The sequence below is a fragment of the Arachis hypogaea genome, chromosome 13, assembly GCF_003086295.3.
Source record: "Arachis hypogaea cultivar Tifrunner chromosome 13, arahy.Tifrunner.gnm2.J5K5, whole genome shotgun sequence".
Classification (NCBI taxonomy): Eukaryota; Viridiplantae; Streptophyta; class Magnoliopsida; order Fabales; family Fabaceae; genus Arachis; species Arachis hypogaea.
The window spans coordinates 127,594,453-127,664,950 of record NC_092048.1 but is presented as its reverse complement, the minus strand read 5'-3'; the positions used below and the strand labels follow the sequence as shown (position 1 = coordinate 127,664,950).

Sequence of the window (70,498 nt, the reverse complement as noted above, 5' to 3'; positions counted from 1 at the left end):
ATGTCGGGAAGTTTGAAGTCCTTTGGGATTTTAGTCCTCATGATCTCTTTGGTGAATGGGTCTTGGTCCTTTCGGGAGCTATCTTTGTGACCGGCTCGAGTAGTTTTGGTCTTGAGATCTGCTTCGAGTTTGAGGAGCTTGTCTTCTAACTCGTGGCGTCGCCTAACTTCCCTTCTTAAATCTCTCTCAGCTTCTCGTTGATGCTCCACCTCCTTTTCGAGTTGTTTTAGGCGGTCTTGAAATGCCTCCATAGCTTCCGTGTTTGGCGAATTCTTGTCTTTGTTAGGTTGAGGAGTATCTTTTGGTGTAGTATCCGCGTTTTGTGTGGCGTCTTGTCTTCTAGATCAGAGTTGTGGTCGTTGTCAAGGTTGTCCGCCATCGTGATGGGATGACTTCCAGGTTCCCCGGCAACAGCGCCAATGTTCCGTGGATTATTTGAAACTGTAGGTCGATCTCGGATGAGATCTTCTATACCGGTCAGAGATGACGTGTCCGGCTGGTGGGTGACGGCCTAAGCTGTCGTGTCCGACTTGTTGGGCTGGCTATGCTGCTGATCCTTTGCCACCGGAGGGTGGGGGTACCTACAAGGGACTCCGATGCTTAAGTTAGCAAGGGTATTAAGCAGGTTTTTTAGTAGAATCAGAGTATGAGTTATACCTGGGTGCTCCAGTGTATTTATAATAGTGTGGAGTGACCTTTCTAGATAGGATAAGTTATCTTATCTTATCTTATCTTTAGGTGAAGTCATCTTATCTTCTGGGGAGCCGCCCTTATCTTTCTAGGCTTTAACTGCCATTTAGATTGGGATGTGCCCCTTCATTTGGGCCTTCTTAGGCCTCTGTAGTGATTTGGCCGAGCTCTTGGAGAAGGGGTCGGGTAGTCTGACCTGAAGAGATTGGTCGACTTGTCACTAAACATCCCGGGTCGGACACCTCAACCCAGGGTATGAACAGTTTTCTTGTTAAAATTTTCAAATTTTCTTAGTTTCTTTTCGAAAATTTTTTCAAAAATTTATCTTTAGTCATCTTTTTCTTTTGTTTGAATCTTGTGTCAAAATTTAAGTTTGGTGTTTCTTGGTAGTCTTGGTCAATTGTTTTTCTTTTCTTTATTGATTTTTGAAAATTTATCTTATTTTGCTTTCTTGAACTTTTGATTTCTATCTTGTTTTAACTTTTATTTCTTACCTTTTGTTCGAATCTTCTTGGTGTTTTCTTTTTATTGATTTCAAAATTTTCAAGTATAGTATCTTTATTTGTTTCTCTCTCTATTTTTGAAAAATTTATGTTATTTGATTTCAAAATCTTTAAGTTTGCTGGTGTCCATCTAGTGTAAAAAATATATATATATTTTCAAAAATTTTTAGATTTGATTTCAAAATTTAAGTTTGATGTTCCATTAGTAATCTTTTTAATTTAATTTAATTTTCTTGTTTATCTTTTCTATCTTTAAATCTTTATCTTTTCTTTTTCTTTGATTTTCAAATTTTTGTTATCTTATCTTTCTTTTAAATTTAAATTTTAAAAGTTTAGTATCCTATTTCTCTTTCCTTTAAAATTGAAATTCAAAATCTTTTCTTATCTTATCTTGTTTCTTTCTTTTGACCTTGTCTTTTTAATTTTTGAATTTCAAAATTCTTTTTTAACTTCTTCTTTTTAATTTTCAAATTTTTTTCAAAATCTAATTTTCTATTTTTAATTTCAAATCTTGTTAGTTAGTTATTTATTTTATCTTATTTTAATTTTAAAAGTTTGGTGTCTCTTTAATTCTTCTTTTTCTTTCTTCTTTTTTTTCGAAAATTCTTAAACTCTTTCTCTCTCATCTTTTTCGAAAATTTTCAAACTACTTCCCCCCTCTCTATTTTTGAAAACTCTTTTTAAATAAATGACACCTTTATTTTCTTTTTCCTTATTCTAAGTATCTCACAAGGAACTCTCTATACTCTGACATAGAGACTCCCTTCTTCTACTCTTCTTGGTCTCTTTCTTCTTATTTATGAGCAGGAATAGGGATAGAGAAACCCTCCTTGACCCTGATCCTGAACTTGAGAGAAATTTAAGGCGGTGTTTGTAACAAGCTCAAGCAAGCAGAGCCGGAAGGGATCTCACAGACTCTCTAAAACAAAAAGCTGAAGATACAACTATGGCAGCCAATCTAGAAGCTAGGGGAGACACAAAAAAGGTCCTTGGAACTTACACTGCACCCACATCTAACTTCTATGGGCGCAGCATCTCCATACCTGCCATTGGTACAAACAACTTTGAGTTTAAGCCTTACCTGGTCACTCTAGTACAACAGAATTGCAAGTTTTATGGACTCTCACAGGAAGACCCCAACAAGTTCATCTCTGATTTCATGCAGATCTATGACACTATCAAGACAAATAGAGTAAACTTAGAGGTTTATAAGCTCATATTTTTTCCTTTTGCTGTAAGGGACAGAGCATGGCTATGGCTGGATTCTCAGCCTAAGAAGAGCCTAGATACATGGGAGAAGGTGGTCAATGGATTCTTGACCAAGTTCTTTCCACCTCAGAAGCTGAGCAAGCTTAGGGTGGAAGTCCATACCTTCAGACAGAAAGAGGAAGAATCCCTCTATGAAGCTTAGAAAAGATACAAGCAATTGATCAGGAGATGTCCTCCTGACATGATCTCAGAATAAACCAGGTTAGAGATCTTTTATGATGGTCTCTCTAAGATGTCCAAGATGTCATTGGACCACTCTGCTGGTAGCTCACTTCATATGAAGAAGATACCTAAAGAGGCGCAAGAGCTCATTGACATGGTTGCCAATAACCAATACATGTACACTTCTGAGAGGAACCCTGTGAACAATGGGGCGGCTCAGAAGAGAGGAGTCATGAAGGTTAACCCTCTGGATGCCATCCTGGCTCAGAATAAGCTCATGTCCCAGCAAATCAACATGATCTCCCAGCACTTGAGTGGAGCACAGAGCTCAAATGCTTACTCTCCAAAGTCAGCATATGAAGTGGATGCTGATGACTCTGCATGGACCACCATGAAGGAGGTGAACTACATGGGAAACTCCTTCAAAAACCTTCAACAACAATCCCTATTCGAATACCTTCAATCAAGGATGGAGGAACCACCCTAACTTTGGGTAGAGAGATCAGCATAGGCCTCAACAAGGCTTCAATACCAATCAGGGTGGAAAAGCCAGAATAGGTTCAACAACAGACCATTCCAACCCTCTCAATAGCAGATGGAAACCCCCCAGACAAAGCCTCTCTAACCTGGCTACTATAGTCTCTAACCTCTCTAAGATCACTTAAAATTTCATGGCAGAAACTAGGTCTTCCATCAGGAATTTAGAGATTCAGGTAGGTTAGTTGAGTAAGAAGATTCCAGAGATCCCCTCCAATACTCTCCCAAGCAACACTGAGGTGAATCCAAAGGAAGAGTGCAAGGCTTCACCATGGAGACTGAGGTTGAACCCAAGTAGGAGCCTGCTACTGAGGAACTGAAGGAGATCAAGGCTCAAGAGGAGACTGGGAGTGTCACCGTGCACGTCCCCATGAAGATGGAGGAGCCTGAAGACCAACCATATCCAAACATGCAACAGGAGCCTGAGGATGAGGAACTTGCTCAGTTCTTAGCAGTTCTCAGGAAGCTGCAAGTCAACATCTCTTTTGCAGAGGTGTTGGAAAAGAATCCCCCTTCTATGGCATGTCTAAGAAGTTTAATTTCTGACAAGAAGACCTTGAAGGGAGATGAGACTGTGGTACTGACCAAAGAGTGCAGTGCCTAAGTTCAGAAGAAGCTGCCTTAGAAGCTACCAGACCCCGAAAGCTTCCTTATTCCCTGTACAATAGGGACCATCACTTTTGAGAAGGCATTGTGCGACCTTGGCTCAAGCGTTAATCTTATGCCTCTCTCTGTGATGAAAAAGCTGGGAATTCAAGAGGCGCAGCCTGCCAAGATCTCACTGGAGATGGCGGACAAGTCCCTAAAAAGGGCATATGGCATGGTGGAAAACTTCCTTGTGAAGGTTGAAAGCCTTTACCTCCCAGCGGACTTCGTGATACTAGATACAGGGGAGGACAGAGACGAATCCATCATCCTTGGAAGGCCTTTCTTAGCTAATGTGAAGGCCTTGATTGATGTGGAAAAAAGAGAGCTAATCCTGAGGTTGCATGAGGATCACATCCTGTTCAAGATCCCCAACCCTAACTCCATCAAATATAGGAGGTACCATTGTGCAACACTTAGTGTTTCAGCCCTCTCTCTCAGTACAGAGTATTACAAAGGCCCCTGACATCAACTCTAAGTTTGGTGTTGGACATTCATCACCAGCTATTGAGGAAGGAGGCACTAACGAAAAGGTACCCAAAGGCTGGAGGAACAAGAAGATTCCAACTGAAGACTTCTCACCTGGCATGAGAGTTATCTTCACTAGAAGTCCAGTCATTCTACACACTATGAGCCGGATCCTGTCGCTAGAGCACGTGGAATTGATCCATGAGAGCACAGGAAGAAGTTTCACCATGAGGGGTGAAGATTTGAGCCCCTATGAACCTCCATAAAGGAGCTATCCATCAAGCTAATGATGGTAAAGAAGCGCTTGTTGGGAGACAACCCAACCATTAGTATAGTATTTTCATTCTCTTTCTTTTCGTTTATTTTAGTTTGATTCTATATTATGTTATTTTCTAGTAATTTCCATAGTTTTCCCTTGCTTTGTAACATTTGTGATCATGTGTAGCATCTAGAATAGGAATAGGACCGCATAGGAGAGAAAACCGAATACCCTGGAGGTACCCATCAATGGCGTCCAACGCCAAAAGGGGAGAAGCTTGGGCGTTCAACGCCCCATAAGGAGCTTCATTGGTGTTCAAACGCCAGTAATGGAACAAGAGCTGGGTGTTCAACGCCCTTGATGGAGCAGCTCAAGACCACTTTTGGTCCTCTATGGGCGTTGAACGCCCGTTCTTGGCGTTGAACGCCCCACCAAACTCAAAAAAGAAAAAAAAGTATCCCTACCTGGCGTTCAACGCCCAAAACTGGTGTTGAATGCCCAGGCAGGGGCAGGGTGATTCGCATTTGAAGCTTCAAGCCAGTGGGTCCCGAAGACTCTCCTCCTACCCCACCTATCATTCACTCACTTTCTTCTCTCTCTTCTTAGACCCTATATCCCATCCACATTCATTCATCAGATCCCAATCACCTTTCCCTCTTCCCAATACACACTCTTCCCAAAATCCTTCATCAATCCCATCACTTTTCCCACCAACCCACCCACTTCAAATTCAAACCTTCCCCCCCCCCCCCAATATTTCCCTCCCATATAGCCGAATCCCTACCCCCACCCAGCCCCTATAAATACCCCCTTCATCCTTCATTCATCTTCACACCTTCACTAAACCCTTCCCTTTAATCACTTATAGCTTTGCCATAGAATGAATCATTTATTGTTAAAGTAGTCTGTAAGAAGTATTAATCCAGAAAGATAAAGCATCTCCAAAGCCTTAACTGATTTCTTATTATCGTTTCTTTATCAATTCTTTATTGTTTTCTTTATTTTCTTGTTTATGCGCATTCAACAACAACCATTCTCTTTCTATTCGCCTGACTAAGATCTGCAAAATAACTATTGCTTGCTCAATCCAATAATCCTCATGGGATCGACCCTCACTCACCTTAGGTATTACTTGGACGACCAGGTGCACTTGCCGATGAAGTTGTGCGAGTTCAATTTTGCACACCATCCATACCCTTATATATACCATTGTAAGCCGCTTTTGAGCTTTTTGATCTCCTTTTTTTCTAATTGTTACCACATCACAACCCTAAGCATAAAGCCATGGAATTTCTTGAATTGCATCTTTGATTAGCTTAGGTTAAGGTGTGTGTGTGTCATTTAAGTGTGGAAAAAATTGTGAAAAACATTGGTAGAAGTTCAAAAGTTTATTTTAGGTACTTCATTGAAAAATTTGAAAAATGAGTGCACATTCATGTGTTAATTTACTTTAACCATATACATTTGTCATAGAAAGAAAAAAAAAGAAAAGAAAAAATGAATGAATGGAAAGAAAAAAAATATAATAACAAAAAGGGGACAAAGGTTGCCCTAAAGAAAAAAATGAATAAGAAATGCATATGTGAATTGAATGAGAACCAATGCATGAATGTGTGTAAAAAGAGAGGAATGGGTAGTTAGAATGCATTTTTGTGAATAGGTTGATATAGGTTGGTCGGGATACTTGAGCTAATCGTAGATCCAGTTTATTAGTCCACTTGACCATATTAATCCTACCTTCACCCTAACCCCATTACAACCCTAAGAAGTCCTCATGATATTTGCATACATGTATCAAATACTTGTTGATTGTTAGATGAATAACAAATCCTAGAAAGCGTGATTAGAAGAGATTTGAGTGATTAAACCCTAAACACTGAGCGTTTAGAGTGTATACACATCCGGTGAGGACTTCAGTTTCTCAATTCTATGTCTCCACCTCCTATTTTATGTTTTCTTGCAAGTTGCTTCATTTTGTTTTGAAACTCAAATCAATTCTTTGGATTTTGATCGCATTGAAATATTTCTTTGTTTAGCCCTATATGTCCATATGCTTGCTTGGAAATTTGGTTGTATGTTTTGTCAATTCAATAGGAAACTATAGCATAGATAGATATAGATAACATTTAGTATACTTGCATGCATATAGATAGTTTCATTTAACAAGTTGTTTGCCCTTTGATCCTTCTCCTTGTTTGTGACTAGCATGAGGACATGCTATTGTTTAACTGTGAAAAAATTGATGAATCCATATTTGATGGTAAATTTTGACTTGAATTGAGTGAATTTTTATCACATAAACCTGCATTTATTCACTTAAATAGCATACTTTTGTGATTTCTCTCTAAATTGTGCCTAAATGTGAAAACATACTTTTTTATACTTAAATTAATAATTTTATTCCACTTTTATTCCATTCAATGCCGTGATATATTTTGTTGAGTGATCTCAGGTCCAATAGGCAAGAATGGCTAGATAGAAGTGGAAGAAAACATGCAAAATAGGAAATTTCATAAAGAAAACAAAGGATAAGCGCACACTTAAGTGTGCGTATACACACCTTTCTATGCGTACGCACATAGCCCTGTGCGTACGCACAAGTCCTGACGCGTGACTTCATTAAAAAGTCACGTGGTTCACGATTTTGGGGGCCTCTTGGCCTAATTTTGGAATTTCTGAAGTTGATTTAGAGTATATATCAAAGGGGTAACACATGATATGAAAGAGGGCACCATTACACACATTACATACATTATTAGGAGTAGGAGTAGGTTAGAATAGATTTCTTTCAATTCTCTCTTAGGGTTTCAATTAGGGTTCATAGTAGAACTTTATAATTTTATTTTTGATCTTGGATTTAGCTTTCTCTCGTTGTAAGTACTCTTTAATTCTCTCTAATTATACTACAATTACTCTCACTTTCTTATAATAGAAGTCATTTTGTTAGTTTGTTCAATTTTAATTTCTTGAATATTTTGTTGATAAATTTGGTATTTTATGATTTATATATGCTTGATTGAGTTTCTATTGTTGATTTTGTGCATAGTTTGGTTATAGTTTTCATTATCTTTTGCAATTCGCTATGTTTTACTTTTATGTTCACAAAGTGTTTGTGAAAATACCAATTATGAATTTTGAGTAGATTTTCACTCTTTGGCTTGGGAAATGAGTTTCTATGATATTAGAGTCATAATGTCTGACATTTAGTGGTAATTCTTGGGTTGTTAATTGCTCTTATTTCTGCTAATGCTAGCTTTTTACTAAGTTAATTAGTAAGTTAGCTAGGACTTGCGAATTAACGTCAATTATGCTTGCTTGACTTACTCCTCGATGTTAGGGGTTGACGAAGTGAGATTAATTCATTATAGTTGCCATAGTTGTGGTTATAACAATAATAGGATTCCCTAACTCTCATTCCCAAGTTAAGGCTCTTTTATACATTGCACTCCATTTTCACTAGTTTTGATCTTGTTTTCTTCTAAATTGCATTAATTTCGTTTGATCCATTGTTAGTTCTTTTATTCTTTAGTTCTTTTAAATTTTCATTTCAATGCTTGAAAACCCCATCCCCGTATTTCACAACCAAAAGGGTGTGCACCAAATTGCATAGTCCGAGGAAAAACGACCCGAAATTTAAAACTCCCGGTTATTTTATTTTGGATTGTGACAATCTTTATTTTAAACTTTGATTGTGAGAGTTATCTATCGATTTGGACTATACTTACAACGGAATTTATTTTGTGAAATTCCGAATCGGCATAATCATCACGCATCAGCGACACACAAACTTAATTCGAAAATAAACACAAACAAAATTAAATCATGAACAAAAATACATCCAAATCCATGAAGTGATTTTGCAGCATTATGTGTTTCTTCTTTTTTTTTTATTTGATTAGATGAACAAGATAAGAAAAGAAGAACATGGTGAGAAGTTTTTAAGATTTCTTTTTGTTTCTTCTTTTTTTGTTTGATTTTTCTTCTCTTTTTCTTAGTTTTATTCCTCTCAAGATAGTGAAACAAGAAGAATTATAACAAAATAATTCACTTAGAAATGAATCAAGATTATATTTAGAATGAACCAAAATTATATTCAGAATAAACCTAAAATTAATTCATAATGTAAACTCGTTTCAAAACAAGCACAGACCAAATGCACCTTATTTAAATCCCGAATGAACCGAAATTTGTAAGAATCGGCATAACCGTTTTAATAATAATAAATTTTAAGTGCCCGAAGTAGATTCAAATTTTAGAAGTTTAAATTTAAAAATATAAAGGTGAAATTTGAATTCAATGAATTTGTTTGAGTTGAAAAATGTATCTTTTACAGAAAATTTTTGTAAAAATGGGTACCGGTGCTTAAGCCGACAGTACTGGCTCTAGTATGTCCAGTACCACGTATTTTGAAAAATAAGATTTTGAAAATTGACTTATTGTTTTGAAATGACAAAAAATAATTTAGAATTGAAAACCGGACACTAATCTTAAAGGTTTTTGTCCAAAGTGGGCCAAACGAACCTAAAATGCACACGGGTTGCACCGGACCCAAATTGGGTCCAAGCCCAACATATATAAACCCTTTTTAATGAGCATTCAGCTAATTCTTATCCTATTTTGGGGGCAGGGGCGCTGATGGTGGTGAAGGAAGAAGAGAAGAGAAGTTACTATTCATCTTCTTTTTCAATTGACCATAACTTAAGCTACGGAGCTCCGATTGACAAGTCGTTTGCGGCTACACGAAGCTCTTATTGAGCTCTTTGTTTCTATCTAGGCTTTGGTGGTAAGAACTCGCAAGCCAAGCTCCATTTTTCTACCCTAGTTTCTATGCATTTTTTGTTATAGATTTTGAGTAGATTTTTTTGGTTTTGGTTGTTTAAGAGTGATCTAGCATTAGAATATTGTCGGACTTTGCCCCAATCACCATTGGATAAGGTAATAAATCTCTATATCCTTGAAGTTTGATGTAGTGTGAGCTTTAGTTGATAATGCATGGTTATGTTTTATGTATGAAGCTTGTTTTTGGAGTTGGTGGTGGCTTTTGGTTTGCCTTTGGTGGTTTGGAGTTTGGTGGAAGCTTGTTGGAATCAAGCTTAGTATTTGAGCATATTGGGAATCGGTCAAGGTATGATTTTGGTTTCCTATATGTAATATGTAATGTTTCTGGATACTTAGGCTAGTGGACCTTAGAATAGGATTGAATTGATGATAAATGATGATAATTGATGATGATTGTGATGTTGATACGGGGTATGAGGGTCATTGGTGTTAATGATGTATTATGATGTTGGTTGATATTGATAAGTGTGTATGTTGATTGTGGTAACATGGATATTGATAATGATTGCTAATGTTGAGATTAATTGATGAGGAGTATGAATATTGATGTTGATGACAATTGGTAAAGAAAGTGAGTTTTATGAGGATAATTTGAGGAATAAAGATTTTCATGGATTTGGTTAATGTTAGATATTGTATGGTGATGCTTATTGGAATTTATGAGTATTTGTATTGGTTGTTGATGTTGTTGTTGGTTGATGATGATTATGAATGTGGATTTATGATTGAATTGGAAATTATGGATTGGTAGTGATATATGGTGTAATGGTTGAGTGATTTAGGTGTGAAATTGAGGAAAATGATATGGAATGGTAAAGTGTAGTGTGTGGCAGTGTTTTGTGATGTTTTGGGTATGTTTTGGTTTGGTTTGGTTTGGTTGTGAAATTTGGAAGTTTGAGAACCTAGTTAATTTTTGGTAAAAACTAGTTTTTGATGAATTTTGATGGATCATAACTTTAGCCTCAGTTTTCAAAATTTGTTGAAATTTATTTTAAATTAAAGTTCATTGAAAGATCCTCAATTTGATATAAAGTTCGTAGAAATTAGAATTTTGTAGAGAAAGTTATGAACGTTTGAAGTTTGGGGGTTTAAAACTGATTTCTGCAACTCTGCAGAATTTTCTCTAAGTCTGGGAGTGCATGCGTACGCATACCACCCATAAGCATACGTGCCATTCTGTTTGGCACCTATGCGTACGCGAACGCCCGTATACGTATGCGAAATGGGCCAAAAATGTATGTATGCGTATGCATACATAATGCATGCGTAGGCATACACCCTGTTTTGCTGAAAAATGGTTTTTTTTTTTCTTCACTTTTCAAGGGTTCTCTAGCTTTCCAAACTTCCTTATCTATGGTTTAAGATTGATAACTAATAATTAGGCCTTAATAATATTAAAGATGAGTTAGAGACTTAAATAGATGAATTTCTATGAGTTTAGAAGATGGAGACTTAGGTTTCTGAAGTTGTGGTTGAGCGGGCGGAGTATTGTATTGGTGATGATTTAGAGAACTTAAGAGGTGGCGATAGTTGATAATAAATTGAGAAATTGGGCCGGTGATGGTTATGATGAGTTGAGAACTAAAAAGGAATGATGAACTTGTTGGATTATATGAGAGTGTACGGGGCCTATATCCCTGGGGTAGCAGATTTCTTTCACTCATGAGTAGTTGTTGTTGAGAGTATGCGGGGCCTAGATCCCTAGCATAGTAGATTTCTCTGCTGCATGAGTGTGCGAGGTCTATATCCCCGGCATAGCAGAATTTTTTGCTACATGAGTAGTTGTTGTTGTTGTTTCCTTCTCTGTTGCATGAAGTGTGCGGGGCCTATATCCCTGGCGTAGTAGACTCCCTACTGCATGAGTGTGCAGGACACTATATCTCTGGCATAGCAGATTTGCTGCTGCATGAGTGTGCAGGGCACTATATCTCTGGCATGGCAGAAAAGGCTACATCCGGGGGGATGTGTCGGGTTGGCATTTACGGACCAACAAGTGATATCACGAGCCAATAGGACAGGCATTCATCATATGCATCTCTTATGTGCTTGTTTGCTTTGATTAATTGAGTTTGCCTAAATGTATAACATGCCTACTTGCTTCTTGAATTACTTGCTATATTTGAATATTAACTGTGTATTACTTCCTTGCATTACTTATGATTGTCTGGTGCTGAGGAGGTTAGGTAGGCAGTGGCGATGGGATCGCACGGAGGTTAGGTTGGTGAAGGCTGTGGGATACAGCGGTGTGACTAGTTTTATTTAGAACATCCCTTAAGTTTAGATAACCCTGTATATTTTTTATGGTTTAAGTTATTTATTTTTGCTAAGCTTGAATATCTGTATCAATGTGAAGTTCTAGGATTGCCTTCGGCATCCCGGAACCTTACATCTTATATATTAGGCACAGTTACCATACTGAGAACCTCCGGTTCTCATACCATATGTTGTTATTGGTTTTCAGATGCAGGTCGTAATTCACCTCGGTGAAATTGCGAACATGGTGATAGAGCGGAGTATGGTTTCTTCCTAGTTTATTTCTGTTTTATTTTGTTGTAGTATTTTCTCTCACCCTTTCTATTTTAGACTTTATGGTCTTAGAGGCTTACATGAGAGATAAGTTGTATAAGCTGTTTTAACTCAAAGACTCTATATTTTTCTGTTTGTAACTAGTTGGCCTAAACTCTGCGGGCTACAACTAGAGTTCTTTTTGTTTATTACACTTATGTATATCTATCTTGACTATTATTATATTAAGTTTCATGTTGTACCATGTGCCTTTACGCTTTTAGTTATCGTATGTGGACGCCTCGCGCTTGTAAATCCGCTTTATGCGATTTTGAACTTTATTCCTTCATTGGGCTCCTAGTGTTATTATCTCCTTCTATATTTATTAATGTATAAGCTTTAGAACTATCGTGACACTTTGTTATTCTTTGCCTTATGGCTAGAGGTAAGGCTTAGGGCAACAGGGTGTTACAAAATTACTTAATGATTGCGACACACAAACTTAATTCGAATATAAACACACAAACAAAATTGAATTATGAACAAAAACACATCCAAATCCATCAAGTGATTTTGCAGCATTATGTGTTTGTTCTTTTTTGTTTGATTAGATGAACAAAACAAGAAAAAGAACATTATGAGAAGTTTTGAGGAATTTTTTCTTCTTATTTCTTTTTTTTTTCTTCTCTTTTTTTTGGTCTTATTCCTCTCAAGATAGTGAAACAAGAAGAATTATAATAAAATAATTCACTCATAAATAAATCAAAATTATATTAAAAAAATAAACCGAAATTATATTCAGAAATGAACCGAAAATTAAATTCAGAATGTAAACTCGTTTCAAAACAAGCACAAACCAAGTGCACCTTATTTAAATCCAGGATGAACCGAAATTATTTAATGATTGCGACACACAAACTCAATTCGAAAACATGCAAGCAATCAAAAATTGAATCATGAACAAAAAATGAGAAAATAAAAAGAAAGAGGAGGAGCAGGTGGTGGTGCTGGTGGTGGTGGTGGTGATGACGGTAACGAAAGTGAAAAATAATAAAAAAGGAGGAGAAGAAGAAGAAGACGTAACATCATGGAAGAAGTGCAGGGAGAGAAGAAAACGAAAAAAAGAAGCGCGTGACTCTAAATTACTTTGATAAACTTGGATGCTAAAATTGCTTGGATGTGGAGAATAATTCTTCCACTTTTATGTATTTATTGGAACGCCAGAGTATGATATTCTTTTTTTTTTTTGTTTTCCACGTTATCCTCCAGTCCAGCAGACTAAAGACTAATCTGTCACGATACTAAGCTCCATTTAACGATTTGCCGCTGGCCAATCCCCGACACTTTGGAAGAGTATATGTCGAGCTTGGGATATCTTAAAGGAAGGTTTTATTTGGAGCATTGGGGATTTGGAATAGAACTTTGGGTTTTCTAAATGGAGATGAGAGGGGTGACTGTGTCATGAGATGGATTATGTTAACATTTCTTATTCGGATATCCGGATATTGGACCTTTGGTCATCTGGATAGTGGAACCTTGAGAATATCTATTCTCCTCAGAATCAGTCTCTGCAGAGCAACATTAACTCTTACAACCCGGATGTTCAAGCTGGTTCAGAGGTCGGTTGGTGTTGGACTGGTGCGGTTTCAAAGGTTTATGGTGCTCATAGTTGTTATTTGTGGCTCACTAAGAAGATGTTTAGTTTGAAGAACAGGAAAAATTGGCTTTGACTTTGGCGTCAACATGTTCCAGAAAAAGCACAAATTCTTAGGGCTGTCAAATGGGCCAACCCAGCCTATTTAAGCCCAGACCGATTAGCCCACGGGTTAAACGGGCTAGCCCATTTAAACCCACTTTGTTCGCGGGCCTAAATTTTATAGCCCGGACCGTTTATGGCCAGCCCAACGGGTTAAATGGGCTGGCCCGTTTATCTGTTGAAATTTTTTTTTTTGAAATTTTTTTTAAAAAAAAGCTAAAAAAATCCAATTTTGAGGAGAAAAATTGGTGTACATATTTGGACAAAAAAATCCTGTTTGGCACAAATAAAATTAAAGTTCTAGTAAACAATTAAATACATTTAATTTTAGTAACTATTATATTCTAAATTTGTTGTTTTAACTCAAAACAGAACCACATTCACATCCAATTAGTGATTCCATATTTCTAATTCTAATATTTCTAATTAAAGAGGTATTTGTAATTCCCCTCATATAGTTAATAGACTATTATAAACCAACATAGCAACATCATAATTCTACCAAAAAGCCACACAAAGGTAAAAAGAAAGTATTTAACAGATTACATGGCATGCAAATATTTTACAAAAGCAGCAAGCAATGTAATCCCCAAAATCTTTTATCCCATCCACCAATTTAGTCAACACCTGCAATAGAAAGAAAAATAAATTATCAAATAAAAGTTAGTGACTTAGTGGCAGAAAAAGAATTTTCATAGAATTGAATTAAAAAATGCATGGTTTGAAACAATTAGACAATACTAATAAAATACCAGGCATCATATTAATTGAATCCACTTTATCTTTATAATGTTCTTTGTCACTTTCATTTTGACACTCAAATTCAGCATCTACAATTTAAAGTTAGTTAGTAGAAAACTAAATAAATACAATATGCAAGTCATTCATTATTTATTGCCAATAGAAGTTAACAAAATAAATTTAAAAAGTGAATTATCATCATCTTCAAATCCATGTATCCAATTACGAGCACAAATAAGAGCTTGCACATTCTTATCCAAAATAGAATTTCTATATTTATTTAGGACATGTGCACCAATAGAAAAGGCTGACTCTGAAGCTACCGTAGTTATTGGAATACTAAGCACATCACAAGCCATGGAAGCTAAATCAGAAAAGCGATGGGCTTGAGACCTCCAATATTGCAAGACATCTATTTTAGAGTTCATATCAAGAGTTGACTCTTCTAAATAGATATCTAACGAAGACTTTCTTTGTGAAGCATTAGTTTGAAAATTTATATTTCTCAACTCCTACAATATTCAAAAAAAATAATAAAACAATTAAAAAAGTAACATATTGATATAAACATATAAAAGAAAATTATATTAACATAATGCACAACAGAGATAAAACTTACATCATGCACATCAAATGAAAGTGAATCATCTTCTCTAGAAGTTGGAATTCTTATTTGACCACCAGAAGCATTAGAAGAGGCATTATGTGACAAAGTTTCTGAATATGCTTCAAACAACAAATACAGCTTTTTCTTGATGGTGGTCAATTTCTCATTAGCAGTACATGGATCCACTTTATTCAAACAATATTCCAAAACATGAAATTTCATTCGAGGATCAAGAATAGCCCCTAGAGAGAGAATTATGGAATAATCGCTCCAATACTTATTAAATTTGGCTTTCATTGGTTGCACCATTTTTCTTATGACCCCATCCTCACTAATGGAGAATTCTTTCAGCAAACATTCAATCCTCCAAATTTGCATAAAATATAAATTTGAAGTAGGATAAGATTGACCAGACATCAAGGTAGTAATTTTATAAAATGGATTTAGAAATTTACAGATTTCTCTTCCTCTTTTCCACTCTTCTTCCGACGGACAATCTCTGAAATTGTTATCCTTCAAAGAGAGTCTAACAAAACCACGCTCGCATCTCAAAGCACTCTCCAACATCAAGAAAGTAGAATTCTATCTAGTAGGCACATCTAAGTTCACTCTAATGTCAGAAATTTCAAGTGACTTAAGAACATCTCTAAATTGAATAGCCCGTGCCTCCGATGCTCTCACATACTTGATACTCTCTCTGATATTATGAAAAGTAGAACTAGCAACCTTCAACCCATCTTGAACTATCAAGTTTAAGATATGAGCACAACACCTCACATGAAAAAAGTTCCCATTACACAATAACCCATCACTTAAAAGGAGGTTTTGCTTGAGTAAAGTTTGCATGCTATCATTAGATGAAGCATTGTCTAAGGTTATTGAAAATATTTTTTTCTCTATTCCCCATTCAGATAACAACTCAAGTACTTTATTTGCTAATTGATGTCCCGTATGTGGAGGGGGCAAGTGAGAAAATAAGAGTATCTTAGAATTTAATTTCCATCGTGAATCAACATAATGGGCAGTCAAAGTCATATAACCTTCTGTTGTGCATGAAGTCCAAATATCAGTAGTTAAACATATCCTACTTCGAAGTTTCCCTAACTGACATTTTAATTTTTCTTTTTCAGCAATATAAAATTTAAAAATATCAGCTACAGCAGTGTTTCGAGAAAACATCTTAGCATCAGGATTCAAGTACTTAAAAACATCCCTAATTCTTCTATACTCAACAAATGAGAAAGGCAAATCATGTTCTATGATTGCTATTGCAATTTTTTCACGAAAAACCATAGGATCAACTTGTCTAGCCTTAACCTCCCAGCTTCATCAAGCATCATTTTTCCCAAATCATGAAATTTGGGAAGTTCACGACACACAGGGATATGCCGTCTCAATGTAGAGGTACCATGAGTACTATCCCCACCTTTGTATTCTTTTCCACACCCTTTACATTTGCACCTTGTTTTTTCATCTTCCCCAACTATTTTTATAAAGCTATCCCAGACATTAGATGTAGTTAACCGTTTTCTCTTTTTAGCATTTGACCCATCAATAGCAGCAGGTGGAATACTTACAAGAGGTGTCGCTTGAGTTACTTCGGGCGAGACTTTGTCGTCAACAAGATCATCAAAGTCATCATCAGAGTCTGAGTCTGAGTCCAAAAAAATTTGTTCTACCTCAGCATTTGGATCAACAATATATCTTGCATAGTCATCCATAACTCCAAATTAAATCACTAACAAAAAATAAAAACACAGAATCAGATTAATCCTTATTATAACCCAAAATAACCCAGAACAAAACAGAATACATAAATAAATAAATAATTGATGTTAGTGTCGTACTATTCATCTAAATGTTGAGAACCTAAGATTTGTGAGAAAAGAAATAACATGCATATTTTATTATTAAGACAAGAACTGAAGAAAGTAATCTTACAATAGTTGGTTGAAAATTGATGAGTGTGATGACTGAAGGCTATGAAAACTAACGAAGAGTAGAAGTTGACTGAAGAATGGATGAGGTAATGAAAACTGAAGGGCTAACGGTGATGAGAGCCTCGCAAGGCTTTAATGGTGGGGATGCTCATCGATGACACCGACAAAGAAGTTACTGTCGCCGAAGAAGGATGAACACATGCATAAAAAATAAATTTGTGAAGTTGTGGTGCTGTGCAGAAGAATTAGGGATTTATGCTACTTTAGTGTGCTTTCTCTTTTTCCTTTGAACGTTTGCTCACTTGCTGTGTACAAGAAACGGAGATTGAAGAATTAGGGATTTACTGATTTAGCATTAGGGCATATGGTGATATAGATTATTGGATTATGGGCTGATGGGTATATTGGCATGGGCTATGGTTACTCTCGGGTGATTTTTCTTTTTCCTTTCATCCTTTGTACGTTACAATTTCTAGTGAGTGTTGAGAGTTTTTTTTATTTTGTACTCTTAGTCTTATATTGTATATGGGTTGGGTTATATTTTGGGTTGGGTTCAAGGGTTTTTTTATCTTCATAATATTGGACTATTGGTCTTTTTGTTATTTTTGTACGGGTCGGGTAATTTTTTTTTTCAATGATGCTTGGCCAAAATCTGAAATTTTGGTTAAAAAAAAAAAAACTAAATTTTATGCGGGCCCCCATTTAGCCCGCGGGCTAGCCCATTTAACCCGCAATTTTTTTCGGGTTAATCGGGCTCAACCCGTTTAGCCCGAAATTTAAATGGGCCTAAATTAGAGGCAAAAGTCCGCCCATTTAAATGGGTAAACGGGCCAGCCCGATGGGCTTGGCCCATTTTGACGGCCCTACAAATTCTTAGCCTGGCTATGTCTTCAGGAGGCTCTTCCTACTGCTGTATTTCGTTTTAGGAGGGACATTTTGCACACGGATAGTTTTCCACGATTTTTCTCAGGTCAGGAATCGGTTTTACATTGCATTCGAGATTGTCCAAAAGCCCAACTAGTTTGGCAAGGTTTAGGGATCTCCTGTCAACCACTGGATTTAATGAGTTGGTTCTTACAAAATAGTAAACAACGCCCCTTTAGATTATTTTCTGGTCTCTGGTGGATTTGGCGTTCGAGGAATAACGAGATCTTTCATCCCCACGAACCTTGGACCATGGACAACGTAACTAGTATGGCTTTGTCCTTGGAAAAGGAGCTCCGGAATATTTTTGAGTTGCAACGAGTGTCTATCCCTCTTCACCATTAGTGGCTCTTGGATTCCCCCTCGGCAGGGAAGGATCCAGAAATATTATTTTGGAGGGGCCAATAACATATATAATATTAAAAAATTATACAAAAAATTATATAATGTAAAATGTATTACAAAAATATATCGATAGAGAATATCTTTTAAAGTACAAAAAATATGTATGTACTTTTTATTAACGAAGTGGTCGATTTTTCGTATCATAAAATTTATCGATAATAGAATTTGTGTCAAATTTTTTAGCAATTTTCTTTTCAATATAATTAAAAGACAATTAGCAAGAAATTAACCTTTCATTTTGTTTATGAGTTATTATTCACAATATTCATCACTGAAAAAGATCTCTCATTTGTAATAATTGAAACAGAGAGAATTAATACCAAATGAATCAAGAAGGACGCTCACAAGAAGAAAAAAATTCACTTTATGGGATCTAAAAAAATTTATTTAATTAAAAAATATTAGTAATAATATCTTTTCATATTTTTTTAATATTATTACTTATTTTTTTTAGATATTAGAAATCATTAATACCTAGGTTAGGCTGGACTTTTATTTATATTAGACTAAATACTAAATAAATTTAAAAAAAAAATAAATCATACTTAATAACTTATTACTATTAATCTTTTTTTAAAAAAGTTGGGGGGCCGAGGACTTCGCTTCCCCCCCCCCCCGGCCGCCGCGTATGTTCGTCCCTGCCCTCGGTGGATACTTTTAAGATTAATTGTAAGCTATTCTGGCAATGGTGCTCGGGTTGGTTTTACTCGTGTTAGCAGAGATTGGAAGGGAAGGTGACAATGAGGCTGTTTGGGAACAATTGAAAGTCATAGTATTCTGCAAAGAGAGTTGTTTGCTATTTGGAGAGGCTTTCTTTTAGCCTGAGATTCGGGACAAACAGATATTAAATGTGAGATAAACTGTGTGAAGGTCTTTACTATTGTCAATAATTTACAGGATTGCTCTAGTTTTATTGATCCTTTCGTTTTGAAAATTCGAGATATCATGTTTTGAAAATGACGTGCTGATCTCCGGTTGATCTTGAGATATGCAAACACAGTAACAAATACTATAGCAAAGACTGCAATGAGAACTCTTTCTCCCCAAGTAGAGCTTCCGTTGCTTTAGAAAGAGTTTGAGAATAGTATTCAGCATGACTATCTTTTTTAAGCAATTTCTTGTTTGTTTTTTCTTTCTTGGTTGTTATTTATTTTCTTTTCAGTCACCAAAAAATGGACTAGTGAGTTAACCACTAGACCAACCCAACTTAGTTCTAGAATATGATATAGTGTTCCTCCCAAACATTACACTGAAGACGGTTACGCTATGCACTAGACCATTATTTATTTATTTATATTTGGATTAGAAATTATATTATATTGGATAAAGTATATTTTTTATTTCTAAAATTTAATAAAAAATTTAAAAATATTCTTAAATTTTATTTTGTTTCAATTTTGTTTTAGAAATTTGCATAAAAATTATGTTTAATTTTCTTGTGTTAAGAGTTATTCTTTATAAAATTGTTGTTGAATTAATCTTAAATTTTTTAAAAAATTAGCCGCTAGAAATATATTTAATGCAAATCAAATAAATTGAAATAAAATTAAAACAAAATAAAACTTTAAAATAGTTTTGGCCCGGTTATATTTCAAAGGTCCCAAGGTCCAAAAGGAGAACCAACCTAAAAAAGGTAGTGTGAAACCCACATCACTAAATTGTAACTGGCGTCCTGTTGCAGCGAACCATATACATTGGGTGCAAGTAATCTCTTATTTAGCCTCTATCATTGATACAACATAGGCAGATGATAATCCAAGCAGTAAGGACATTGAAATAACCGTACATAAATCCCATGCGATGTGCAGCTTAAACAGATAATTGCTAAGACAACTAACTAATCAAGCTTCTTATACAAGATGCAATCTCATTTAAGGAACAGACTATGAAGCAGCACCTGTAAAGACCTTCCTAACAATCCAGTCAAACCAACACCAAACAGTATAATGGATAACAATTTAAACAGGAAGTAATCCTCCAAAATAGATTGATTCTCCTCATAGTAGAATCAATAGGAAAAGTGATACAAAAAAAATTTATACAGATTCTTTGGAGGTATTACAAAGACACCAAATCTCCATAAAAGCCATAATCACATGCATATTAATTGAAAATTGAGACTATTAAACTGCAAGAAGAAATATTGCAATCACAAAAGCATTATAATACTAATGATTGTCAGAATTGCTATTGTCAGTAGAATCAAGGCTACTCTTGCAGCTCTCTCTCAAATCTCTCAGTTCTTCAAATTTTGATTCCTGAAAGTAGAATGAAATCACTCAAAGTGTTAGCAAAGAAGTAGAAACAAAAAACTAAGATAAATATCAAATAACAATAACACGCCTAAGAAGCTGCCCATTCTTTTGTGCAGACTGAACTCTGGACGAGTGTGCTGTGTCATGTGTGTATCTCCTAAGAATGGAAAATCGCAAGTGTAGAAACAGATAACATTCGATTTTGAATGAAATGGCAATAGAGAATCAAGAGGACATCAAGAGTGATAGGACTGGAACTCACAAGCTGTTTAGTTTCTTGAGCAAATGTGTTGCCCATATGAACAAAGAGTGACTTCCACTGCTCCATAAGGCTCAATTCTAATTTGGATGACTCTGTGCTGCTCTGTGGATCATGCACCAATTTCTCCTTTAAGTCAGAAAACCTCTGAAGCGTTGTGCTTGCCTCTTTCTGACTCTTCTTCAGAGCTGGCCAAACACAAGAAACATTAACAAAACATGATCAATAACTGCAGCATTCAATAAAGATTGCCTAAAGTGTAGTCCTTTATAACAACAACTCACCGCTTAGTCTGCCCTTCACATCTTGATAATGGAGATCCGACCAGATATAAGCAGCTATACATTAACACAGGAAAACACAGATTTCAATCATCATACCATAATATCATAACTTAACATTAATTTCCCATGATTTCAAATATCACAAATAGACTCTTTCACAGAAATTAGTTATAACGACCTTTGGAGCAAAAGGAACAAGTGCATTGTTTCAGAAGGTCGACGCTATCAACAGACGGGTTTGCGCCACTAACCCCCTTGAGAGTCGAACACCGTTCTAGGCCTAGAAATCCAAAATCGTGGGAAGCAGAGATCACCGGCGGTTCCACCGCAACAGATTTGGAAGACGCTAATTTATCAACACAAACCTCTGTGTCATCATTTTGAATGACGCGGTTGCTGAAGCCTTCAGTTATGGGTATTCCTTCCGGAACACCGCTAGGGTTTCTGTCTTGAACATCGTTTCCTAACCCCAAAGAAGTCACACCGGCGCCACCGAAGAAATTCTGTTCCTCCGGTAAATTGTTGGTCTGTGGATCCGATGTTTGAGATGAGAGTGTCCGTAACGAGGAGTCAGAGACGGCATCGCAGAAGAGGAAACTGAGGGAAGGGTTTTTCCCCTTTTCTGGGAACTGAAGCTTGTCGTTATCGTTGAACTGCGTGCTCAATTTCGCACCTAATTGAAAGTGGAACTTCTTTTTGGCGAAGTGGGAATCCCCATCGCTTGTGGTTTTGCGAGGGGAGTCGCCGGAGATGGAAGAAAAGGGCCTCTTGGAGGGGCGGTTGGTGACATCTGAGAGAGCAGGACGGGTGTTGAAATTGAGAACCCTGTCGCTGAAATTCTCTTCCGTTACCATGAATCTGACGCGAATCGGTGATCTGGTGTGTTGAATCTTGAAACCCTACGAATTGGGCGTAAGTAACTTCACTAACAAACACCGAAAACCCTACAAATAGAGTGGCGTAAGAAATGAACTACCTCAAAATTTGGTTCGGGTAGTGAGAGGAAGGAGGATTCTATTACATGCTTCCACAACTAAAAAATTGGAAGTGTAGGTTGCAGTGTAGAGAGAGAGTGAGAGTATGTTATTCATCATGGGAGCTCAGACACGCCCCAAATTCTCAGGCGGGAAGAAAGCGGGCCTCGCCGCGCTTTTCAACTTTTTGAAAGCTGCGGCGCGCCATTCTCTCAATCCATATTACAATTGGGCCTCTTTACCATCTTCTACTGGATCACCGTCCTGGTGCTCTCCCCGGGCCCAAAAACTATATTAAGTGTTCCTCCACCCTGACAAAAACAAAAGGGGTGGTCCTCCACGTCATAACAAATCTTCGGTCTACCTTCTGACGTCTATAAGATGTGGATATTGAGATATTCCCTTCGTTCTGAATGAACAAAATAACAAAATTTAATTATTTAACTAATGGCATGTGGCAAGAATGGTAAATGGATGTCAGATCCAATTTGGGACAAGATATGAGCCTAATAGAAAATGAAATTGTAGACTGTAGTGGCGAATCGGTCTTGACAAGATGCCTTATCCAACCGCAGCTACAAAGCAGAGTATGGGACTATGGGCCAAGGGTGAGACGAACGGGGAGTTGTGCTGAAATGAAACAAATAAATAAAGAGAAACGTATTGGTATGCGCGCCCACAGTAAATTTAATTAGTAGCCGCAAAATATTAATGTAATCCTATGAGAACCCGCCACGAGTCACTATCGCTTCAAAGCCACGTTATCAAATATCAATTGTGCCGTGTACTCATGATTCATGAATTTCACTATCATTTATGACATCGCTCATGATCTAACAGATTCACATTTGATAACGAACTCTTGAGGGAAGATTAAAGATTACAAAAAACAAAATGCAAAGTGTAATTAATCAGATACCGAAATCATCCTACGATGAGGAGGAGGAGGAGGAGGCGGTGTCACGGCGAATAGAGAGGGTGCGGCGGCACTTGGAAGGCGTTCCCTATTGTGTGAGGACGGGGCAGGTGGAGATGGTGGCGTGCGCGAGGGTGAATTTGAACGTGGAGACGGCGGCTCTGTCGGGATACATGAGGGGGAAGTACAGGGACATTCAGGAGAAGGTGTACGAGTACTTCAACAAGAAGCCGGAGCTGCAGACGCCGGTGGAGATCCTCAAGGATGACTACCGTGAGCTCTGCATGAGGCAGCTGCTGGGGCTAGTCAGGGAGGCGGGAATCAGGCCTTTCCGCTACGTCAGCGACGACCCTGCTAAGTACTTCGCCATCGCCGAAGCCGTTGGCAGCATCGACATGTCCCTCGGCATCAAAATGGGCGTCCAATACAGGTACTTAATTTCTTCCTTGCTTCTTTTCACGTGAGAATTGGATGCCTTTTCAATTTGATTTCACTGTTTCTGTGCAGCCTGTGGGGTGGTTCTGTGATCAATTTGGGGACTAAGAAGCACAGGGACAAGTACTTTGATGGCATTGATAGCTTGGACTATCCCGGTTGTTTTGCTATGACCGAGCTTCACCACGGTAATTGTTACCTTATTCATTACTCATTCATACTTGTATCTATTTTTCTTTTTGGCTTACAAGTAATGTAACTCTGACTCTGATGCTGCTCAAGCATAATTATCCAATTACAACAACACTGCTGAGATTTGAAATTATCAAACATGCATATCATCGTCAAACAAGACACTCAAATGCCTTTAAGCAGAAAAATGTTTTCCCCTCCCAAATTCCCTTCAGTTTAGGGTTCTGTAGAAAAGTGTTACTTCTGTGCCTTTCTTTCATACGTGCAGGGTAGAGACACTATTCAAATTTAAATAAACTGTTTACCTTCTTTTTGTTCAATAGGTTCAAATGTGCAGGGCCTCCAAACTGTCGCCTCCTTTGATCCAATCACAGATGAATTTGTCATTGATACGCCAAATGATGGCGCCATCAAGTGGTGGATTGGCAATGCTGCAGTGCATGGCAAGTTTGCCACTGTTTTTGCCAGGTTGAAGCTACCTGCTTATGATACAAAAGGAGCTGCTGATATGGGTGTCCATGCCTTCATAGTTCCCATAAGGGACATGAAGACCCATCAGCCACTTCCAGGAGTTGAGATTCACGATTGCGGTCATAAAGTAGGCCTCAACGGTGTGGATAATGGAGCATTGAGATTCCGCTCTGTGAGAATTCCTCGAGACAATCTGCTAAATCGATTTGGAGATGTTTCCCGTGATGGGAAGTATACAAGTAGCCTTCCTACCGTAAATAAGCGCTTTGCTGCAACCCTAGGAGAACTTGTAGGTGGTAGGGTGGGCCTTGCATATTCTTCGGTTGGTGTCCTGAAGATTGCAGCCACAATTGCCATTCGGTATTCTCTGCTTCGTCAGCAATTTGGACCTCCAAACCAGCCTGAAGTGTCTATTCTTGATTACCAGTCTCAACAGCATAAGCTTATGCCAATGCTGGCTTCAACTTATGCTTTTCATTTTGCCACTGCAAATTTAGTGGAGAAATACGCTGAAATGAAGAAAACCCATGATGATGTATTAATTGCAGATGTCCATGCTCTTTCGGCAGGTTTAAAGTCTTATATTACTTCATATACTGCAAAGTCACTCAGCACCTGTAGGGAAGCCTGTGGAGGCCATGGTTATGCTGCTGTAAACCGGTTTGGTTCCTTGAGGAATGACCATGACATTTTTCAGACGTTTGAAGGAGACAACACGGTTCTTCTTCAACAGGTTATTGACTAAGCTCTGTCAGTTCATTCTTCTTCTTTTATTGTAACTATAATTTTCATAATCTGATAACCAACAAGATAGTATAGGAATCAGAGGCATCGGAACTCAGCCATTTCTTTTCAGTCACTGATTTTATATATACATAGAGTGAAATTTCTGCACAAACAACAGATGCAGTTGGTTGGCCCTTACTTGGGTTCAAAGTACAACTTCAACCTCTTTCTATCACAGTCCTCTTCCCCCCTCCTTTTGGATAGGTGTAGGTGCTGAGTTTCCTGTTATTTGCATTATTATTCAGGGATTAACTATTGATAAAGCTCCTTCAGATCTTGTTTTTATTAGTCTCCAAATGAATAGCTAAGCTACCATGTTAAAATAATTCGTTATATGATTTGATTGCCAGAGCAGAGATATAGATTTAGGCCTGTTCATTCTCTGTTTGGTAGCAATTGATGTTATACAGATTTAGGCTTGTCATACATTTCAGTTTTGGTTTTTATATTATTCTATTGGGAGGTAAGGTTAGTTGGGTGTTTGAGTTGTTTGTTTTACAAATGAAGGTTGCAGGTGATCTTCTAAAACAATACAGAGCAAAGTTCAAAGGCGGGGCTTTTACAGCGACATGGAACTACCTGAAAGAATCCATGAATACATATCTGTCACAGCCAAATCCAGTTACAGCTCGGTGGGAAGGCGAGGACCATTTGAGAAATCCGAAGTTTCAGTTAGATGCTTTTAGAGTGAGTTTTATCTTGGTTTCTTGACCGCAGTACAGTACTAGGAATATGGAAACATTAATGAGTCAACAATTTATTTGATTTTCACTTTGCTTTATTACAGTACCGAACATCCATATTACTTCAGAGTGTTGCTGTACGACTCCAAAAGCATTCTAAAACTCTTGGGGACTTTGGTGCATGGAATAGGTGCTTGAATCACCTTTTGACACTTGCAGAGTCACATATTGAGTCAGTCATCCTTGCTAAATTCATTGATGCTGTTCAAAGGTTTGTTCTAATTCCTAGTGTTTGTATCTTCTTATCTACATGATACTATGCCCATTTTTTGACTTGGCCTATTCATTCACCAGCTGTCCTGATCCAAGCTCTCAAGCTGCTCTCAAGCTTGTGTGTGATCTTTATGCTCTGGATCGAATACGCGATGACATTGGAACCTACCGTAATGTTGATTATGTGGCTCCCAACAAAGCCAAGGTATAAAACTGAAAACACTTTTTGAAATAGAAGTACTATCATTTTTGTGAGGGAAGAAAAAAAAATGAAAAAAAAGTTCAATGCAAAAAAGACAATGAGCTGATTATTAAATAAAAAAAAAAATTATAATTGCAGTTCCTTGTAGATTTTAGCTAAGGAACAGATAATACAAGTTTTATATGAGCTTGTGGTGGTTTTGAAATGACCACTCAACCCTGAGCAAACAGCCAACAGAACATAACAATTGGACCTTGCATTTTATAACGTTACAATCTGAATGTCATTAAATATTTTTTTTCCGTCATCCATTTTACAGGCGATCAACAAATTGACGGACTATCTGAGTTTCCAAGTGAGGAATATTGCAAAAGAACTCGTAGATGCATTTGATCTACCGCCTCATGTTACAAGGGCTCCTATTGCCATGCAGTCAGAAGCGTACACGCAGTACACACAAATTGTTGGATTCGAATAGCAGAACTGCAGCATGGAGAATTCACATGAAATTAATAATAATAAATAAATAATTTTTTTAGCGTATTGTTGAAATTGGATTTCACTAGTTTCTTCAAGATGAATCATCGAAAGAAAATAATACCAACACACACACACAAACCACGATCAACAAACCAAAGCAGTTTGAGGCACGAATTGGTCGAAATAGAAAGTTATTGTATAAGAAGTATATTGTCTTTAGGAGAAACAATTGCAAGACTACTCATCCTGTTTCATTGATTGAAAATTGTTGTTCAAGTTGGGCATATTGAGACGCATGATTTCTATGGTTTCAATATTTAAGGACATGAAAACGATATAAGAAAATGGTAGACAAAAGTGTCTTCGAGCAACCGGCAATTAAGTAAATCTAATTCTACCACAGAACACAATGCCTTTGCTAGTTATGACGACATCATATTATCATAAGCTTACGACTCGGTTACAGAGATACCCTTCACCCATTTGACATCATAACATGTGTACAATACAATACTACAATGATTCTTCGTGTCTTCCATGCTACCTAGACATCAGGATCAGGCAGAAGCCAGCAATCAAGGATTAACATTTGTCGGCCTTCATAGTTCTGCAGTTATGATATGCAGTTCGAGCTGCTTCACTTTTTTGCCTGATATCTTCATACATCTTCAACGATGCCTCAGAAAATTTGGTCAGTCTATCAAGTAATTTGGTTAGGCTGGCCTGTATGCAGCACAAATTTGCAGATTCGTCTTCATTGTCTTCAATGGTTTTACTCTCAGCTTCAGCAGTGCTTCCTTCAGACTCGTTCTGTTTCTTGAGAAGTTGATCATTTTGGTGCTCCATTAGGTGGTGAAGATCAGACAAGAAGTTTCTGATTGCTTGACTTAGTTCCTCAGAGGGCAAAGCCTTGATCCCAACAGACCAATCGCGGCAAAGAACAAATATGGGTGGCGCCAAAACTCGGCGAGGGGAGAATGGCCTTCTGCTCTTGGATCGCTCCCTTGGATGCAGTATGCAGTTTTGCAGCCATCCATTGACAGCTTCCACATACGAGGTGTGGCTGTTAATCCAGTTAGCAAAGCTCAGACCAAAAATCTCAATTTCTTCATGAAGCTGCACCAATATATCTCTGCGCACCTCGCCTTGCAAGGTTCCTGTTGAGCTCCTAGAATGATATGCCAAGGAGATGGTGATGTACTGTGCATGATGGCATTCCAGCATGGCCTTCCACATCCTGGTTAATCTGCACAGCCAAGAGCAGCTATAGTTGTCAACCTTAGTTGTCAATGGTGCAAATCTTTAAGGATAGAAAATGGTTAATATAAACATAAAGATCTGAAGTCCTCAACTTACCCTTCTACTAATTCAAAAAGTTGTGGGTACAACTCTTCATCCCTGATGCTCTCAATTCGTTTAGATATGGTATCAACAGAATAAATAGCCACTATTATACGTGAATGCAGATCCTTTACAACAGACCGGGTTTTGTCAATCACATGAGTGCTTTGATCTTTTGCAAATTGATGTCTAAGCTGGCTACATTTTCGATCATAGTTCTTCCTGATGGATTCACTAGCCTATGATCAAGAGGAAGAAGAATTAAAAACACAAATTTTGGATGTGCATGCATTTATGATTCCATCAAGTCAAATAGATAATAAATAAAAAAACATGCTTATGATTTTATTACTCAAGCCATGAAGCCCTTCACTTTTCCTTTACAATAACTGTAATAGTACCTTTACTTCATCATAGAGTTTTCGCTCCCAGGCATACAGTCTGTCAAGGGTGGATGAATGGCTTCCCGCAATCATGCAGAATTCTTCAGCAAAGTCACTTCCACTGTCATCAATGTCTTCCTTCGATCTTGGTGTTAAAGGGTTCCTAGATGAGGATGACCGAGAAGATGCTGTTCGCCTCCAGCTAATAATTTTCTGTGCAGGCTCTGCACAAAAGGTGACAATTTAGTCCCTCATAAATATTCATCTTCTAGGAAACATTGACTAGGTATAAAGAAAAGGAGAAAATTTTGATAGAAATAGACAGCTTGTTGCTCAAGAAAAATATCAAACTGCTTCAAATCAAACATCATTATGACTGTCTCAAAGCTTTGTTACAAGGGGGAAAAACCTTACATATGCTTCATCATATAGCTCAAACTAGTATTTACTCATTAACCAACTTAACCATGGCTAAACCAATCATTGAACTGTTGTTTACTGAGTATCAATTACAAAATTGAGCTGCAATTTACCCTGGAAGATAGGTGTAGTCTTTCTGCCACAACAAGCAGGCTGGACAGATGTGATCAAAGCCGCAGCGGATGACTTCCCTATCAGAAGAAATGTGATGGAGACTAGTAAATAAACTTCACTGAGAATATGTCTTAACAATTTGTTGTAATTAAGTTGCAAATTCAGACACAAGTACGTATCTGGAATGATATAACAACCAAGGAAATACCTTTTGCCTCCGAATATCCAACCATGATTTTATTTGCCTCTAACAGCCTCAACACCTCCCTACCAGACTCAGAAGCTCGAATGAACCGGTGCTCTATATCCTTTATGCTTGAGAGAAAATCTTTAGCTCTGTGAGTGATGAACTCTGATGGATCCTCTCTTTGCGCACACAAATCTTTACCAGCTATGTTCTTCTCCGTCTTTGAACTGGACCTTCCAACACCACCATTGCCTACTACATTCTCTTTCATAACACCCCCATTGCTAGTTGATTCTAGCTGCTTCACTCCAACATCAGCCACTTGCTTGCTACCTCCAACTCCTCTAGAAACTACTGAATGATCAGAACAGTGTCCATATGAACTGCCATACTCATTTTCCTTTGTAACACCACCAAAATTTCTACTATGCTTCTCATCCGAGTTCAGCTTCATCGTGCCATTTCTATCCGAACCAACACCTAACCATTGATCCCTAGCAGCTCCAAACACAGTTGAACCACCTTCCTCTTCATGGCAACATTCACTAGTAGCATGCCCTACAAACCTGAAGCTCTCATTGTCCTCCACAGGGTCAAAGAAATCCCAAGATTCACCTGACTCGGGAAGAGGAGGTGGTGGTGGGGGCATTGTGAATACATTGGATTCATCATCCAAAAAACTGTCACCCCCACAAGCATTGACCCTAACAGTGACAGAAGCATTCCCCCCTGACCTCATGTAACTGAGTGTAGTCACAGGAGGGGAAAGGGGACTATGAAATTCTGGCAATGGTGAGTCAGAAGCATCAACCTCTACCTCAGCAAGATGTGACGGTGGTGATGATGGAGAAAGGTAGCTACATTGAGATGGGGTTTTATCTGAAATTGAGAGAGAAGACTCCACCAAGACCTCAGCTTCAGAGTACCTCCGGAGAGCAATGCCAACGTTTCGAAGAGATTGAATGTAAGAAACGTGTGCGGCGGCGAGAGCATACCTGGAATCAACGGCGACCTTGATGAATCGGTTGCGATCCCTGCAGAGGGTCAAAGCTTCGTTCTTTTGGGGTTTGGAGTTTGCAGTACCCATTACCCCTTTACAAGATTACACCCATTTCATTGTGGAGTGTGTAGTGTTGATTTATGAGAAATGGGCACCATTGATGAAATCAAAGAGGGTAACAGTGTGGTTAATGAGTACTTTGACAGTGTAAGCTTGTTGCAGAGAGGGTCAGGGCAACGAGCAATGACCAATGAGGAGAGAAAAAGAAAGTAAAGGGAGAGAAATGGAGAATCCAAAAAACCAAAGAAGGAGAAACAAAAAACGTGAACGTGAACGCGGCTTCCTTCCATTTCCAGTGACTAAATTTCTGCATAACTTTATTAGTCACTCACTCACCCTCGTTTTCTGTGTTTGTGTGTCTCTGTCATGCTCTTCCGTTTTATAATTATTTGAAAAAATATTATATGCATATTTTTGTATTTTTAAAAATAATTGATAAGTAGTAATGGCTTTTACGATTAGGCTGATTGATATAGTGTTTAAAAGTATTTGTCTAATTTATTAAAAAGAGTTAAAAATTATCATAAAAAATAAATTAAGCAAAATTTAGACACTAAATTATAAACATCCTAAAATTCACCTTGCGAACTATGCCATGGAAGAAAAGAAAAGCTTCTTTTACTTTATTTGTACTTGCCACCAAGAATGAACTGGGGAAGTGTTATACCATAGTGTACTTTGGTGAGTGACACCATCATGTGTTTATTAAACCTCAATTGAAAGCATGTCTAATCCGTTGTTTTTTGAGTGTAGAACTCAGACCAATAGTTTCTACTAACTACTCATTTTCTCAGCAAATAAATTTCCTATGCCACATGTGACTATTCCTCGTCATAATGAGTACGGGTAATTTGATTACCCATTTCAAACTAAATCGAAACGATTATAGTACCTTTTGGATTCGATGGATAATTAAATACAATTAGATCAGACTCAGTTAAATCCAACTTTAATTAGTTTTGGTATTAATCTTAAAATTGTAGATCCGAATCAATTTAATTATTCGATTAATTTAATATTAATTAAAAAAATAAAATTTAATAATATATATAAATTTATTTTTTAATTCTAAAATCTTTTAAAATTCAAATTATAATAATTATTTAAGTTTAAATTGATAATATATTACTTTTTTTAATATTATTATTATATATTTATAGTATTTAGATTATTTTTAATTTTTTTTTAAGTTTTTTTTTTTAATTTTATTTTCAATTGGATATTCAATCATCTGAACCGATCCAATCCAAATTGATTTGGATTGGTTTGGATCCATTCACTAACAATTATAAATCTAAACCAATTTGTTGAGTTTAAAGAAACAAAAATAATAATTCGATAATGACTAACATTATAGTCTTAGGTTGATAAACTTTTAATTAGTATCAGAGCTTGGTTTCAAGAAATCAAGTTTTACAACTTGGAGCAAAGATCAAATGACTAATAATATGAGTTCGAACGTCTTGACTTACACACTCACTGAGGGTCAGTCCAACAATAGACATCCCTTCTACAAGGCAACAACTACAACTACTGAAAAAAAAGAATGCAGATATTTGTACAATACGTTTATTACAATATTTGAAAGATCATCATGAATGGTTCCCAAGTTTCAACTAAAACAAGTGTTGAAGGAGTTGTGACTCCCAAAAAAGAAGTATAATAAAACGATGAAGACAAAAAAAATGGTGGAGATGAACACAAAGGCAATCAACATGATGTACTGCTCAATTAGTTTTGAGGAGTACCAGAAGGTATTAAGGTGTAAAACAACAAAAGAGATTTGGGATAAATCCTAAGTCACTCATGAGGGCACTGAACAAGTAAAGAAAACAAGGATCGATATGCTAAGAAAAGAATATGAAATATTCACAATAAAAGAAGGAGAAACTATCGATAAAATATTCGAGAGATTCTCGGTCATCATCAATAGCTTAGATGCTATGGGGATGACTCACTAGTGAGAAAAATACTGAGAAGTCTTACCAAAGAGTGGAAAACCAAATATATTTTCATCTCTAAAAGGAATAACCTAAACCAAATATCATATGATGGGTCGAGAGGCAAACTGTTGGCCTATGAATCCACCCACTTGAACCGAGACTCGAAGAAAAAAGGAGTCGCCTTAAAATCTTGCATTGATTCAGTAGAAGATGATTCTAATGAAAGTTTATCAGATGACGAAATTGTATTTTTTACTAGAAGGCTAAGGAGGCTCATGAAAAGCAAAGAAAAAAACAAAGGTTCAAACTCAAAAGAACACAAGAGAGACCTTAGTAAGATCATTGGTCATCACTGCATGGAAGCCGATCACTTCAAGTATGACAGTCCCAAGTTCAAGAAGGAAGACAAGATGAAGAAGTACAAGGACTTGGAAAATAACTCCAATGAAAAGAAGAATCTGAACATGAAGCTCATGATTGCTTTATGGCTAATCAAGATCAAGTTGAAGAGGTAAACTACCACATCCTAACTAATGAAAAACTCCATCAAATGATTAATGATTTAACTGGACATGTTAGAAAAATTTTGAATAAATGCTAAAAATATGAATCTGAAAATGATTCTTTAAAAGCAGAAAATGCATTCCTTAAAGAAAAACTAAGTGAAACCAAAGATGTTGATTTAATTGAAAAAAAATAAATAGCTTAAATCTAAAAATAAAATGATTGAAAGTTTAAATTAAAACATAGCTAAATTTACTCAAAGTTCTGAAACCTTGGACAAACTACTAACTAGTCAAAAACCCTTATTTGAAAAATTTGGGCTAGAATATTATGACTAGAATGAAGCTATTTTTGAAAAATATTTTGTTGAAATTGAAGCTTCAACTTTTAAAACCAAATGATTTCAAACCTTTCATCACTTGAAAAAATTAGCAAAAAGGAATCATTGTCAAACATGCAAAAAACATGGTCATTGATCTCATCAATGTTTTATTTAAAAAAAAATTAGAAATAAAGTGTATAAGGTTGTTAATAATTTCAATGTTCTTGGACAACCAAGATATTTTAACATCAAAAGATCCAAATTGATTTGAATACCTAAGGTCACCTAAAGTATTGTGTAAATTTGTCTTGTATCCAAGAAAAAGAAGGATATATGGTACTTGGATAGTGGATGCTCAAGGCACATGACCGAAAAGTCTACATTCTTCATCAAACTCAATAAGTACGATGGAGGATTCGTAACTTTCAGTGGATGAAAAGGGAAAAATCATAGCCGTAAGTAAAGTAGGTAAAACTTTTTCACCTTCATAGATAATGTATTCTTGGTTGATGGATTAAAGCACAACCTTCTAAGCATTAGTCAACTATGTGATTTGAGTTATTAGATTACTTTCAAAAGGTTGGAATGCTTAGTTGTTAATGAAAAATTTGGTGACATTTTATTTGTTACAAGAAGATGTAATAATGTGTATGGTCTTACTTTAGAGAAATTTAAAGAACAAAATGTAGCATGTATTTGTGTATAAATATATATGTGATTTAATTTATTTTCAATGTATATTTATATTTTAGCATGTATTTTATACTAGTAATTGACTTTGATGGCTTATTTTGGTGTACAAGTAGTATTACTCTATTCTATATTGTCATTCATCACATAAAGAATGGTATCAAATGAAATAGAAACAAATGAATTAAATATGTATTAAATATTAAGTTGGAATAATTATATAAATATAAAGAGATAATCTAAATATTTGGATGAATATAGTTTATTAATATATAGAAGGTATAATCTCAATAGTTGATTTTTTTATATAATAACAAATTTAGTTACTTATTTTATTTTTTTATTAGTTAAAATGTGTTTTTAAATATTTATTTTTTGTAATATAATTAAATATCAATATAATAAAAAGAGATTAATTTCTCATTCCATATAATATGTATAAAATTTTTATTCATAAATTAAAAAATTAAACCATGAACATCCCCGACTTCACGCAAAAAACACACTGTAATTTTAAAGGACACAATCCTTGCATGTGTTCCAAAATACATAGCACACGTGTTGTTATAATTTTACAAAAGACATGATCCAAAATATTGTTATAACAACTTCATTCCCACTTCGATGGACGACTAGTCCTCTCCACTTCTCTCTCACTGCTCCTCCTTCACTTCTGATCTCAGTTTTCCTTTTTCCTTCGTTATTCTCACTATAGCTACATGTACATGAACGGACACGCCAACGGTTGGCGGTTGGCGGGTGGCAAGTGGAGATGGCGGTTGGCAGGCGGATGACCGATGGCGCGCCCATTCATGTCCATGTAACTAGAGTGAGAATAACGAAGAAAAAATAAAAACTGAGATCAGAAGTGTGAAGGAGGAGCAGTGAAAGAGAGAGAAGTGGAGAGAACTAGTCGTTCAACGAAGTGGGAATGAAGGTTGTTATAACAATATTTTGGATCGTGTATTATAACAATATTTGTGTTATAGTATTTTAGAACACATGCAAAGATCGTGTCCTTTAAAATTACAGTGTGTTTTTTGCGTGAAGTCGGACTGTTCATCATTTAATTTTTTAATTTATGAATAAAAAATTTTATACATGTTATATGGAATGAGAAATTAATCTCTTTTTATTATATTGATATTTAATTATATTACAAAAAATAAATATTTAAAAACACATTTTAACTAATAAAAAAATAAAATAAGTAACTAAATTTGTTGTTATATAAAAAAAATCAACTATTGAGATTATACCTTCTATATATTAATAAACTATATTCATCCAATATTTAGATTATTTCTTTATATTTATATAATAATTCCAACTTAATATTTAATACATATTTAATTCATTTGTTTCTATTTCATTTGACACCATTCTTTATGTGATGAATGATAATATAGAATAGAGTAATGCTACTTGTACACCAAAATCAGCCATCAAAATCAATTACTAGTATAAAATATATGTTAGAATATAAATATATATTAAAAATAAATTAAATCACATATATATTTATACACAAATAATATTGCAAGCCTGTTTGGGACATGCTAGCATGTTTCAAAATCTCTAAACTTGTCAAAAGGAACTTAGTTAGAGGTCTTCCTAAAATTCAACTCGAAAAGACATTACTTGTGATACTTGTCAAATGGGTAAACAAACTAAAAGTTCTTTCAAATCCAAGATGTTTCAACTAAAAGACCTTTGGAGTTGCTACACATTAATCTTTTTAGTCTTACTAGAACTCAAAGCCTAGGAGGTAAACACTATGGCTTAGTTATGGTTGATGAATATTATAATATTCTATCACACAGAGCCTTATGCTTAAGTCGTAAAGAAGAGGTGGTGAGGTATTATGACCTCTAAAATAGAAAACACGTATATAAATATAGTTTAAATTAAAGAAATTATAACTAGGAGCCTTGAAGAAGAAGCTAAACAAAGTCAAAACAGAAAATCGCATCACACTCGTCCGGACTTGACCTGTAAAGCTAAGGCCGGCCAGAGTATAACTATATATATATATATAAACATAACTCAAACTACAATATAAACACCTATTTCTCCATTGTCAACCTCTAGGAGGGACTTACACAAAAATACAGGGCGGAGAATCTATTTACACACATATAAATAAACATAATACAAAACACCAAGTCCCAAAAGAGTTCTTTGCTTCCAAAGAGTCTCCAGAATACTCAGTGAGGTGCCTCTCGACCTGCATCTAAAAAAAATAGCAGAATATATATGGAATGGGAATTAGTTCTCAGTATAGTTAAGGCATCCACATAGATAATATATAAGGTCGCGAAAAAATTAGAGGCATTCCTAGAACTCTGGCACTCTGATTTTAACTTAAAGATTATACTAAATCAGAAATTCGGTACTCTATCTAAGGAATTCCGATACTAATCTAATTCTTCACCTTTTGTCTCTTTAACCTCCTAATCACTGAGTGGAACAACCCTCATCATGCCACCACCATATGAGGGATCTCTCAGATACATACATATACAATTCAAACAAAGAAAACACAGATACAACAAGTAGAGCAAGTAGCAAATAAGTATAGTTAAGCAGATAGGCAAGCCAAAACAATGTACACTCAAGCAAAACATATAAATGCATATGATGTATGCCTGTCCTAGGGCTGATGAGTCTCATTTGTCGGTTATATAGCCAAACCCAACATGTCCGGTAGCTACCCGGATATTGTCTCTCTATTGTGTACAATCATCTCAGTACATCGGCTGATCGTTAGAGGGAGAGTGTCCTGTCACCATTAGAGAGAATATGTGGTCTATCACTATTAGAGTGAATACGTGCCTTGTCACCATTAGAATATGTACCCTGTCACCATTTGCAACCAAAGAGAATTCATAGACATATTCATCATCAATCATCGTCATCTTTCATTATCATAATCATTCTTATCGTATCCTAATCAAACTCATTCATCATCATCTCATTCAATTGCAATTCATCATTATTATCATCATCTTTATTAATTACTTCTCATTCAGTGTTATCAATACCTCATTAACTTAGTTATCCACTTCGAAATTCCTTCTCAATGTCTACTTAACTTACTCAACATGTTCACCCTTGTTCCATAGCTTAAAAACTCGCTAACGGACCCTAAACAGGTGTTAAAGAGATTTGGAAAGTTAGAGAATAGGTTAAATCTCAAAAATGAAACTTTTTCAAAAGAGGGTGGCCATGCGTACGCATGCCACCTGCGTACGCATGGGTAAAAAATTTGCCAAAGTTGCGTACGTGAACCACCCTTGCGTACGTGGGTATCTGGAGCAAAGGCCTTGGTTCGCGTATGTATAAACAATGCTGCATATGCACGCATTCAAAATTTTACATTCTCGCATACGCATGCCCTCCGTGTACACATGAATGTCATTTCTTTTTAAAAAGCTGTTAAATTGCAGAAAACTATTTTTTCATACCAAACTTTCGACGCGCATAACTTTTTCGTTAAAAATAATTTTTTGTTCGTTCTTTGAACGTCATAAACTTCACGGACCCAATTTTCATTCAAGATAAGTTGTACAAAATTTAGAGGTCTGGAAGTCAAGTTATGGCTCGCCAAAGTTGGTTGAAAATTAATTTTTACTAAAGTTTACAAAACCTCTAATTTTTCCAAACTCCTCAATTTTAAACCAAAGTTTCATAACTATAAAAATACCAAATGTGTTCAAAACATATTCATATACTCTCCACTCATTTCACAACATGCTAACATCCAAAACCTTCATTCTATTCAACAATTTCATTCATGATTTCTCATCAATCATCAACATTTCTCATTATATACATACCATGTCTACTCAAACAAAACAACCAATTCATGTCAATTCAACACCAACCACACCATAATCGCCTCAACATATAAATTTAACAATACCACTCAATAATTTCCAACTACAATTTACATCAAACTCAACAATTATTTCCTATATCCACTAAACATGCACTATTTACATAATTCAACTTATCCTGTAGTCAACTAGCCTAAGTTTTCACGTAACATTATATATTAATTATGAGAAACCAAAACCATACCTTAGCCGATTCCTCCTTAAGCCAAAAACATCTCAAAAACCTCTTCCACACAAGCTCCAAGTCTCCAATTCCTTACCAAAAGAATTCCTATCTTCCAAGGCTCAATTCAAGCATCCAACATCCACCACTTTGATTCTAACTCACACAATTCAATCTAATAACATACAATTTTACTATAATCAACATAAGATTCACCAATTTCAATAATTTACAAGCGTTCAGAGGTTTCTTATCGTTCCACAGATGATTTAGGACAAAACCTAATAATTTCTCACCACTAGAGCACACCTAACATCATCAAAACACAAAATCTCAATACTCATGAACCCAACATTTTCGAAATTGAAGAGAGAAAATATAGGTGAGAAATTGTCAATTCCTTACCACTTTGTTTAGATGGCTTTGAAGAGAATTCCGAGGTAAATGCATGGCCGCTAACGGCTCATCAATCGGAGTTCCAGATTGAAAGTTACATGAGAATGAAATTTGGGTGATTTGAGGGTTAGGATTCTTGGCTCTTCTCCCTCGATCTCAGTATGAATTTGTTTTATGAGAGGGAGGAGTGGCTGAGTTCTCTTTATATATGTTGGGTCTTAGGCCCAATATAGACTCGGTTTAACCAGTCCGGTTCGTTGGCCCGGTTTTGGACCAAAATCTTTAAAATTAGTGTTAAAATTCGTATTTTAAACATTTTTACTTCTTCAAATTATAAACTTTAATTTTATAATTTTTTTAATAATAATTAATTTATTGATTAATTATTTGTTAATTACTCGGAGTTTATAACTATACTAGATTCGGTTGGGTTCTCTTCCTAGCTCACAAGAATGATACTTTTTCAACTTTCATTGTTTTATGCAAAAAGATTCAAAATGAAAAGGATTTGAAAATTGCTTCTATACGGAAAAGAATTTTAAAATCAAGATTTTGAATTATTTTGTGATGAATTAGGTATATCACACAATTTCTCTTGTCCTAAAATACCTCAACAAAATGATGTTGTAGAAAAGAGAAAAATAGAAGTCTTCAAAAAATGGCTCAAGCCATGCTTTGTAAAAGTGATGTACCCAAATTCCTTTGGGCTGAAGCTGTAAATACAACTTGCTATATTTTAAATAGAACCATCATCAGAAAGTTTTTTAAGAAAACCTTCTACGAGATATGGAAAGGAACTCCTCCAAATCTTAAATACTTTCACGTCTTTGAATGTAAATGCTTTATTTTGAATACAAAAGACAATGTTAAAAAATTTGATCCAAAGTCATATGAATGTACTTTTGTGGGATACTCAACCACTAACAAGGCTTATAGAGTATACCTTAAAGAATATATGACCATTGAAGATACCATACATGTTACTTTCTGTGATTCTAACTCAGTTTTAAGTGTCGTAGAGGATAATGATACAGGAAATCAAGCTGAACAGAATCTAAGTGGAGCCCAAGTTCAAGACAAATTAGAATCCATGCAAGAAATCCCTGATTCTGATACTGTAGACCAAACTGCAGGAGACAAACTTGTTTTATCTCCTAACACTGCAGAAACTTTTGGAAGTCTCAACAATCTTGAACTAAACTAGACTGAATCTGCTCCTACATCTTTCAAACCAAGAGAATAGAAATTCTTGAAAAATTATCCACAAGAGTTTATTATTGGAGATATGTCTTAAGGTGTCAACACTAGATCCTCAAATAGAAAGAGGATGGAACAAAACAATCTTGCCTTTGTTTGTAAATCGAACCATAAACTATGAAGAAACCTCTTGAAGATCCATCATGGGTCAAAGCAATGGAAGAGGAGCCGATTCAATTTGAGAAAAACGAAGTGCGGATACTAGTGCCAAGCTTCAATGGAAAAAAGGTGACGGAAACAAAGTGGATCTTTCGAAACAAGTTGGAAAAAGATAGTAGCATAGCAAGAAACAAAGCAAGACTCGTAGCTCAAGGATATGATCAAAAAGAGGGAATTGACTTTAACAAGTCATTTGCTCTGGTTGCAAAAATGGAAGCAATAAAGTTGTTACTTGCTTATGCTGCACACCAAGGGTTCAAACTTTTTCAAATAGATGTCAAATGTGCCTTTTTTAAATGGTATTATTGATAGAGAGGGATACATGGCTTAACCTCCCAATTTTGAAAACAAAAATTTTTCAAACCATGTTTTTAAACTTTCAAAAGCTCTTTATGGTTTGAGACAAGCTCCTAGAGTTTGGTATGAGAGACTTAGCTCTTTCTTATTGAAAAATAGCTCTCAAAGATGTACTACGGATAGAGCTCTCTTTATTAAAGAATCTAATAATCATTTTATTCTAGTTCAAATTTATGTGGATGATATTGTATTTGGTTTGGCAAATAAAATCTTGTGTGCTAATTTTAGCACTTTAATTACTAGCGAGTTTGATGGGAGAACTCATATTCTTTCTTAGACTCTAAATCAAACAAACTTCTAGTGGCATTTTTATGTATCAAGGTAAATATGTCAAAGAGTTGGTTAAGAAATTTGGTTTAGAAAATGTTAAGCCAATGAGCACATCAAAGCATCTAAACTCTAAACTTAAAAAGGATGATAATGGCAAAGGTGTGGGTGAGACTAGGTTTAAGGGAATGATCGGATCTCTCTTGTACCTCACTTTCTCTAGACTGGATATAGTTCAAAGTATTGAAGTTTGTTCTAGATTCCAATCACACCTAAAAAAATCTCATCTTTCAGTTGTTAAAAAGTTTATTAGATACATAAATGGCACCTCTGATTTTGGCTTATGGTATCTTAAATCTGATAAGTTTGGTATAATGGGTTATTGCGATGCAAATTTTGTTGTGACCAAATAGACCGAAGGAACATATCCGGAATCTATTACTTTCTTGGGCAGTCACTAAATGTGTGGTTCAGCAAAAAACAAGGCTACGTGAGGCTGAATACATAACTGCATTTTCATGTTGTTCACAATTGTTGTGGCGGAAAAACTAACTTATATATTACAAATTGTAAGTCAATAGTATTTCCTTAATGTGTGCAATAAATATTTCCAAAAATTCTATTCTGCATTCTAGAACCAAACACATTGAAGTAAGATTTCACTCTATCAGAGGACATGTTCAAAAGGAAAACATTGATATTCAGTTTGTAAGATATGATGACCAACTTACTTATATATTAAACCACTATCTGAAGATAGATTTTGCAAGTTGAGAACAACTTTAAAAAATTTTTATGCTGAATCTTTGAATATTTTGATGATGTTCTCTGCATATTTTTACCTTTCAGGTCGACATGAGATAAAACTGGTCAAATGATGAATCCTTCTAGGTTTTCTTGATCAATGCTGAATGTTATCTTTTTTATTAATAAGGGTCAAAGTTGAATTTTTTTTTATGGTTCCTTATGTTTTCTTAAAAATTACCAATAGGCCCAAAAGAATGATCTAGTCTATGAAATGAGCTTCATCTTTTTTTTTTAATCATAAATCCTAAATATTTATTTTTATATTTTTCTACCAAATTAAATCAAGTTTAGATTCTCAAAGATATTTTTTGACTTGTCTTTTCACTTGTTTACTTCCAAATATTTATTAAAATATTTTTTAAATACTTTTTCAAATATTTTGAAAGGCCATTTTGTGAATAAGCATTTATTGTAGTTACTGAAAACTGCTCATCTTCCTCATCTAACTTCTTATCATTTTCACAAACTTCATTCTTTAGGGTTCATTATAATGAGAAAGAAGGTGGCTACTCACAGAATTTCTTTGGCAAACCATCCTCCTCAAAACCCTCCTCCAAAAGGTCAAGTACACACCCATATACACATTTACTCACACTCTTCTTCACATTCATCTCCCATTCCCGAGAATATGGCTCAAACAAAAACTACTTCTCGTCGCCTTTCAACGGCACCTCTAGAAGCTGGTGCCTTTGGGAAAAATGTGGCCAAGAAAAAAAAGCCTATGATCGAGGAAGAACCACTCATGTCTCTACCTCCTCACTCCTAATCTCATCCACAAGAACGTTCCGCTCCCAAAGCTCCCTCAAACCGAATAACCAAAGGTAACCATCTACCCTTTCTTTAATCTGCAAAAGAACCATACAACCCTGATCCTGTTGAGTTTAAATCTCATTTTGATAATTTTTCACATTCTCATTTTGATTCATTTTGTTTCTCCTCTAGCATGAACTTCGAATTTCACAGGGCTATTAGTTTCTAATCGTCCCTTATGTTCAACTTATTTGGCTGATTTAAAAGCTCTGGCTAAAAAAGGGTTTAAACTTTGTTGAAAATATTGTTTATTTGGACTGAAAAAATCTTTTCAATATTCGAAAACCAGTTTACCCTGAGTTGGTTTGAGATTTTTATGCAAACATGTACTATCATGAAGAATCTGTTTATTCATATGTTAAGGACCATGAAATTTATTTGAACAAAGACTCCATTAGTGAAGTCCTAGATTACTATGGCATACGTGTAACTGCTTACACCTCTGGTAAGTGGGATAATGATTTGGACATTTCACATAAAGATGTTTTGGCCAATATATGTATGAATATTTTTCTCATGGATGGTGTCACTTCTAACCATCAGTCTCTATGTCTTGTTAGAGCCCAGTTGCACCGAATCATCACCCACATTCTCTTGCCTCAAAGTAGTTCCTATCAAAGGGTTACTCTCTGCGACACCTTAGTTCTCTTTGCCATTCTCAACAAAGCATAAATTTCTTTTGCATACTTGATCATGCGTCGTATGTATGACTGTATTCGCAGTGATAAAAATATTTTCTTATCATATGACATGTTTTTAACCTATTTTTTTTGAATATTTTGGTGTTGATTTAACTAATAAGACCGAAGAGAATAGAACTTCTTATCTTAAAGGCAGTGGTGCAGTAAAACAAACTAAGAAAAAATGGACTAAAGCTGCGAGAGACACATTCATGAAAGAAGAAGAGGATGAAAGTATCCATCCACCTTCGGCTGTCGGTACATCCTCCTCCAACAAGTACTTGGTCAATCGCATTGTGAAAGATGTTTTACAAGAATTGTGAATCTAACCAAGCATTTAATCAATTCGAGCAAACAAGCTAGGAAACTGGCCATTCAAAATTAAAATTCCTTAAAAAAATCTCAAAGCCGAGTTGAAGTACTTCTGAAGTATATTGATTCTTTGGAAAATGAACCAATATTTTCTGATCAAGAAGAAGAAAAAATCTTGGAAACCGAGGATGAGGGATCTGATGTTTAGCTTTTTGTCTCTGTTGTCAATGATTAAAACTATTTTTGATGATTATGTTATACTCATTTGATACTCTTTACTTTAACCGGACGACTATAATAGTGACTTGTAATTTGTTTAACTTTGAATTGCAATATTTCTTTGTGCCTAACAGATTTTGTGCAGGGAATACTTCACCTCCTTGATAATAAAAGAAAAAGTATGTAAAATGTAACACCCTACCACACAAAACCTTATGCTATAGTCGTAAATTAGATGTGGTGAGACATTACGACACGTAAAAGCAAAATATACATACATAGTATTCAAAAGATAATAATATAACTAGGAGCCCGTGAAGAAAGGATAAACAAAACGATGACCATTATCACACACAAAGTGTTAAAGATAAGAAGCATCGAATACAGAAACAAAAGACACATATATAAGATTCGGAATAGATATATAAGTACTAGTCTCAACCTGTAAAGAAAATGCCGGCTAAAATATTACAAAATAAAAGTATAAAAAATACATCCTATTTCTCCAACATAAAACCTCTAAGAGAAATCTACAAAACAATATCCAAAAGCAAAGAAAAGATACTACATAAAACAAAATAAACTCCAAAAGATGTCTTTTTTGCTTTGCCAAAGGAATCTTATACACTCACCGAGGTGCGTTACGTCCTATATCTGTAAAACAGAAATTATCACAACGGGTGAGAATCCGAAGGTTTTCAGTAGGGTAATAGTTCCAAAGAGAGACTACGTAAAACTACATGAACCCGCTAGGCAATCTTGATCTCCAAACTCACAAAGTTTAAGCCTAGGGTTCTTTCTAATCCAAACAGGGTTTATATACTAAATCTTAGCTCTTTTCAACACCTCTCAACATCTTTGATTTCCAATATTACAGTTGTTCAGTATTCAGTATCCAATTTAGTAGAGACAAACACAATTAGTAATCAATGCAATTCAAACACAATTAGAAAGTGAGTATAGCAAGTAATACAATTAGCAATTAATAGGATATTCAAATAGGCAAACCAAATACAATATGCACACTAAAACAATTTCAAATAGATGCACATGATGCATGCATGTCTTATTGGCCATGAGCTCATGGTACCATTATCTCAGCGGAGAGTGTCGTCTCACCTTCTCCTGGAGGTATAAACCGTGCCAAACAATGGAGAGTGCCGCCTCACCTTTCATCCGAGAGAAAGTGGGGCGGAATAAAACCGCCATCCCCACATCACACCGCAACTACGGAACAAGCGGAATAGAACCTCCGTCCTTACCCGGTGTGGGTGCCAAATTAATACGCAAGCGGAATGAAATCACCGTCCTTACCAATCAATAATCGTTATCAATTTCAAACACGCAAGCAGGATTAGACCACCGTCTATGCCAATTCAGTCTTTCATATCACAATTAGTTATAATCATTGACTTTAATTACTTTCATAAGCCTTTCTATTCAATAAAACAGGATGTGTGCACCTGTACACCTCTGTGCGCATGCACATATCTGAAGGCATTTCTCGTTGTGTACGTACGCACACTCCTGTCCGCACCCATAGCTTGTAAAATTCTCTTGGGGTGTGTATGCACACCCTCGTGCATACGCACGAGCTTGAACACTCGCTCTTAGTAGTACGCACGCACACCCTTGTGCACGCGCACACATGCCAAATTCGCTGATTTTCTATAAACTCTACAATTTCAGTTTTTTACACCATTTTTCAAACGCCCATAACTTGTTACAAAATTCTATTTTTCTCCATTCTTAGACGATTTTAAAGCTCTCATCATCATCTTTGATTTAGGATAAGTTTTACCCAAATCCAAACTCCAAGCGCCAAGTTATGCCCCATTAAAATTGGTCAAAAATCTATTTTTACACCAATTCTGCATAATGTCATTTTTCACATGTTTTTAAACTTACCATTTTCAAAATCAACATAAACCCATTTTCTAGGCACCCTTTATGCTCAATATTCAACTTTCAATCGTATCCTAGCCATCTAAGGCCCAATCCATCAATTTCTAATCAATTATCATTCCCAATTCATGTCAATTCCATTTCAAACAACCATAATAATTCAACCATTTTCAACACCTCCATTAAGACTTGTCATTTACCAAAAGGGTGTATCTCACCCAAATAAGGCCTTCAGCCCATTTTTTCTTACCAATAGCCATTATAGACGATTAATTCACAATTCTATATCCAATTCAATCATACTCATATATATAACTCATCAAAGCTCATTTTTCAAAATCCATACCACATCACATAATCAATCATCAATCATTCACACCAATTCATCAATAATTTACAACAACAATTAATTCCATTCAAAACTATCCTAGGGACGTTTAACCTAAATTTTCACATAACCTTACCTAATGTCTACCCGAAATCAAAACACGTACCTTATTGATGGCAGTTTTTAACCTTTAAATTTTCTCACCGAAATGGACCCAATCCTCAACCAAGTGCTCCACAAACAAATCAATCTCTAATTTCACAACAATTAACTCAACCCGAACATAAGCCCTTGAATCTTTTTCCTCTATCAATCCAAGACAAGCACTCGAGCAACTTTATTAAATCCAAATTTACCGAATTCTCAACTTAGAGTTTACATAAAATGGGGGTTTAAAGAAAGCAAATGTCACCTTACCTTATCCCATTCGAAATTTGGATAGAATCTAACTACACACCCAAAAATCTCAACACCACATACCCAAAACATGAATTTGAGAGGAATTTCAAAAATAGTTCAAGGTTCTTGGGAGTACTTACCACAAAAATGGTATAGAATCGAACAGGACAACAAGGTGGTCGCATGGCCACAAAGAGGTCTTCGATCGGAGATACAGTTTGTGAGTTATGTGGATTTAAAGTGTGATATGAATAGTAACTTAGGGCTCTTCTCCTCTCTTCTCTCTCTTCTTCATTTCTCTCTCTCTCTCTCAAATGAGAGGGTGAATGAGCTGAATTCGCTAAGTGACAGGGGTTTTAAGTCATGGGCTTGGCCCAAATGAGAGCCCGTTGTGATTTTAGCTCATTGGCCAAACTTAGGGCCAAAATCTTTAAGATAAGTGTTCAGATTTTCATTCTAAATATTTTTCTTATTGTTTTTACAGTTTTAGTTTTCTCAAATATAGTACCAGACAGATTTAAACCGGTACAACAAATTTTTAACGTCGATATGCGTTTTTCTATAATTAATTATATTTTCGCACTCATATTTATTTTTTAAATTAAATTTTTACCGATAATTATCAAAATTATAAATTTTAAATTTTTAACCTTTTTTGTTCATAATTAATGAATTGAATGAATGTTAGAATGATGTTTGGCTAATTGGTACTGATTTTTTGAATGGTGCTGACTGTTTGGCACTATGATGTTTGAATTTGATGAAGTAGTTTGATTAAAATTAATTATAACCATTGGTTATAATTTTTACACATAGATGGCTATTTAACAGTAATTTCAGGATCGAAAAACATACAAACAAGGAGAACTAATCGAAAAAAAGAAAAGGGGAGATCAACTTAAAGATTGAATTATCAAAGGGAAGAACTATTAAACTCTTCTTATTTCTTTTAATTACAATTCATTTTAATTTATAATATTTGTCATTAAGGGAGAGATTATTGAGTTTAAAAAAATAAAGATAATAATTTGATGATGACTAACATTATAGTCTTCGGTTGAAAGTCTAAAATTATTTTTTATGTGTGTGTTCATTGTGCATAAAAATATTGCTCAAAACAAACCTAAAAATAAAACAGACCTAAAATTAAAAGTATTCATTTCATTATTTGGTAGCCCAAGAATATTGTTGCTAATCATAAATTAAAGCAACATTTTTTCTTTTGGCCCAAAATAAGCAACCGAACTCCGTTCTCTCTTCAGTCTACAACCTATGTTATTAATTCCTAAATTGAGGAAGAAAGAGAAATTACTCAAGAAAAAAGAAATTCTCGACTCGGTGCTCAAGTAAAAGAAAAAAGGTGTTTAACAAAATCAAGCAACAAAAAAAAAAAAAAAAGAAAAAAAAGTTAGAGGTTATGGCAACAAAAGTAAATACCAAATCAAAGGTAGAACAACATTTTTATCTTTATGCTTCTATTGTAGCTTTTGAAGATGTCTTTTTCCTGCATGCATTATTCGAATAAGATGGAAAAAATGGAGGTTATGAATCACTACTACAAATCAAAGGTCAAAAACAAAATTTGGAGCTAAAGAATTGATGAATGACTCAAATCCTTAAAGCCAAATGAAAAAGAAAAAAAGAGAAGCAGCTAGGTAACGATGCATGCCAACTCTAATCACTCGATGCATGCCAACTCTAATCACTACTGCTGTCCCATCTCTTCTTTGCGTTGCTGCTCTGATATTTGGGGAAGAAGAACAAGCCAAAGGTGTTTAACTTAGTTCAAGTTTTGGAAGCTTTACTCTTTTTTTAGAAAGAGTAAACGGTCAAAAATTGAAATAAGGAGAGTGAGCACACTGTTTGGGTTCTCATAGCTTTTGAGTTTAATCTTTTTCTCCTTTATGGTTTCATATTAAATTTTTTATTTTTCAGTATTCATCTTTTGTTATTTCTTTTCAATGAAAAAAGGTAATTAGTGAGGTATCAGTAAAAGTCATTGAAAGAAAAGGTAAAGAAAGTTATCTTGAAAAAGCCAAAAAATTATGTCAAACTCTTTTGTATGTATTTCTGTTTTTTATTCATGATCTTAAAAGATTTTCTTACTAAGTTGGATAAACACTTAATGGATGAAAGTTTAAGAGTGAACCTAGCTAAATTAAGCTTGGGTAAAAGTTTGGTTTGTTTGTCCCAGATAGGATTGAATAGAATTCTAAAAAATTAGTGATTGTAACATTTGTAAAAGATAATAAAAATTTTACCATTATTGTAATGGAAATTGGATGTAGGTCACATTGCACATGGTGACTGAAATAGGATACATGGTTGTATCATTCTCTCTTTTCTATTTTTTTTCTATTTTTTTTATTAAAATTAGATAAAATAAAAGTGTCTCCTACTTTATCTATTTCACAGAAATTACAGTAACTAAAAGTAAAGAATTTGCTTAATGTCTGATCAATTATAAAGAGATAAAATAAAATTATCTCCTAAAATATTAACTTGACATACTCAATAGTTAATAAATTTTAAATTTAATTTAAAGTTAAAGTAAACAAATTAAAAAAAAAAGTTATAAATTTTTTTTAACCAAAAATAGAAAAACTCAAATTTGCAATCTCAAAATAAGTATGAGAAGATTATCTCATTTGAGTTATAACAAAGAAAGTTATAGATTTAACTTCCTTTTTTTAAGACATTAATAAACCTTCACAATTAGAAATAGAATCAAATGTCTTGTAAGCTTTTGTCTTTTCTGTCCTTCCTCCTGCGAAAAGAACGCAAAGTTAAGAAAACAAATTTAAAAGACTCCAAATTTGCATGCGCCGAGTACAGATATTGATAAATGAAGATTTGTATACTTTAACATGTAATTATTTCGTTATGACTGTATTATGACCGGTCATAACCTTTTTCTCCAAAAGGATATATCAATATTCAATAAAGAAGAGTGTAAATGAATTGCAAAGCGACCATAATCACAGCCTTCTTTCTTTTCTTCTTATTTTTTAATAAAAAATATTTAATAACTAAAAAATATTAATAAAAAATAATCAAAATTTATTTTATTTAATATTTATTAATTATTACAATAATTAATATATAAAACTTTTTTTTATCTCCCTAACATGCATTACCTTTTTTTAATATACCTTAACACTGTTATTATGCAATCCTTTTCACATCATTGTGGTAGCAACCAGGCTAAGCAGTTATTCTCTCATATTTATTTTGCAAGTCGATAAAGATAGAAACTCCCTGTCCTGTATACTTTATATCTGTAGTAAACAACAGAATAGACTACCATAACTGCACATAAATCCAGATCATGTTTTCAAGTCCTTGAGTTTTGATTTGCAAAAATTTCTCGTATAAATAAGTTTTCATAACACTCTTCAATGAACTATAACTGAAATAATATAATCTTTCAATTCTCTTTTAAAAATCAGTCTCAAATTCAAAACTCACTTTTAACTTGAAAAAAAAAAAAAAGAAGCGTAACACCGCCAAGACCATTTTCCCAGAAAGGGTTGACCAAAAAAATCAAGGTTTAATTTAATTATAATATCCATCCAGCCATCTCCTTAAAATATTGGGAGAACTTCACTTGGAGTTTGTCTAAGCTCAGGAAATTTCTAGATGGGCGTTATGTGAAACACAAAGGACCAGTCGAGAGTGCTAAGAGCCAGTGGATGGTGCACGCTGATGATGACGTCGTTGGCAACACACATGCAATATTAATTAATTCTCCGTCTCCTCCATGCCCACAGCCACAGGCTCCACAACTCATCAACATGACAATAATACAAAATAGTCACTGGGGAGTTCCACTTTGTTCTTTATTAAGTCTTAAGATATATAGTATACAGGTTCACACGGTGCACACGCGTCAGGCGCTACATGATTTCGTCGTCAATCTCCCACTTCACACACTCTCTTGTCTTGTTTCGTTCTAATCTCTTGTCGTATTTATTGGTTGAATTTCCTAAGCTTCTCTAATTTCTTCATTTCCTTAACGCACCAGCCATTCTACTTCCATCACCGCCATTCCCACTACCTTAGCTTCTCATGCACGTATCTATATATATAACCCTCTCTTACTTTAACCACATTATTCCATCTCTTTCTCTCATCTCTTCTACCTACCAAACTAGCATGGTGCAGATACACGAAGAAGAAATGGACGTAGAGGGCGTGGACTACGAAGAGCTGAAGAAGCGCATGTGGAAGGACCGCATGCTGCTCCAGAAGCTGAAGGAAAAGCGTCCTAAGCACGATGACCAAGAAGAAGCCTCGAGGAGGAAGAAGATGGCACGTGCTCAGGACTCCATCCTCAAGTACATGGTCAAGATCATGCAAGTCTGCAACGGTCAGGGCTTCGTCTACGGCATCGTCACTGAGAAGGGAAAGCCCATCACTGGCTCCTCTGAGAGCCTCCGCGAATGGTGGAAGGACCAAGTTAAGTTTGATCAGAGCGCTCCCCTCGCCATCTCCAAGTACCTTCCATCAGGATTACTGGATCACGAAAATGGTGACTTGTATGCAAGTTCCTCCATGCATCTCTTGAATGAACTCCAGGATACTACCCTGGGTTCTCTCCTCTCCGCGTTGATGCAGCACTGTGTGCCACCGCAGAGAAGGTACCCTCTTGACAGAGGGCTGGCTCCTCCGTGGTGGCCCAAAGGCAACGAGCTATGGTGGGGTGAGCAGGGCCTTCTGGCCCAGCAACAAGGCCCGCCCCCTTATAGGAAGCCCCATGACCTCAAGAAGGCATGGAAGGTTTCCGTCTTGGCTGCCGTCATCAAGCACATGTCTCCTGATCTCGATAAGCTTAGAAGCTTGGTGGCTCACTCCAAGACCCTGCAAGCCAAGATGACTGCCAAAGACACTGCCACGTGGTCCAAGGTTGTCAACCACCAACAATCCCTCTCACAAATCACTCCACCATCCCCATCATCCACTGAAACCTCCAAGAGGAAGAGTAGTGTGTTTGATTTCGATGATGGTGGTGCTGATATTGACGATAACAATAGTAAGCAGATGTATGCATGTCAAAACGCTGAGTGTCCGCAGAGTGAGTTGTGCATGGGGTTCCCGGACAAGAACTCAAGGATGAACCATGAGTCCCTATGTGCCTACCGCACGGAACAACCCCATGTTCTTGATGATGACACCAAATTATTGGATGATTTGATGAACATGGACCTAGCATGGTACCATGATGATAATAATCATTTTGGGAACGAAGATCTTGTTGCCTATGAGTTGGCTGAGACTGCAGCGGGTGCCACCATACCACAAGACTATGGACTCTTCAGTTTGAATGCTGGCATTCACGAAGATCTTGGATTGCATGCATCATCAGAACTCCACTTGGAAGCAGGAGGAGATAACAAGAATAACATGCTTGAAGCCTTGAACTTAATCTAAATCCACCACCGCAACAGATCACACAAGAGCTCGAATCAACCTCAGTCTGGGACTTATGGCGTACCCACTAATTATAATTGTACTGTATATTCTTATCGATCTAGTAATTAATATAATCGGAAGAAAGTATAAAAAAGTTATATGGTTTGTTTGCATAACATGATTGTATTGCTTTCTTGTTCTGCTTTACTGTTATATATAAACACATTGGAGAAAGAGAGAAGTAATGAATTAAAGAATAATTTTGAAATGAAATATCGTTGTTCTATAGTTCCTAAGAAAATATACAAGTTTGATATTAGATTGAATTAATCATAGAAACTATGTCTTTGAGGTATTACGTCTTCGAATTCAAGTCTTGGGTGAGCGTAGGAGTAACCCTTCCTGAACCTGTTGTTTCTATTTCTAACTTCCACATCCACAGAGAAGATAGCACAAACAGGCCTGTGGTCAGAGAACCTTGACTCTCCTCGTATATATGATAGTTGTTCAATGCCTTTACCACGCCATAGTATTCTATCACACCTGAAAATTATTCAACATAAGTGGTTATCGGAATGGATTTCTTCATTCAATATCAATATTTATAGTAGTACCATGCTGGAGTTCTGCGTTTTCTCTTGGATTTGACCGTCTCTCCGGCATAGGAATCTGAATTTTGAGAATACTTGTAAGTTGGTGCAAATACGATCCTTCCCTCTTGGAATCCATTGAACACCCTTCCTGCCTCTCTTTCCATGTTCAACTGAGGAAAACATGTATACAAGTCAGTAGAATCAAAAGTAATAATAATGTTATGCGAGGACTAGGAAGCATATATACTATACTCACTTGATCTTTCTCTAACAATGTGTCCCAGTCATTATCCTCCAAGAGGGTCCTTGTTTCCTCATAACTCAAAGCCACCCGATAGTTCAAATCACCTAGCCATATTATTCGTCTGCAGAAGATGCAGATATTAAACAGGAGAATTTACAACTAAAAAATTAGTATAATAATAGAAATACTACTTACTCATGGTCAACAATCTTTTCAGGGGCTTTAGCACAAGGGTTCTTGCAAATCCTAGGGAACTGTATCCCTTTGAGGATCTCAGCTACATCGGCATTCCTCTTTATCTCATCACCTTCTTTCTCCCCAGAAGCCAAGTGACTACAGATGAAACAAAAGCTTGTTTGGTGTATTGTCATGCTCATTGATATACACCCCTGCAAACCAATTATCATTTCACATGCACTACTATTATTTATTTATTAGTTTTGGAAAACTCAATATGATTAATTATGATTATGAATTTGCATACATATGTACCTTGTTACCTAGGCAACCCATGATTCCTCTTCCAATAGTATCTATTCTAAGATGGCCAATATGAGGTACCAACTCGTTTTTAGCCCATACAGTAAGAAAAATGCCAACCATTTGCTTACTTGATATAAGGGAGTACTTGTTTTGGGAATTCATTGGTATCTCTGCAATGGAGAGCAACTCTTCCATGCTAGTCTCACCATGAATCTCATTATCTATCTTACTAACAGGGTCACTAAACTTTCTCCCCCTCCTTCTGTCTCTGCTGATTGGAGATTCCACTGGACAATTACATGCCTTAAGGAGGCAGCTACCCTCTGCCCTGAAGCTCTTACTCACAACTTTCAGTGACGACTTCTGAAAAAAGTTCAGACTTGTAGGCCCCTTCAACTCCCTCGAGTTCTTCAGGTTCGAATCATACGAATCATTGTGCTCGTTTCTTGGCCTGTTTAGTGCCTGACTTATCAATGTTAACCACTTTGCTGCCGGTTCATTGTCTTCAATTACCAATACATTCCCAGCGCTAAGAGGAACTATTTCTTGAAATCTTAATCAAACACAGACACAATCACATATGTCAGCGAACTCAATTCAAAGTTTTACTTATTAGTTTCTTGCCTTGCCACCAAGCATGATGTAACTGTAAACTCACCCCAATACATATACATCTGCAGAGCCCTCCACCAGCAAGAAATCTTGAAGGTTCAGATCATAGTTTGGCGACTTTCCTCCTACATTCCAAGTTGCAACAAATATCCTACATGCATTCCCAGTTATTATTAATTTATTATAAACAGATGTCTTACTAACACGAGCTTCTAATCTCACTACAATAGGCGAAGAAAAATACCAAACCTAAAACTCTGTCTTTCAGTTTCTGGACCCATAGGTCGTTCAAAAGTAGACAAATTTAGGCCTTCGATTCCTGGGCTAGTCTCCCTTTCTGTCAGCACATATAAGTAACTAAGGTCATGCTTTATTCCCATTATCTTGACTAATCATAATTGCAATGAGTGTACGGAGACACTCTTTCTAACCATGATGCCTAACACAGTTGGCAACTATATATGGGGTTTTATTAGCGGAGTAAATAGTAAAATTCGTATTTGAAAGATTATTTATTCTCTAAATTGGTTTTTAAAAAATTCCTTTTGATCAAATTTGTCCTCCAAATATTTTAAGTTAGCCACATTAGTCTCTCTCTCACTTTTGGTGTTCATGGTATCAAAATTTGTAGATGTGACACTTTAAGTGACACTACAATAGACATCTTTTTTTGTGACTACTATAATAGGCATTTGACAATACTAATTAAGTGCTAACATGATAAATTTATAAAATTAGATCAAATCAATTCTAATTTGAAGAATTTCAATGTCTCAAAGTTTTACTCAATTTGAAATTAATTTGATCTAATTGCATAAACTTAGCATGTTAATCGTCAATTAGGACAGCTATGAGTATACTATGATCAATATAGTGTCACTTAACGTGCTACATTAATAAATTTTGAGTAATCAACAACGAAAATGTAAAAGGATTACCGTAACTAATTGAAAATATCTGAAGGACGAATTTGATTAAAAAAAATTTTGAGAATTAATTTAAAAAAAAATAATCTTTGAGAGATGAATTTGATTATTTACTCTTTATTAGCTATTGCCCTATTGTTGCCGGAAAAAAAATATCTAAACAACAAATAAAAGATTTCCTTTTCCCCCTTGATCACAAAATATTCTTCCTAATAGCCAATATTCTTTTTTTGTTAGGTAAGCTACAAATATCTTGCCAAGTACTTGGGACTATATACGAGTTGGATGATCCAGAACGTAGCATTGTCCCAAAAGTTTCTCAATGTAAATTCAAGCCACAAAATTTGAATATATAAAAAGAGTTTCAGGGAATGTAAAAAATTTTTTTATGCTACAAATTAAGTGCATGCAACATTAATATATATGCATACCTGAGAAGCTTTTTCTCATGAAGGGAGATACTTCCATGAAAGATTTTCTTCCGAATTCAATCTTCTTCTCCAAATCTTTGGACACGAAAAGAACATTCATGAAAGAAAAATTAAAGCAACGATGACAAAAAAGAGAAAAAGAAAAGTGAAAAAGAAATTACCGAGAGTAACTCCTTGATCTCCTTCCTCATGTGGCTTGGTGAAAGCATCATCGTCTGAGCCTCTCCCAGTTCTCTTTGAACCGAAAATCTTGGGAAAGAGAGACTTGAACCAAATAAAACAATAAAATAAATGAAGATAAGAAATTATAAGAAATGAAGGAAGGCATAATGCAGGAATATATGTAGAACGAACCCTCTTTTTCTTGTCATTCTTGTTGGTAGTAACATCGGGAGAAGAGGCTGCAGAGATTTGCCTGATAGGGCTGATGGAAGGATCGCTGGCTTTGGTCATTTTAGAATTATTATCATTTGAAATGGTACAAGTAGAATTGGAACAAGCAGCGTAAAAATACGACATTCACTGGCTACTTCGGGTTTTGGAACATGCATGCATTATAAGATTATATTATTATATATGATATTGAGTCCTCCACCCTGCTAACATGCACCAGATTGATCGCGATGTAACTAACTCATCATCTACGAGCCTCCTGCAACAACTTTCACACTCGTATTTTTGTATGTGTTTAGGATGTTGCTGTTTTCCGTTTTCAAATGGCTCAGATTTTGGCTGCACAACTTTCGGACAACTTAACGATGAGGCCTCATACCCATAACAGGTTATGCTCTTCCCTGATGAGGCCATAAACAACTCACAAATATACCAAATATTACACATGCTTCCATTTTCCACACCCAAATATTGTTATTTACTTGTTTCTATTATAGAATGGGGGTATATACTGAATTCTTTGTTTTAATAATAATAATAATAATGACTCAATTAATTACAAATCATTACATAATTATTAGTATATCTCTATTTCTCTTTTTCTATTTTTTTTATTTTATTTTTCTCTGAACTTATGGAATTGGAATTAGAACATTTGATGGAAAATCAATTCTCTGATTAATTTTTTCTCATAAAAAACATGCTAGAAAAGATATTAAGCAATAAAAATTCACACATGACAACATCAATTGAAACAAACATCTAGAAGATACACTCCACATTATAACGTAATGTCAGGCTAAGTATTGCAAGATGAAATTCAAATCACAAAATGTCTAAGGAAACTCTTCCAAAATATTTAATGGTCCGTTTGAATTACTTTGAATTGACTATTAAAAAAGTATTTATAATTTTTTTAAAAAAGATTTTTTTTAATAGACAAAAATTATTTTATATTTGATTAGACTTTTTAAAAAGAATTTTCAAGTATTAAAAATATCTTTTGTATTTACTTTTTTATAAAAGCAAGGTATTGTCAGTTTTTTAAGAAAGTAAATAATTTATTTTTTTAATAAAAGTGCTTTTTTTAAAAGACGTATCTAAATTCCAAATAAATAAAAAGTTGTCGCAATCAATCTACTAAAATCTTAAGAAAAGAATGTAATCAATTCTTTTATTTATTTTGTCTTTCAAAACTCTTTTTTTTTGTTTCTCACGGTTTTTCCCAGCTGTCACAAACCTGAGTTCCATTTAAAAGTATGCCGTTACCTGAGTTCCATTTAAAGTATGTCGTTAGCTAATGGGTTGTTGCCTTTCAAAACTTAATTAAATACTTTTTGTTTCTTCATTTGTTGTCCACTTCTAGAATTTTGCTTTTTCAAGAAAAAAAAGAAAAGAAAGTGTTCCCGTAGCAAATTAATTACTAATTTTTTCAATCATGCTCGTTATTATTGGTACTCTAATCAACATGAAATAAATGATAAAAGCGAATAAATGAATAAAGCAATTAAAAAGAGAATTATTATTATTGTCCTAATCTAAAGATAATTATGTAATTTTTTTTATATAACTCCACCACATTTTAATCATTTTTGTTAATTCAAATCAAATAAATATTTAAAAGTGAACATACAGAGAGTAAAAAAGTATGCATTCAGTCCCTTTTATTTTCTGTAAATGAAGTCAGAGATATATATTAAGCTCAATAATAATACAACTAAGGAATTCCTGTAACCTGTTTGTTGTTTTCTTCAAACAGTAAATCGATTAGAAGACAAGAACAAGACGAAGGCCGCACAATCCAACGGGAGAATGCAATTTGACCACTTGATGATAAGTGGCAACAAATGCAAAATCACTCTCACAAGTTATAACTGGCACAAGCCATACCGCTCTAAGAAATATTTTGCCTAGTTTGACAATGTTTTCAATAAAAAACCTTAGATTCAAAATCTTAAAACATGGCAACTATGAGTCACTTCCAGGCAGACACATTCAAATTCTATTGCTATATTACCAACTTCCAGTTGTTCACTATCTCTCTCTCTCACTCTCCAACCAGAGTCATTTTAGAGTTAAGACTGCACTACTGCAGTGCAGAAAAGAATTCAGCTTCCAAGTTTCAGTTTCACAGATTTTAAATTATCATGGGGTTCATCAATTTCTTCCTATAATTTTCCAGTTCTTCTAATGGTCTGCCATAAGATGATTAATTGTGTAGAACGCCACTGTTAGAAACTAAAATATGAAGCCACCCACCAAAAGTTAACATACAAAACTATACCTGCAAATATATATATGAGCACACTCATTATCAGTGACTGTATGGAATACTAGATATTTTACTGGAGAAATTTGCATGAGACTACATACCAGAACTTTCAAGTGATGAAGGATCAATGTGACATTTCATCAAACTGCTGTCTGTAATCAGCTAACCCCTGTAGACACAAACAGCAGCATACAGCAGGTCTATTATAGCATATCAGTTCAAAAGAGATTGATATAGCAAGTGAATCAGGACATTCTGACACCATAAAATAAGAAAGAGAACTCAAAAGTAGTCAAAGAAAAAGAGATTGAGATAGCAAGAATATCTCTCATCTATACCATCACTTATGTAAAGACAGAACAAATAAAAAACTATCGTTGGTCATTCCTTTGACAATAATGGCACACAAGCACATTGAAAACCATGTAAAAGAGCTTGTTTGGTTTTCTAGAAGACTATAGTAAAACTAGAAATGAAGTCAATCGATGGAAGAAATTGAGGGATCTGACAAACTAAGACATAAGACCCGATAGCATACATCATATAGATATCATAGTAAATAAGTAAATAACAATTTAATTATTAGGGTAAGTGATCATACCTGAGTATATGCATAAACACCAACTTCTGTAGTCCCCACAGGACTGCCTCTACTGATAAACTTCCCCTCTTTGTATATGTAAAGCAATGGTACCCCTGTTGACAGTTCTAAATTCATGACCTGTTTAGCCATGAAGAAGTGAAGATGAAATTAATCCTATGATTCCTATATTATTTCAAACAAAGAAATTAGTATTACAGAAATAAGATAGTTGCAACTTGAGGTATGATACCTCTTGAGAGGTTAATTTTTCAAGGTACATTATAATAGACCTCAATGAGTTTCCATGAGCAGCAACCATCACATGCCTTCCAGATTTTAGGTGGGGTTCAATCTACAATGCATGGTTCTGAATATCAGCAGCTCTCATGGAAAATTAAAATGTTTTATTTCCCAGAAACATATCAAAGTCATAGAAACCAATATTTTACTTTGACACGACAGCAGAAATTGACACCCTTACAAAATCTTTAAAATAGGCAACAGCTCTCTCTGAACACATTTCCAAGCTCTCACCCTTTGGAGGAGGAATATCAAAACTGCGACGCCACTCGTGCACTTTCTCCTTCCCATATCTTTCGGCAGTTTCCTGCTTGTTAAGGCCCTGTAACTCCCCATACCTATAGAAGTAGCATAAGGAATGACACATCCATCCTCTTAGTATGTATGGAAACAAGCGATAAATAAAAAAGATTAATAACTGCAATTCTGCATACATTCTTTCATTCAACTGCCAAGCTGTTATAACTGGAATAGACTGCTTTGTAGTTTTTTCACTGTAAATTCGAGTCCAAGCAGTTGCCTGTTCACTCTCATTATGGATGATTATTGGAACCTGAAGAGTAAACATTTGATTTGATTAAGAAATCCAGGTTCCAAATTCCAATAGTATTTTAAGAAGAATAATAAGTAATTTATGTTAACACCTTCTTCTGGTGGTGCTGAGTCATTGAAAGCATGGCGGTCATCTTGGCTCGAATCAAGACAGAAGTGAAAATAATATCTATGGGTATATAGCTGATCCTCTTACCAGCTTCAATAGCTTCCTCCACACCCTTCCTTGTTAAAGGCACATCACAGCACCCAGTGAACAAGTTCTTTTCGTTCCACAAGGATTCACCATGACGAATCAATATCAAAGTACTCTCACTCTCACTCTCACCTATCCCACACAATCAAAATCAAAATCAAATGATACATATTACGAAGCAATGCATTATACCTCTGTTGCATGATATAAGAAAATCAAGAATTCAAGAATGCTTACTAGGTGATTCGTGACGGTGAGAACTGATAATAGCATCAGAGATGAATGCGGCGGGGTCGTCAGAAAAGGATGATGATCCACGAACCTTGTGGCGGTGCCATGAAAGAGAGGAGGAGGGGAATCGGAGAGAGGAAGACGCGAACATTCTAGAAGAGGGAATGCAGCAGGAACCTTGAAGCCCCCAAGGGTGGTTTAGAAAAGTAGCGGCCATGAATCTTGGGATCGTTAAATTCAAATCAATTTAAGCATGTTAATTACTGTTAACTATACATCGTAAATCCACAACAATAAATGTAGAGAAAGAGAAATCAAGATACTGAGTACTGACAAGGCTGGGGCCGAAGATCGGACGCAAGCTCCAATTTGGAGAAGAGCAATGCTGAAATGTAAAAACAGACGAATTCATTCAACTAATTCATTCGGAGACTATAAAACATTAAAAATTAATCATCAAATCAAATCAGTTTTAATATATTTATATATAAATTTTAATTCATTTTTTATTTTGTATAGTTTGCATTTTGATGTCACTTTTTTACATCATTTTACAAATGGGTAAATTATGATGTGAACAAAAAGTTTATACCAAATAAAATAATTTAAAAAATATTACGATAGAAAAACGGTCGAAAAAATTAAAAATATAAAAAAATTAATATATATTCACTAAACGGTTTTAGAAACTAAATTTTTGTGTGTTTATTCCGAGTATTGTTAGAAAAAATAAAATATTTTTGAATCAATATATTACTATTTAAAAAGACAAAAATATTACATACATATAAAAAAGGTTTTTTACTTTTTTTATTTAAATAAAATAAAAGATTTTAATATTACCTAATTTTCTTAGACTCATTTTTAAAACATGAATCTCTTATTTCTAATAATATATAAATCATTTAAGGATTGTGTGTTTGGAGAATGCTTCCATAAAGTTGCAGAAAATATCTTTTTGTAAAGACGCCTACATGTTGTTATATTATTGGACGTTTTAAGTGAACCAATTTTTTTAAAAATTTTTTAACTAACCAAAATAAAACCGATCTTTTATAACAATAATTAATAATTAATATTCTGAAAACCAACCAGACCGACCAATCTAACCGATTCAACCAAAAACCGGTGTGAAAAATGGTCCGGTCAACTTTCCAAACCCACCCCTTCCCCCAAACACCCACCCATTCCCCCTAGCACCCACCCCACCCCCGATTCGTGAATCCATATCACTATCCCTTGAACTCTGAACCCATAGCACCTTCCAAACTCACCCCACCAAAACCTAAGTTCTCCCTGCAACGGTTCCGCTGCGGTGCCGCCGCTGTCCGTGCTGTCGGCGCCTCTGCTTCCTCTCTCGTAGTTCGGCGTCCTCCTTCCCCCTGTCCCCGTCCTCCCTGGATTCTCTCGAACTTGGAGCAGCTCGCCGCTGTGTCGCCACTCGCCGCTATGTCGCCACTCGCTGTCGTCTCGCCGGGCGCCGTCCATGTCGCCGTCGAAGGTTAGCGGCACTGCCTTCACTTCTTCGGTTCTTCTCTTCCTTTTATGCCGTGTTGTTGATTTTTGAATGTGAAAATGTGAATGGGTTAATGGAAAATCAAATAATTGATTTTGTGCTGTTGCTCTTTTTTAAATTCCTGAAGTTTTTGTTGAAATTTTCTTGATGCTGCTAAAAATAGAAATCAAATCATTATTGAAATTTTTGTTTAGCTTTATTGATTTCAGGTTTAGTGTGATTAGGGATTACTTGTTACTGTTTTGTAACGATTGTTGCTGAATGCTAAAAATGGAAATCAAATCAAGTGTTGTTTGTTGCTGAAGGATAATTTTTCTTGCTTAATGCTGAATGCTGTTGGTAGTATTAATTCTGCTGCTGTTATTAATTTAGCTGAGTTTTTTTCGTTGCCTAATTGCCATGCTATTGTTGTATCATGCAATGTTATACTTCTAGTTTCTAGTAGTTTTTGTTCAAGTTTTCGTCTTCTCCCTTTCCAACTCGGAGCTCAGCCCAGCTCCTCCTCTTTGGTGTCATTGTCACTGCACCTCCAGCAGCGGCAATAACATAGTACCACTGCATTCTTTTCCCCTTTCTCTGCTTCAAGAACCCTAGTCATCACCTCAGGTTCTCTCTTTGCTCTGCTTTCCAGTGTATTTTCTTTAATTAGTTAGTTAGTTAGAATTTGCATGTTGTTAGTGGATTTAAGCGGTTAAGATAGGTTAGGATTAGTTTATTAGATCTTTGTTAAGTTGCAAGTGTTGGATTATGGCTGTTATGGATTGAATGCCGCTGAAAATTGCTTGATTATGTGGAATTTCTGCATTGCACACCACATGTTTGATTGAATGCCTATGTGATGCTTTGCATTTGATTTATATGTTGTAGCTACTATAAAGATTAAATTGCTTTTTGTTAGGCACATTGTTCTTGGAAGAGGCACTTTTGGCTATATTTTGATGCTTGTTCAACTTACAATTCACGGTAATTTGGGTCTGTAGCTTCTATCTATTTCTTTCCAGTAGTCCACCACTTGGCAATAACTGCTGGATGCCCCTCATAATTTTTTGTTCCTGGAGTTTTGAGTTATCACAGATAAAGCACTGTGTTTGTGAAGAAAAAAGAAAAATTTTAATAACTCTATATATATATTATTCCTCTGAGAAACTGCTTTTAGATGGGCTTTCTGCTTTGCTTCTAGTATATTTTATGTTGGTCCTTGTTTTCAAGTTTGGATATGGTCTTGCAGGGAAGATGATAAATGCTGGCTTTTTCTGGTCATTCTTTTTCTGTTCAAGTCGATACAAGCTCGCTTTGTCAATTGGCATATAGCAAATAGAGAAATCCAAGATTTTTCTCTTTTTTGTCCGGATCCAGATGCTTTTTGGGCTCATGAACCTGGTTTATGATAGCAAATAGGAGGAACATAATGTGCATCAACCACAACAACCGCAATGAATGTGTTCCTCCTCCAATGGGTTATGGTAGACCACAACAACCACCTTATCAATACAGTTACTATCATCATCAACAGCGTTATCCACCACAACCACAGCCGCAGCAACAGGCTCCTCCTCCTACTCCTTCTCCATGTTCATATTATGGTGATGCTAATGGATGCACCATATCATGAGCTCTGCTACTTATTAATAGTTGCTTCTTAGTTCAACTCTAATTCTTCTAATGTTTTGGCATATATCCTGTAGTTTGATTTTGACATTTTTTATGAAGAGAACTACCTAACTAAGAATATGACATTATTTTGTATTTAAACTACATTTTAATCTATGACTTCTGCATTTTTTTATGAAAAATTTGTTGTGTCTCTGAAGTTTGTGGTAGCCACTCCTTGGAATTTGGTTTTATTGATTTGTAATTGTAGGCGGTCAGTCTTCGTTAATATTAAAGATTTTTGAATTTTATTTTTATAAAATTTTCTTTTTAATAATTAAATATTCTTACAAGTCTTTTATAACAATTTTCTGAATAATAAATACCACCATTAAAAATACTAAAACAGCAACGTGTAGATGAGAACCCAAATGAGAGCAAACTAGTATTACTATTAAAGTGAAATCAATAATATGTTTCTATTGAAAATTAAAACCAGTCATGAAATTAAATTACATGGAAGACCCTGCAAAAGCATATAAAAAATCCTCACTTTCTAGTCTCTCCAAGGAAAGTCAATAGAGAGCCAGAATAGAAGCAGACATGGAAGATATTTGAGTAATCCCTATAACTTCTATACAAAGCCAAATCCAAAATCTTATATACTAAAATACAAAGGAATGACCAACGAGATGAGAACCTAAGGGAATGAGATTAAATAATTACTAAGCAACTGTTTAAGGCTATACACCTATCTCCTAAGCTATAATAATATAATCTCATTATATTGACGGGCTGAGATGATACAAATCCTCAGTTGTAAATTTTTACCAGCTTCTTGAATGCGTGGTGATATGCAAAATTGAGAACCAATCATTGAAAATGTCAAGAGACCTTCAAATAGAATTATATCCAGTGATGCATATTCTATGCATGATCTCAAGCCATTAATTCAAAGAATTTGATTTCAAATAGTCTTCATCTTTAAAAACTTGAGTAATATCTAGAGATCTTTTTTACTGCTGACTTTTAGTTTTTCTATATCTATTGTAAATGCTCTTCCAACAACAAAAGAGAATATATAGACTTTAACTAACCTGTTCACCACATCAAAAATCAGTTATCACATTTCAATCACAAAAATTTGTAAGAAATTTTAGATTTAAAAAGCATTCAAGTGTGTGTGTGTGTTTGTATGTGCAGGAAATATATTGTGATATAAACTTTTTCTCAAGATCATTTAGTAATGCCATACCAATGAAACTAACCTTTAGATGTTTGAAAACTAAGATAAAAAATTCAGATCCATACTCGTCTCATCATTCTTAAATTATCCCCACAACTTCAATAACTATACTTGCAAGTTGCAACCCCAATTGTCCAATCCAATTACAGTGAACAACCACCACAATGGAAGAAATAGATACATGTATGCTAAGGTGTATTACTTCTAATTATAAATAAAAGTCACTCGCTTTGTTCATATCTATAGCAACTCAACAATCATGCATTCACTATAGTTAAATCTCACCAGTAAAAATTGGAGGCCAAAGAAGAAGTCAAATTTGCATTTGAAAGCTACAATCATATAGTTACATAAAAAAACAAAAATAGAAAATACTATTTTTCTAGAGACTGTGTTTTCAGTTCACTCAAATCTCAAACCTTGATAAGTAAAAAAAAAAAGGATGAACAAAAACCAGTCAATTATGAATTGAAAAACAAAAGGATGGGGCATTGGGGAAAGGTTTGAAAAACAAAAAATTCTGTATCATGAACAGAGGCCTTTTTATTTTGATGAAACACTTAAGCAAGTGCTTGAAACAAAAAACCTGGTACCATAATCCGAAATTATTCATCGTTCTAGATTACAGAGCCATCGTAATCATAATTTAACCAAAAAGAAAATGAAAAATCATGGAATTTAAGAGAGGAAGTGGAAGGAGCGGAAGAAAATGAGAGAAGAAGCTAATAGGTACTCACTAATCGATTTCTTCGTCGTCCACAATCATACAAGCAAGGACGAGAGAGGAAGAATCGTTGCCGGAGATCTTCTCTATTGTTGTTGAAGGGTTTCTTTGCTGGGAAAGCCTTCCAACGGCAATCTCCGGTGAGCGTAAGATTGAACCGGTGAACAAAGAGATGAGAGCTTGAGCTTCAGTGAGAAAAGAGAGAGGAAAGAGAAGTTAGGGCTAGATTTTTTAATTTTTTAATTTTCGAGTCAGTTTGATCAATTAATGAGAGATTAAGCTTAGATTTGGGTTTGGGCAGAGATAAGAGATTAGGGTTAGAATTTTTTTAGGGACTTAATTGTATTTTTAAATTATTAGGAATTTACATGTCTGTAAAATAAAAAATCAAGGATATATTTATCTTTTTATAAAAAGATTTAAATATAATTCAGTTTATATTGTGTAAATTGATCGGAACAAATTGGATCTAATAATTATAATATGAACAATTAACTTTATTATTTTTGTTATAATAAACTGATTTTATTCTGATTTATTAAAAAATAACTTATTAATCGGTTTAATAAAAATGTCCAATCATATTATGACACGTATACATATCTTTAAAAAAAGACATTTTTGTGTCTTTATGTAAATGGCCTCCTGTGTGTTTTAGATTATATGTTAATCGTTACACTTTAGGACAATTTATGTTTGGAAAAAGGACAAATTAGTCCCTGAGCTTTTAAATCGTGGACAAATCGATCCCTTAAGATAAAAAAAATACTAAAACGCCCCTTACCATTCAAAACGGTTGACGGATGGATCCTTCCGTGCAAAATGATGTGCCAGACGCAACGGAGAGGGGTGACTTGTCGCTTAGTTGGCGTGTGTTGGGCCTAGGTGGCAAGACGGGACCGTTGAGGGAGCTTGGTGTGCCCGTTGGGAAAAAGTCTTGGACAAATACGTCCTTATGATTGAAAACGACGTCGCTTTGGTGTTTGCCCTATTTGTTCAAATGGAACTCGTTCGCCATTACCGTTGTTCATTTCTGTGACTGGTTGAGTGTGGGGATATTGTGCAAGCTGAAATGGCCAGTGACGGAGCCTCCTCCAGCTCACGACGAGTTCGACTGCCGCCAACCGTGAAATGCGTGGAAGCTTCAGAGGAGAAGGACGATATTGCTCCGATGTGTAAATGCCGTGTGTACGCCATACTGTACAAATCAAGGACGACGACGAACCCTAATAGATTGTTCTTTGGGTGTCCATTCTTTAAGGTATGTTGGTGATTTTATTTGGTCAATTTGATTATAGGGGAGTTGATTAAGTTCTGTTTGTTTTGGAACCTTGAACATGCAGCTGAAAAATCCCAGTCACTGCAAGTTCTTCTTATGGCTGGATGACCATCTTTCAACAATAAGAGTTCTTGAAAAATTTACTACGGATAACGAGGTTGATGATCTGAAAGTGTATCTTGGGAAGAAGGTAGTGGAACAGAAGGTGATTGATTTGGAGAAGAAGGTGTTGTATCTAGAGAGGAAGAAGAATGTTAATCTGTATTTGGTTATTGTAGCAGTGGTTTGTGTAATTTTTGCTTCTGTCATAGTCAATCTTGGCTGAGAAGTAGGTAAAAAAAAAACCTTGTAATGTAGTATGGGATGAGTTTCCATTTTGTTGTATGCTATTCGAACAAACAATGTTGTAAGGTAAATTATGATATGTGCAGCAAAGTCATTGCCCTAAGCAAGTGAGTGACATAATTATTTAGAGACATCATTATATATGTAAAGCATAATTTAATCTCATGAAAGAGTTGTTAATATTGACAAAAGAAGTCAAGTACATGTCAACTGCCATAGTAAGGCATAACTTAAGCCTGACAACTATAGCTAATCACATTGTTTACCAAAAAGGGTTGCTTACTAAAATAAAAGTGTTTATCAAAAAGGGGATGAGGTCATGACTAAAGTCTAAACATGTAACATTAACTACTTGGCTTGTCTAGTCCTGGAGTGGGGATGAACTTAAACAGCCGTTGGGTTGCTTTGCCTGCTGCTGTCAAAGTTTGTGGAGATGCTCCTGATGCAGTTGGTTGTTGTGGAGAGGGGAGATGCTGCTCACTCTGGACAGGTGGTACAAGCTGCGAGGGTTTATTTGTCACAGTCTTCCTCCTAACTGGTTGCTTAGGCCTGAATGTACCTCGTGCCGGGCGTGATGTAGACTGGGCTGGGGGCTTGAATGGTGCTTTGGGAGGCATTGAATGTGTCTGAACCGCTGCTACTGAGGGGCCAGATACTTGCTCATTCATCGATGCAGTGTTTGCATTGGAATTACCCTGCATGAAGGTGGAAACAAGTGTGAAATGCAATGAAACCAGCAAGCAACAACAATGAAATAACTAAAAGATTGTTACCTCATTAGCAACAGACTCATTAGCAGAATTTTGTTCAACATGAGGAGGATTCGTAGTAGCAGGGGGACTGTCTTCGACAATCTGAGATGAGGCATTGTGTAAAATGTATCCCGTTAGTTTAAACAGTCCCAGTAAAGCACAATATATCATAAGACATTTAAAACCTTGAAGTATGAAAATATAGACAAATAGCTCCCTAACTAATAATAAAATAGACACTTAAATCCCTGAGTATATTGTCGGGGGGACAAATTAGTCCCTGAGACTCTAAGTATTACCTCTTCCTCGGGGGCTGACTGTGACAAAGGTAGAACCATAAGTGATTGAGAGTCCGTGGCCTTTGTTCTTGGTTTTTTCGTCTTTGGCTTCCAGTTTGGGTTGGATGGGGCTTCTTTGCATGTCTTGTAGTTGTGTCCCCTCTCGCCACACTTGCTACATGTGACATAGAAACTCCTCTTCAATTTGTCCCCATTAATAACAGCCTCAGCCGGGTCTTTATGTCTGTTATGCACCTTGGGACATCCAATTGGCCTTTTTAAAATAGGTGGATCAGACTTAGTATACTCAGATCTTGTCCAGTATTCCTCACTCATTACCGGCTGGATGAAGTGCTCGTATGTCTTTCTAATGGATTCCATACATAGCCATGGATGAATATAATCATCGGGATTATCATGCCGTTTTCTGATTGCTGCTATAGCATGAATGTACGGCATCCCTTCACAGCAGGGCAGCGGTTTCACAACAACCAAATGGCATAAACAGGACTAAGAGTTGAATGAACTAATATAAATTTACAGCATAGCTAATAGGGTAACAGCATAGTTAATATCAACACAATCACAGCATAGTTAATATCAACACAATCACGACATATTAATTAGATTCACTCCAAGCATGTCCAAATTCACAGCATAGTTAACATCATGTATGAGTAAAATTAAAATCACATCAACTATGAATTCACAGCAGGCTTAAACTAAAAGAATACACACCATGGTTATGTTGAAATTCAGGAACCCTGACTAACCTGTGAGTTGCCATTTGTTGCTTGGTTTGATAAGCCTTTGTAGCCTTTTCTCCTGCACTGGTGCCAGTTTTCCCTCATGAGTCCCCAGAAGTTTCTTGTGTTGAACCATTCGTCGCATCACGTAGCACCGTAACTCCTCGCACATTGTAAGTATGGGCTTGCTTCTGTACTTCACCACCTTTGCGTTAAACGACTCGCACATGTTGTTTGTTAGGTTGTCGACCTTGGGACCATGGCTAAAGTATGCTCTAACCCAGGTAGCAGGTTCAAATTTCATGAGATAGGCCCAAGCATCCTTGTTCACAACTTTGAGTCTTTCCATGGTTGCCTTGAACTCTGAGATGGTTGTGCATCTAGCACATTCCCACACAATTTCTCTTATATGCAGATCCTTGAATCGGTTTATAAAATTTTTCCACATATGCATGACGCAGTTTCTAACATGTGCACCAGGCATTACCTCCTTCAGTGCAGGTAGCAGTCCCTAACAACAATGAAGGCATGAAGCAACCATTTACAACAATACATAATACAGTGAATGAATAAGACAACAAACACGAAATGACAAAAAAGGAACTAACCTTCTGTTGATCCGACATAAAATTCCAACTGTGGTTTCCTACATCACCAATATCCTCCTGTAAGCATGTTAGGAACCACTTCCAAGATTCTTTGTTCTCGGATCTTGCAACTGCGTATGCAACCACATAAAACTGGTTGTTGGCATCCTGTGCAATGACAGAAAGTAGTTGTCCCCCATGGTATGTTTTAAGAAATGCTCCATCTAGGTGGATCAATGGTCTGCAGCCACTCTTGAATCCCTGTTTGCAGGCCTCAAAACAAATATATAACTTGTCAAACATAGGGGCTGCTTGAGGCTGAGGGATCAGGTCTAGCAATGCAGAAGATCCAGGGTTACTTCTATGTATCTCTAATAAGTAATCCCTCAATTCACCATACTGTTGCCTTTCGTTACCCATCATCCTCTCCCTTGCCTCCTTCACAGCTCTATACACCATCTTTGGGTGTGCAGTAAGGTCAAAGTCCTCTCTTAGAAAATCAATGGCTTCATGGGTTGTCATATGCGGGTGCGTTGCCATCCTCTTCTCCACCTTTTTACTGATCCAGTGTTGATCAGCGGCGTTGCTTCCAAGGTCTCTTGCACAAGTGTGCTCGTTTCTATACGTCTTGACTTGGAAGCATTGTAGTTGCCGATTGTAAGACAAGTGGGCAATCCAACCACACTCTTCATCCTTGCATCCAACCCTAACTCTTTCCCTATCATTCTTTATCCACACCAACTCCCGGCCTTCAGCAATGAAGGTGTCCTTTACCACCTCTTTGAACCTCTCAATTGTTGCAAACCTTGTTCCAAGCTCAAATCTTCCCTCTCCGAAACTATATTGGTCATTGAACTCAGGCCAATGATGTTTGTTTCCCTCATCATCAGAAGAGACAGGTGTATGCAGCTCCTCAGATTCATACTCCCATACAATATCATCACCATCAATTTCTACATCACTCACATAGTCTACTAGTGCTGGCCTTGGTCCTCTGGCCCTATTGGGCTCCGTTGCAGGCCTAGGTATATTGGGCTCCCCTGCAGGCCTAGGTATATTGGGCTCTCCTGCAGGCCTACATCCACTGGGTTGTCCACCAGGCCCACCTGCCTCGAGCTCATGGACAGGCCCTTTCTTTCTTGTAGCAGACCTTGTTCTTTGGGACACACGTCACGCTTGCTTCCTGGGTTGCTTACTTGACTGAGGGGTTCTCTTAGAGGAATGAGGCACTTGTTTCCTCTTCCCTCTGCCAGACACAGACCCACTGACAACATCTTCCCCACTATCACTGTTACTTTCATCACCGGGAGGCGGAGGTGCATACGGCTCATCCTCTGCGCTCTCGTAACTATCGTGCTCCGTCGATGACTCACCCAATTCATCCACCTCGACACCAACATCATCTTTCTCTGCCTCAACGTTTTTCTTTCCACCACAGTCTACAAGTTCTGGGTCATCAATAGGATGATCAAAGAATATATAGAACTCATCAGTATCTTTGTTTGTCATCTTTGCTTGACGCATCTGGTTGATGCCTGCATCTCCCCTCAGAACATGCAGCCCTGACTCCATATCCTTGCTCTTTGGATCATACCAGTACGCCTCCTTGTATGATTGATATCCCAATCCCTTGAACAGTGTTATCAAATCACCGAAATTGACAAAATCCAGGTCCATGGGGGGAAACCTCTCAACCTTACCATCGAGATAGACTAACTCACCATTCGGAGCCCGTTGAAAATAGCCCCCGTGATGGAAAACAGGAATCACGAAAATATCTACCATTTGCATCATTGTTTCACTCAACGATTACCACCAAGCATTAGCAAATAAACAACTACCTAAGCCATAAACCACACATAACTCATCTTCCATGCCCCTCCCAACACTACATTATACCTAAACCCCAACCCACGACATGCAAAGCAGATAACGTTCGAAAGTAAATATCACATTCAGTTTCACAGTAAGGGTACTTATCACTACCGATGATACCCGCAACTCCACCAATGAAGCTTCACCAGCGCAACCTTACACGAAGACGACGACGGGAAGAAGATCAATTGTTTTTTTGGAGGGAAAAGATCATACATATGTGTGCTAGGGTTTCTTTGGAATTGTGTGTGATTGATATGGGCTTCTTGGAATTCTGACTACAGCTAACGTTCCCAAAGCGACGTCGTTTTCAATCATAAGGACGTATTTGTCCAAGACTTTTTCCCAACGGGCACACCAAGCTCCCTCAACGGTCCCGTCTTGCCACCTAGGCCCAACACACGCCAACTAAGCGACAAGTCACCCCTCTCCGTTGCGTCTGGCACATCATTTTGCACGGAAAGATCCATCCATCAACCGTTTTGAATGGTAAGGGGCGTTTTAGTATTTTTTGATCTTAAGGGATCGATTTGTCTACGATTTAAAAGCTCAGGGACTAATTTGTCATTTTCCCTTTATGTTTTGAAGTGTTCCATACATAAATTGTCTTAGAATATTGAACTTTTAAAATCAACATAAATAATCTCAGAGTGTAATAATTTATGTATTTTACACTTAAAACACATTGGAGTAGGACAATTTATATACAAAAACTAACTCTCAATAGTCTAAAACGATTTATGTGCAACTTCAAAACATATAATAGAGTGTAAATATATAATAGAGTGTAACGATTTATGTGCAACTTCAAAATATATAATAGAGTGCGACAATTTTCGTTCATAACAATAATAAATTTTTTTAGAATTCAACAATTATTTTCTTCCATCCTTATAATAAATTAGAGTTAGAATTGAAAAATAAACATGCGACGTTCAAAAAATATATAA

General features: G+C 35.9%; 8 protein-coding genes across 9 annotated transcripts; 3 read left to right on the top strand and 5 right to left on the bottom strand.

Annotated features, from left to right (window-relative positions):
* Positions 1-14,249: 14,249 nt before the first annotated feature.
* LOC140177723 (zinc finger BED domain-containing protein DAYSLEEPER-like) lies at positions 14,250-15,290 on the bottom strand. Its single transcript, XM_072210871.1, has 4 exons — positions 14,994-15,290; positions 14,601-14,886; positions 14,386-14,463; positions 14,250-14,260 (listed from the first exon to the last, which is right to left on the bottom strand). Exons 1-4 carry the CDS (start codon positions 15,288-15,290, stop codon positions 14,250-14,252), a joined length of 672 nt encoding a protein of 223 aa, XP_072066972.1.
* Positions 15,291-20,207: 4,917 nt separating this feature from the next.
* Positions 20,208-22,509, bottom strand: LOC112733300 (uncharacterized). Its single transcript, XM_025782218.3, has 5 exons — positions 22,025-22,509; positions 21,227-21,947; positions 21,049-21,102; positions 20,768-20,952; positions 20,208-20,508 (listed from the first exon to the last, which is right to left on the bottom strand). The coding sequence occupies exons 2-5, from the start codon at positions 21,900-21,902 to the stop codon at positions 20,419-20,421; spliced, it is 1,005 nt and encodes a 334-aa protein (XP_025638003.1). The 5' UTR covers positions 21,903-21,947; positions 22,025-22,509; the 3' UTR covers positions 20,208-20,418.
* A 157-nt stretch (positions 22,510-22,666) lies between these two features.
* On the top strand, positions 22,667-26,744 carry LOC112733299 (acyl-coenzyme A oxidase 2, peroxisomal). The gene is made up of 7 exons (XM_025782216.3): positions 22,667-23,368; positions 23,446-23,561; positions 23,889-24,769; positions 25,330-25,509; positions 25,610-25,776; positions 25,860-25,983; positions 26,300-26,744. The coding sequence occupies exons 1-7, from the start codon at positions 22,917-22,919 to the stop codon at positions 26,456-26,458; spliced, it is 2,079 nt and encodes a 692-aa protein (XP_025638001.1). The 5' UTR covers positions 22,667-22,916; the 3' UTR covers positions 26,459-26,744.
* Positions 26,676-30,414, bottom strand: LOC112733297 (uncharacterized). Its single transcript, XM_025782215.3, has 5 exons — positions 28,927-30,414; positions 28,718-28,795; positions 28,203-28,408; positions 27,817-28,040; positions 26,676-27,706 (listed from the first exon to the last, which is right to left on the bottom strand). Exons 1-5 carry the CDS (start codon positions 29,990-29,992, stop codon positions 27,043-27,045), a joined length of 2,238 nt encoding a protein of 745 aa, XP_025638000.1. The 5' UTR covers positions 29,993-30,414; the 3' UTR covers positions 26,676-27,042.
* An 8,842-nt stretch (positions 30,415-39,256) lies between these two features.
* LOC140177722 (uncharacterized mitochondrial protein AtMg00820-like) lies at positions 39,257-39,607 on the top strand. Its single transcript, XM_072210870.1, has one exon. It carries the CDS (start codon positions 39,257-39,259, stop codon positions 39,605-39,607), a length of 351 nt encoding a protein of 116 aa, XP_072066971.1.
* Positions 39,608-49,406: 9,799 nt separating this feature from the next.
* LOC112733296 (putative ETHYLENE INSENSITIVE 3-like 4 protein) lies at positions 49,407-50,970 on the top strand. The gene has a single exon (XM_025782214.3). The coding sequence runs from the start codon at positions 49,451-49,453 to the stop codon at positions 50,810-50,812; it is 1,362 nt and encodes a 453-aa protein (XP_025637999.1). The 5' UTR covers positions 49,407-49,450; the 3' UTR covers positions 50,813-50,970.
* Positions 50,971-51,019: 49 nt separating this feature from the next.
* Positions 51,020-54,841, bottom strand: LOC112733295 (type I inositol polyphosphate 5-phosphatase 5). Its single transcript, XM_025782213.3, has 10 exons — positions 54,438-54,841; positions 54,245-54,347; positions 54,084-54,158; positions 52,976-53,063; positions 52,773-52,877; positions 52,124-52,667; positions 51,827-52,020; positions 51,644-51,752; positions 51,409-51,557; positions 51,020-51,337 (listed from the first exon to the last, which is right to left on the bottom strand). Exons 1-10 carry the CDS (start codon positions 54,600-54,602, stop codon positions 51,121-51,123), a joined length of 1,749 nt encoding a protein of 582 aa, XP_025637998.1. The 5' UTR covers positions 54,603-54,841; the 3' UTR covers positions 51,020-51,120.
* Positions 54,842-56,117: 1,276 nt separating this feature from the next.
* Positions 56,118-59,065, bottom strand: LOC112733294 (2,3-bisphosphoglycerate-dependent phosphoglycerate mutase 1). 2 transcript variants are annotated; one of them, XM_025782211.3, is made up of 9 exons: positions 58,945-59,065; positions 58,617-58,831; positions 58,276-58,511; positions 58,066-58,184; positions 57,813-57,969; positions 57,582-57,683; positions 57,350-57,469; positions 56,850-56,917; positions 56,118-56,760 (listed from the first exon to the last, which is right to left on the bottom strand). In XM_025782211.3, exons 2-8 carry the CDS (start codon positions 58,825-58,827, stop codon positions 56,873-56,875), a joined length of 990 nt encoding a protein of 329 aa, XP_025637996.1. In that variant the 5' UTR covers positions 58,828-58,831; positions 58,945-59,065; the 3' UTR covers positions 56,118-56,760; positions 56,850-56,872. The 2 variants fall into 2 exon arrangements, with proteins under 2 accessions (XP_025637996.1, XP_025637997.1); XM_025782212.3 differs by lacking the exon at positions 57,582-57,683 and having other exon boundaries at positions 58,945-59,041.
* Positions 59,066-70,498: the final 11,433 nt, after the last annotated feature.

Bases quoted from the DNA above. Each gene is read 5' to 3' on its own strand.
- LOC140177723 (XM_072210871.1), bottom strand. From the start codon at position 15,290: ATGGTGCAACCAATGAAAGCCAAATTTAATAAGTATTGGAGCGATTAT. The intron at 14,887-14,993 runs GTAAGTTTTATC...TGAATATTGTAG, and splicing joins TTTCATTTGATGTGCATGAT to GAGTTGAGAAATATAAATTT. The intron at 14,464-14,600 runs GTAATTGGATAC...TTTAAATTGTAG, and splicing joins GCAAGCTCTTATTTGTGCTC to ATGCTGAATTTGAGTGTCAA.
- LOC112733300 (XM_025782218.3), bottom strand. From the start codon at position 21,902: ATGGTAACGGAAGAGAATTTCAGCGACAGGGTTCTCAATTTCAACACC. The intron at 20,953-21,048 runs GTGAGTTGTTGT...GTGTTTGGCCAG, and splicing joins TGTGAAGGGCAGACTAAGCG to CTCTGAAGAAGAGTCAGAAA. The intron at 20,509-20,767 runs GTGAGTTCCAGT...TTCTACTTTCAG, and splicing joins CTCAAGAAACTAAACAGCTT to GAATCAAAATTTGAAGAACT.
- LOC112733299 (XM_025782216.3), top strand. From the start codon at position 22,917: ATGCAAAGTGTAATTAATCAGATACCGAAATCATCCTACGATGAGGAG. The intron at 23,562-23,888 runs GTAATTGTTACC...TTTGTTCAATAG, and splicing joins TATGACCGAGCTTCACCACG to GTTCAAATGTGCAGGGCCTC. The intron at 24,770-25,329 runs GTTATTGACTAA...TTACAAATGAAG, and splicing joins ACACGGTTCTTCTTCAACAG to GTTGCAGGTGATCTTCTAAA.
- LOC112733297 (XM_025782215.3), bottom strand. From the start codon at position 29,992: ATGGGTACTGCAAACTCCAAACCCCAAAAGAACGAAGCTTTGACCCTC. The intron at 28,041-28,202 runs GTACTATTACAG...TCTTGATCATAG, and splicing joins AACTCTATGATGAAGTAAAG to GCTAGTGAATCCATCAGGAA. The intron at 27,707-27,816 runs GTAAGTTGAGGA...TTGGCTGTGCAG, and splicing joins CTTTTTGAATTAGTAGAAGG to ATTAACCAGGATGTGGAAGG.
- LOC140177722 (XM_072210870.1), top strand. From the start codon at position 39,257: ATGAAGAAACCTCTTGAAGATCCATCATGGGTCAAAGCAATGGAAGAG.
- LOC112733296 (XM_025782214.3), top strand. From the start codon at position 49,451: ATGCACGTATCTATATATATAACCCTCTCTTACTTTAACCACATTATT.
- LOC112733295 (XM_025782213.3), bottom strand. From the start codon at position 54,602: ATGTCGTATTTTTACGCTGCTTGTTCCAATTCTACTTGTACCATTTCA. The intron at 54,159-54,244 runs GTAATTTCTTTT...TCGTGTCCAAAG, and splicing joins AGATCAAGGAGTTACTCTCG to ATTTGGAGAAGAAGATTGAA. The intron at 51,753-51,826 runs GTAAGTAGTATT...CATCTTCTGCAG, and splicing joins GAAAAGATTGTTGACCATGA to ACGAATAATATGGCTAGGTG.
- LOC112733294 (XM_025782211.3), bottom strand. From the start codon at position 58,827: ATGGCCGCTACTTTTCTAAACCACCCTTGGGGGCTTCAAGGTTCCTGC. The intron at 58,185-58,275 runs GTGTTAACATAA...TTTACTCTTCAG, and splicing joins CTCAGCACCACCAGAAGAAG to GTTCCAATAATCATCCATAA. The intron at 57,970-58,065 runs GTATGCAGAATT...CTACTTCTATAG, and splicing joins TGGCAGTTGAATGAAAGAAT to GTATGGGGAGTTACAGGGCC.